This window comes from Lolium rigidum, chromosome 2 (assembly GCF_022539505.1).
Source record: "Lolium rigidum isolate FL_2022 chromosome 2, APGP_CSIRO_Lrig_0.1, whole genome shotgun sequence".
NCBI classification, from domain to species: domain Eukaryota; kingdom Viridiplantae; phylum Streptophyta; class Magnoliopsida; order Poales; family Poaceae; genus Lolium; species Lolium rigidum.
Window position 1 is genome coordinate 257,616,177 of NC_061509.1, and position 72,089 is coordinate 257,688,265.

Sequence of the window (72,089 nt, forward strand, 5' to 3'; positions counted from 1 at the left end):
TTTATCCTCCATAACAGGTGGTAACAAAAGACTACTATCATTATAATCATCATAAATGGGAGGCAAAGTATCATCAAAGTAAATTTTCTCCTCAATGCTTGGGGGATTAAAAATATCATGCTCATCAAAGGCAGCTTCCCCAAGCTTAGAATTTTCCATAGCATTAGCAACAATGGTGTTCAAAGCATTCATAGTAATAACATTCCCATTAGCATGCATATAAAGTTCCATGGGTTTCTTAATTCTTTCTTCAAACACATCATGTCCTAATTCAAGATAAAGTTCATAAAGATCTCTCATATTTTTGTTGTTTTCCATTATGCCTAACTAGTGTAAACAAGAAACCAAATGTCGCAATTGCAGAGTCTAAAGGAAATAGCTTCGAGTACTTACAACGGCGCCGGAAAATAGCTTAGTAGCCGAGATCCGGAGTGTGAGTACCTTTTACCTTTCCTCCCCGGCAACGGCGCTGTAAAAGTGCTTGATGTCTACGTTCCCCCTCCTTTCCCGTAGACAGTGTTGGGCCTCCAAGTGCGGAGGTTTGTAGAACAGCAGCAAGTTTTCCCTTAAGTGGATCACCCAAGGTTTATCGAACTCGGGGAGGAAGAGGTCAAAGATATCCCTCTCATGCAACCCCGCAACCACAAAGCAAGAAGTCTCTTGTGTCCCCAACACACCAAATAGGTGCACTAGTTCGGCGAAGAGATAGTGAAATACAGGTGGTATGAATATATATGAGCAGTAGCAACCGTGCCGAAAAATAGCTTGTCTGGCGTGTAGTTGATGGTGGTAGTATTGCAGCAGATAGTAACACGAAGAAAACAAGAAACAAGCAGTAGTAACTCAGCAGTATTTAGGAACAAGGCCTAGGGATTACACTTTCACTAGTGGACACTCTCAACATTGATCACATAACAGAATAGATAAATGCATACTCTACACTTTTGTTGGATGATGAACACATTGCGTAGGATTACACGAACCCTCAATGCCGGAGTTAACAAGCTCCACAATAATGCTCATGTTTAAGTAACCTTAAGTGTAAGATAGATCAAAACGACTAAACCAAGTACTAGCATAGCATGCACACTCGTCACCTTCATGCATATGTAGGAGGAATAGATCACATCAATATTATCATAGCAATAGTTAACTTCGCAATCTACAAGAGATCATGATCATAGCATAAACCAAGTACTAACACGGTGCACGCACTGTCACCTTTGCACACATGCAGGAGGAATAAAACTACTTTAATAACACATCACTAGAGTAGCACATAGATAAATTGTGATACAAACACATTGCAATCATAAAGAGATATAAATAAGCACTTCACTACGCTCTTCAACAGTGAATAAGTACTTCGTGAAATATAGCCTAAGAGACCCACACGGTGCACACACTGTCACCTTTACACACGTGGGACAAGGAGTCTCCGGAGATCACATAAGTAAAACCCACTTGACTAGCATAATGACATCTAGATTACAAGCATCATCATATGAATCTCAATCATGTAAGGCAGCTCATGAGATTATTGTATTGAACTACATAGGAGAGAGATGAACCACATAGCTACCGGTACAGCCCCGAGCCTCGATGGAGAACTACTCCCTCCTCATGGGAGCAACAGCGGTGATGAAGATGGCGGTGGAGATGGCAGCGGTGTCGATGGAGAAGCCTTCCGGGGCACTTCCCCGCTCCGGCAGGTGCCGGAACGCAGACTCCGTCCCCCGCATCTTGGCTTCGCGATGGCGGCGGCTCGGGAACTTTTCTCGTATCGTGGCTTCCTCCGTAAGGGTTTTCGATGCGGGGGCTTTATATAGGCGAAGAGGCGGCGCAGGAGGGTCAACGAGGCGACGACACCATAGGGTGGCGCGGGCCCAGCCTCGGCCGCGCCACCATGTCATCCGGGGCCCACAGGCCCCCTCCGGCGGCTCTCGGGTGTTCTGGATGCTTCCGGGCAAAATAGGAACCCGGGCGGTGATTTCGTCCAATTCCGAGAATATTTCGTTACTAGGATTTCCGAAACCAAAAACAGCAGTAAAACGAGAACCGGCACTTCGGCATCTTGTTAATAGGTTAGTTCCAGAAAATGCGTAAATACGACATATAATGTGCATAAAACATGTAGGTATCATCAATAAAGTAGCATGGAACATAAGAAATTATCGATACGTTGGAGACGTATCAAGGACCCCTAATCAATCTATTGTTTATTCAGTTGATCTATTCATATTGTCTTCCTTTTTTTGTTCTACCAGATTGTGCTTTTTCGTGTTCTTCCCTTTTCTTTTATTTTTGAACGAGGTCGCTGCATGTACTCTCCGCTCGTACATGGTCATTTTTGCTTTTCCTGTCATATTGCTTGTAAATGAATTACCATGCCGGGGATGTTCTTTAGTTTCTGAAATTTTAGTTTCTAGTTTGGTACTTTGAGTATGTCTCGGTTTAGTGAAACAACCTTTGTGTAATAAGTATAGGCAGTACATCAATGTGTGGTAGTGGTCATATGAGTCATTGCAATGAAGAGTATGGGGCAAGCCATTTTCGGGGAGAAACGATGAATATGCAAGTACATCATGAAAACTTGTTCCTTCATGTTACTCTATATACCATTTGTAGAAAAATACATAGGAAACTTATTTGTTTAGTGCGCATTTTCTGTAGTAAACAAGCACCCAAAATGGTCATACATATAATTTCCATTCAGTACATCATACATATAATGCAAATGCAGTCTATCATTTTTGGATCATACATATAGTTTCCACTTTCCATACAGTACATAATAGTTTCCTGAGTCTCCTGAGTGTTTGCTCTGCTACATGTGTGTTGGGATCAAATGATCTTGAGTCTCCTGAGTTACTTCTCCGCTACATGTGGTCATAGTTATTGTAGATGCTTCTCCGCTGTATGTGGTGGGGATCATTTGAACTTGAGCTTCTTTAGTGGCTTGAACTTGATCTCTTGTTTTCCTCCCCTTCTTTGCTGTTTTCTTGGCTGGAGAATTTGTCCCTGCAATCAAACATAAGGTTTAGTTTGGTAATTCTGTTTTTTCAGAGTTTGATCTGGTAGCACTATATTTTTTTACCCGCACTCGTAGCTTTCGATTTCCTGTTCCTTTTGGTTTTGGCAAATTGAAAACAAGATGCTTGTTTGTACAGCTTTTTCAAAGTGTGTTCACCACTGCCACAATGTGAGCATTTGTACAACTTGTTCTGCTTCATCTTCTCTTTTATTGTGAGCATCCTTGGGCGTCCTCTCGTGTGAGCATGGTCAGGGTCAAGTATATCTATTGTTGCACTTGAACCATCACACAGTGATGCATTGAACAAGTTTGAGACTGTTCTTGTTGATGTGGCATGATCTGTTTGATGTGTTTCTCCAGTGTCTTCAGATACTCTGTCCATTGCATCCATATGTTCTTCTATTCTTTTTGCTTCCTGTATCAGATATTGGCATTTTTCTCTGCTTTTAGATCCTTTTGATGCTGTCTGCGTCAGGATTCTTGTTAATAAGCTGTACCTTAGACAATTGTTGTCTATTTCTTCTGGCGCAGGAAGTCTGTAGTTAACTTTTTTGCTCTTCTTTCGCCATCTTTCAATGATGTATTTTTCTGGAATTTTTTCCACTTCAAGGTGCAGCATAACTTTCAGAATATGAGAGCATAAAATGCCGTCCTTCTCAAACTTGCAGCAGACGCATGAGTATTCCTCTTTCGGTAAGTTTACTAGCACTATGTAGTTTCTCTCGCTCGTACTCTTTTATTTCACAATTGCTTGCCTGGAACAAGACAAAAACTTTGTCTTTTTCCTGCTCTCGAACATGAAGTCTTGTAACATCCTTGAGTGTGTGTTGGAACTTTCGGAAAATCGCAAGGTTGTATAGGTCATGAGCTTGTCTTTCTATGTAGTACTTTGTCAAGAATCTAGTTGGTAGGACTTTCTTGTTTTGAACCTTGTTGTCCAACTCATCTTCATTTGCATGTATCGTGTCCATTATTCTCTGATACTCTCTTAGGAAGCTCGTCATGCTAAACTGTGCACCAACTCCTTTTTTGAACAAGGCATTCGTTGCTTCACTTCTAGCTGTTGTCTGGATAAATGGGAAAATTTTTGTTTTGAAGTATACTGGGACATACTTCTTCTCGTTGGTCCACATGTCATCAAATACTTTCACGCCTGCAACATTGTGCTTCTCAATCATTTGTGGCCATAATGTTTCAAATTCATGTTCTGTCAATGAGTTATCAATAATGTCTTGCATTTCCTCATACAAACCTTCATTCTCTGCAAATGTTGGTCCATTTTTGTCATCACAATTTTTCTTCACATGGAACAAACAATTTACGTGTGTTGCTTTTGGGAAAACAAGCTTAATCGCACCGCCCATGGACCCGCACCGATCGGTCATAACCGATTGAGGCTGTCTCGCCACCCATAGCTGTTAGAAACCGTCCGAACAACCATTCAAATGTATTTGCTTGTTCATTTATGATGAATGCACAAGCAAACAAATAAGTTTTTCCATGTGGTGATATGCCAACAAATGGAGCAAAGGGCAAGTTGTATTTGTTTGTCAAGAATGTAGTGTCAAAACATATGCAATCTCCATATAGATCATAGTACTGCCTCGCCCTTGCATCCGACCAGAAAATGTTTCTAACCTTATTCTCTCCATCTAGGTTGAGAGAGTAGTAAAAACCAGGTTCTTCAGCTTGTTTTTTGTTGAACCATGTCAGTACCTCCTGGAGATCATTGTGTTTTAGTTCCCTGGTCACACTTGATGCATAGTTACAGACTTTGCGCTTGTTGTATGGAAGCTGCTCCATTCCGCCTCTCATGTGTGCTAAGACTGAAACAATATTCCTTGTTGGAATGTTACATTGCTTCATATGTCTTATTATTGATTTCTCCTCTTTTGTCATGTAGACATGTGACCGGAAGAACCTACCACCTGGTTCAAGAGGATGATTGTGATCAAGCTTGAGGTTAGTTATTATCCAAACCCCCTTTTTCTCATTGATGACCATCTCCACCTTGCAATCAGTCCTTATAAACACCGTTGTTTGTCTCTGTGCCACCACCTGTTCATTTTCAGCATCTGTGTTATGTCCATGTTTACTGCACTTTACTGTGACCCTTGTTATCTCATTATTTCTCTTCTTGCTTGTTGTGCGATACACTGAGACCACAGCTATAGAAAATCCAGCAGCATAAGAATACATGTTCAAGAAATTGTGTGCCTCCTCCCTTGATTTGAATTCCATCCCCTTCACTGGCATTAGGTCTTCTATTATTGTTGAACAACCTTCTCTAGGAATCTCTCCTTGATCTGTTCCTTGCTCATCATTCTCTAGGAATCTCTCCACATCTTCCTCAGTGATGTTTTTGTTTTGTTCTTCTCCATTTTGACTTGATCTCTCTGAATCATGTATTTTTGCATCGTCACCTTCACCATTGGTAGCCTTCTTTCCTTCGAGATTGCATGAATTGTCAAAATCCTGTTGATTTGTCCCATCTTGTTCATTGACTTCATCGAAAACCTAGAAACGAAAGTATGTACACAATGTTTATTTTTTGTTGTACCTATTTTAAATGATACTATAGACTATTTTAAAGATATATTTGTACCTCATCGAGTTGCATGTCGTGAAAGAAGCTTGATTCCCATGGTTTGTCTTCAGTTTCGTCATGCTCATTGTTGTTTTGCATGCCTGGATTTGTTGCTCTCTCAGATGTTCCTTCATCATCAAAGAATGTGTGTCCCTGTAGTAACATATTTAGTTAAGCAAGCAATTTTTTTTGTCATTTTGGAACATGATTTATTTACATAATAATGTTTTTTTTTCCTTGTAGCACCTTTATATTTGTCGTTTTTGATGAGTAGTTCACTTCAATATCGCCATTTAATAAAGCCAAGTATGAGAATCCTTGCTGCAAGAATTTTGAAGATTTAGTTTTTATGCATACATAATTCTCATGAAAAAATATAAATGTTTTCTTTTTTTTGTTGATTGTTTGTACCTGTAATGACATTGATTCATCAAATTGATAATGAGCGTCTGTCATCCCGCTGGCAGCATTGATTATCTGCAGAAAATTATGTAGAATAGATTATCAGTAAAGCAGACAATAAATTATAGTAAAGAACACAATAGATTATCTTCAGTTAAAGTTTGTCAGTAAGTCAGTTTAGTTTCAGCCTTTACTTTATAATTTCTTCAGTTAGTCAGTAAGTCAGTTTAATTTCTCTGTTTAGGTTTTCTTCAGTATATCTGTTTAGCCCATTTGCATTTCTTCAGTTTTAGTTTGTCAGTTTGTCAGTTTATTTTCTCACTCCCTCAGTTTCTCTGTTCAGTTTTTCTTGTTATCTCAGTTTCTCAGTTTCTCAGTTTTGTCTTCATTATTGACATTTCTGTCTTCAGTTCTTCATTCTCTTAGTTTTAATCTCTCACTCTCTCAGTTATAATCTCTCAGTCTCTCAGTTTATAATTTCTTCAGTTTGTCATTAAGTCAGTTTATTTTCTCAGTTTTCAGATTCTGTTCGTTTGTGATTCTCTCTCTCAGTTATAATCTCTCAGTCTCTCAGTATTAGAATTTCTTCAGTTTAGTTTCAGCTTTTAGCTCAGTAACTTAGTGCTTCAGTTCATTTCTTAAGTTTCTAAGTATTTCCTCAGTTATTGCATTCCCATCATTGCCTCAGTCATTCAGTTTGCATTCCTGGGCTCCATATATTCCTTGCAGTCACTTGTCTCTCAGTCATTCAGTTTTTCATCTTTTTAGTCATTCATTTTTCGGGTATAGGAAGTGATAGTACTACTGCACAACTCGAGACGAGAGAGTTATAAAACCACAGGCATGTATGATCAGTAGATGATACAGTGACAAGATGTATGGATAGCTGCTAGATGTATGGTCCTCTGTAAACCGCTTGTGTCCAGTATTGTTTCTTAGATCCAAATAAATTTTAGTTGTGTAACCTCCAGTAGTGAATTAAACATTTTGTTTTTTCTTCAGCAGCAATACTATTGTTGCTTCTGTTCCAGTATTCGATGTGTGAGAGTTTTAAAAATAGGCTCTGTAAGTTTGAATCATATGTAGTTGTGCAATGTTATTTCAGAGTTTTGGGCTTGTAACCTGGTTTTGGTTTCAACCAGAGCAGCTGGAGTGTTGATTGTTAACGAATGACATATTTTTGTCCTACTTTCTCCAGAAAATTAAAATTCGAAAATAGAATAATTTCTTTGTTCTGTTTTAGGTGGAACAGAGAATCCATGTGGAGAGCCAAGGGTGTTAGAAATGCCTTGGATCAATTAAGAGGGTTGGATTTATTTCCTAGAAGCTTGGTGGTAGTAGAAACTAGGTGATATCTTTTTGGTTTGGAGTTGGTCACAAGTTTATTGTGTACTGGATTAGGATGTTGTGTGTAAGTAGATTAGGTGCTCCTAATACCGGTATGTTTGTCTACTAATTAGTCTTCATTATTCTGTTCCTACAGCCGCAGTCGTTCATCTCTGTCAGGGCACCACTCCAGCCGCTGCAATCCTCCTCAAGTTAGCTCTCTCTCTTCTCTTTCTATGTGGTGCGGCTCGGCGAGGTGCAGCTGTATGGTCTGTCTAATGGAATTGATCAGCATATGTTTGATGCCAATATATTCTTCTAAGTCTGTTTTAGTTATATTAATTGATTTATTGATTTCTCGTTTTTTGGCTCAATGTTCAGTTTTCCCAACAGCATGTCAGTTAGCGGCAAACTGAGTACATGACACTTGGTTGATGAGTTCTTCCATCATTATTATGTAAAGCTTTTATCCTTGTCTACACTAAGTTTGTCTAGTTCCTTGTGTTAGCATCTATTGTTCCTGACCTTTGTTGATTGAGTGCAGGTGAATCTGAAGTATGAAGGCGATCGCCCAGTGGATGGAAAAGGCGTTGGAAGGAAGGTGATCGACAAACTCCAGCAGACCTATGCGTCTGAGCTTGCACATAAAGACTTCGCCTATGATGGTGAAAAAAGTCTTTTCACCATTGGTTGGAAGTTAACAATGAGTTCGTTGTTGTTCTGGAAGACATTTCAAGTGGAAAGTAATCATCTCTCTCTCTGCTATTTCCATTTCTACTATGTCCTGATCCAGTATTTTATTCAGTCTTTACTACATCTTCTTGCTCATGTAACTTTCTTGCTTTTAGGACTGCTGCAAATGGAAGCCCAGGAAATGGGAGTCCTCCCGGAAGCGACACGAAACGAGTCAAGAGGCCATATCAAACTAAAACCTTTAAGGTTGAGCTGTCCTTTGCAGCTAAAATTACTATGAGCGCCATTGCAATGCCACTGAAAGGTCAGGAATCAGAGCACACCCAGGAAGCAATTCGGGCTATTGATATCATTTTGAGACAGCACTCTGCCAAGCAGTAAGTTTCTTCATATGTACTTTTGAAGGCCTATTTTTCCAATTTGCATGGCTGCTCCCTATCTAATTCATGGATAACTTGTGTTTGCAGGGGCTGCCTGCTAGTTCGCCAATCATTTTTTCACAACAATCCGTCAAACTTTGTTGACTTGGGTGGGGGTGTGCTGGGGTGTAGAGGATTTCACTTCAGCTTCCGAGCCACACAGAGTGGGCTCTCTCTGAATATTGGTATGCTTGTTAGCCCAGTTACTTTGTTATCACATCTGGAAGTAGGCGATTGTTGAGTATTTTACAAGTACTGTTTTTGCTTGTGCAGATGTTTCCACGAGATTGTGAAACCTGGCCGTGTTGTTGATTTCCTACTTGCCAACCAGAAGGTTGATCACCCGAACAAAATTGATTGGAGCAAGGTAAAAATGTTCTTCAACTTGCTCATGAAACATGTCGATCATGCTTTGTATTTATCTATATCTGTACCATGCTTGACTTTGTAGTACAAGCGTGCAATCAAGAATTTAAGGATAAAAACAAGCCCAGCAAACAACGAGTACAAGATTGTTGGCTTCAGTGACCGCAAGTGTCATGAACAGATGTGAGTGAGCATATGGGTATTTGTTTAAGTGATGCTTCTTTATTGATTGCATGGACTGGTTACATGGCATCTCCTGATGTAGATTATCTTTTTGAGCAATTAGATGTTCAGTGTTCTGTGCAGTATTCAAAACGACTTAGGAACAGTTCAAACATTTGTACATCTACTGCCCAAAACACTTAGGAACAATTCAGAACATGCTGCCCTATTTTTTGTTGACAATAATTTTCAAGAACATACCTCAGACTGAATAGGATCTTGATTTGGAAGTTGAGTTTCTTGCTGAAGTTCTTTTCCTTTCTTCTTCCCCAGTGATTGCTCCTCTTTTTCCTCCATCAGTTGCTAATCCTGCTTTTGGATCTAGATCCACGAAGGAGCATGGACTCCCTGGAAGGGGGGTTTGGTTGAAGTGGTTGGAGCACGTGAAGTCCTTTTCTTGCTGGAGAAGAAGATCGAAAAGGTGGGATTCACGTGCTGGGCTGGGAGTTGTTACTGTAGCAGCACCTGGCATCAACTTACATGTCTGGGCTTTTTTTTACTGTACACTCGTATGAGTCCTTTTCATTGCTTGGGCTTTCTCTCATTTTACTTGTTGGGCTTTTTGATTCTCACACAGAAAGTTCACTCATTGACAAACGAACGAAAATTACATCGTAATCAAGTCAGCCCAGAAACTAAAATGTGTCTGTTTAGTTGGACTGAAACAGACAGTTTTGCAAAAACTGATTCCTGCTACTACAGTCCAGCTGTTAGTCAATGATTGGTCCTGGAAAAGTGTCTGTTTACGAATTGAAAAACAGCTGCCTGTCGTATAGTCACTCCCAAAATCTTTCAAGTACTCATGAGATTTGTTTCAGATTCTCTTTCCTGCCAAGGTTAGGGATTTGTATAAATAGATAATAAATTAGACTAGTGTATTTAATATGAGCTGTCATATCATGCAGAACTTTAAATTATGTAGAGATATAATTTAAAATCTACATGATATGACGGGTCATAGGGTTTAGAGTTTAGGGTCTAGAGCGTAGCTGAGAGACTAGCCTATAAAAGTTACTGTCACAAGACACTAACCAGCTATATATGGTTCACTTCTCACGGCACCGCCCCTCATCATGCATGGCTGCTTCGCGTCGATCTTCTACATCCTTTTGCTCTGCCGTATCGATCCAAAGTAAGAAAAAAAAATGGTGAACGTTCCTTGATGCAACGGTGCGTGGATCACACGGCGCTTGCTATTTTCGACGTGCACACATGTCAAAATAATGTGCCTACAAGGCTACAAATAGCCACGCACCCAGTTTTAGACGTGAGATGGGATAAAGCACCGCTGCTGCGCTGCAGTCCTGAACCATGCATGCATAGTTACCAAGGCGTAATTCAGTTTGGCAGGATATCCCATCATATAACTAAAAGAAAAATAGAGACCTATCACGCTTACCTGCTCTTTCTACCAGCACATTGCTTACCCGTTGGTGGCGAGGTGGCGTGTATCAAAGCGGAAGCCTGGTACAAAACTACTGATCAACCATCCGCATCTCTAATTCTCTGTCCCTAATTCAATAATAAAGATGTTATAGATTTGTCCAATTAAAAATACCTATATACTAAATATGTCCAGTTATATTCAACATCAGACATATCATTAACATCTTTTTTAGGATGGAGGTAGTAGTTTTTTCAGAATAATCACCAAAGACTTGCGGCGTTTATAAAATTGAATAAGAGAATTCTTAGGTAAACTAGGGGAAAATGGGTAAAAAAACAAGAAAATTATACTCCCTCCGTCTAGGTTTAACATGCGCGCATGTAGTTTAATAAATTGCTTTGGTCATTATTTTGGTTAATAAAATATGAAATATATGTCACAAAATTATATCATCGGAAAGATTTTTTTTGCATACGAATCTAATGATATAAATTTTATAGAAATAAAATTTATATTTAGTTGATCAAATCAATGGTCAAAGTTTATCTTAAACTACATGCGTGGCTGTTAAACCGAGACGGGGGGGCGGGGGTAATGACAGAACGTTCAGAAACTGTAAGAGTGCCACAAAGAACGAAGTTGTCGGCGCCCCCACATATCGAGACCATAACCAATTGTCCGGATCATGGTGGCCATGCACACATCTTTCATGTGCACACGAACATGGGATCATCAACTTTTCATCTTCCTTTGCGAATTCTCACTAGAACACCCACTAACATGTGCATCTCAATCTCACTAGAACACCCACTAACATGTGCATCTCAACTCAACATCAACATCAACATGTGAGGTGATACCTTTGTTGTCTAACCAATCTTGTTCGAACATGATTGCGTTGATCCACAAGGTCAACATCTTGATAATCATGGTGGTGGAGGTGCCATTGCTTACGTGATGAAGGTCATCAACGAACGCCCAAGCATAGAACCATATGTAGAAATAACCTAAACCAACGTCGGAGGCGCAGTGTCGAGGTGGATCAGGAGGCAGGAGGTGGCGACCATTGGAGGCACCAGCCAACCAGGCGATCCCGATGGCATCAGACCATGCATGGAAGGCCGGCTAAGCCGACACAACCTAGCCTCACACTGGGATCTGGCAAAGATCCCACGACGTAGCTAGACCACGTGACCATGGAGTAGACGGACTGCACATGCATATTAGGGCCAAATACCGGACGGTAGTTTAGTCATCTATTATCGTCATCGGGTGGAGTCGTCGTTGGACAACACGCCGCAAAATATGGAGATCGCGGCCCGGGAGCAGTTGCCTGGGAGAGTACCCCCTTCGCCGGTACTACCTGGCCTAGGCCATGCAACGATTGGATGAAGCCGGGGAGGGGCCGATGGCGGGAAAGTTATGGTTTCCCGATTCACTTTCGTGAGAGACGCAGGGCTGGTCAAACTTTGAATAACTAGTATAGTTTTTCCTCTATTAACATGACACATTCAATTTTGCGTGAATTATTTTGATCATATGTTAGATCTACGGTACTCCTCCGTCTCGGTGTATTAGCCATGCGTGTATTACTAGGTTGTTAATTTGATAAACATAGCATAAATTATACTTCCTCCCATCTTTTTAATTGACTTGAATTTAGATAAATTTATATTAAATCGGAGTCAACTAAAAAGGATCAGAGGAAGTACAATACAAATTATACCCTTAAAAAATAACGTCTAAAGTAGCTTTATAGAGATGGGCTCACAATTCGAAACGAAGGTAGTACCCGCTCCGTCTAAAAATAGGTGTCTTAAATTTATTTAGATACAGATGTATCTCTAACTAAAATACATATAGGTACTACATTCGTATCTGGACAAAAGTGAGACGCCTATTTTTATAGAAGGAGGATATATCTTCTCTTTCTTAATAGATGGCCCCATTTTGCTGGTCTCACAGCGAGCCACGTCACCTCTTCAAAAAATTGCACTACGTCTCATTGTTTCGACGCGTACCCAACACTTTTTGCAATCGAGACCGACACGGCAGGACCGACGAGCCGAACCGAGCAGCTTCCTCGGCAGACCCACCGCACGACCGGAACCACGAGTCCTTCCTCGTGAGAACCACCTGCGTCCACTAGATGGGCCGACCGAAGGTAGCCCATCAACAGTTGGACCGATGGTGGCTTGCGAAAAAAATTAGCCTGCACGACGGTCTTCGTCTTCCTCGTGGTCGCGACAGGATCCCGGTCGCCCCATAGATCTCTCCCCCACCACGACTTCGCTCGGTTCGCCTTCCAACATCCCCACCGCTCGCAACGGGAACGGGCCGTGGTCGCCCCTGGATCCCGGCCGCCACATACATCTCTCCCCACCACGACTCCGCTCTGTTCGTCTTCGAGCAACGGCACAACGGCAATGGGTATGCTCTGCCAATCTCCGCCCTCCGCATTGAACACAATAAAGCCGGCCTTGAAGGCAGTAGAAACTGCTCGGATAATTTGTTCTGCTGCCGCCGCCTTAAAGGCACGCGATGGTGCTCTCATCTGCCGCATGGTTTTCTGACATTTATCGAGACTGTTCGATGTATCTCTACATTTATCGAGTAGAAACTGTTCGGTCCAACTGAGCCATCGCCGTCTCCATGTTAAAAACCACCCCCGTGCTGCCATTGACATTGACCGCACCCTCCTACTCCATCTATGGCACTGGTCTCCACCATGGTAGCTCACGTTTTTAGTCTCTCTTTCTTTTGTGAATTCCTCAACATGTGTTTCTTAATCTTCCAGGTTACGCTCTGGCCTGGCTCGAAAGCTGCTTGATGTTTTGCCACACACGATTTGATTGGATTCTATGTGCTGCTTTCTCAAGCCCCTCCGATTTGATTAGGCTTCGACTGGATTCTGCAGGTTAGATTCTACATCTATTAACGGGAGAGATCTTGATCGCTCCTTTGTGGTATGCCTTTCTGTTTATTTTTCGTCATCCTGCCAAACAATTATGTACAAGACCCTTGTGGCCCTTCGGGGATCAGGGTTACCATCATACAGTATAATCTACTCTGAAGTATTTGTTTTGTGGCCCAGATGTCAACAATATGGTCTCAGCTTTCAATTGTCAAAATAGTGAATGTTTTTAGGCCAAAGGAATAATCAGCTTTGTGGATATCATTGCGTGAAGTTTGGTAGGCAGAGAAATCTTTTTTTCTGTGCAGAATTGTTCCCTGTTATTTTCCAGCTAACAATTCAGAATTCAGGCAGTATCATGATAACTTACTTTCAGATTTTTTTTTTACATTTTCTCTTTGCAATCTATAATCCTAATTGTGCCTCTTAATATCTCAGGTTCTGCAAACTGGTTTATATACAATGTAATCTGACTGATTAATGCATGGTATACGTACTTCACACCAGAGACTTCAGCTGGTAATTTGATGATCAACTATCTTGCTATTTTACACAACCTGTTTTTCCATGTCTACTTATTGCCCGCAGGTGAATTTTGAAAACGTCATTTCTTATGGCAGGGAGTCTTTTTTTAGAGGAAATCCAATACCGATTTTTTTTTATTTCCTTATTTGAGGTATACTGCTGGGAAAATTAGATGTTGGATATATCAACACAGGTTACCATGTACGTACCACAGGTTATTGCTTTTCAGATATTGTAAACCTGACCCATGATGTTATCATAATCTTATATTACCTAACTGCATTTAAAATACATATGCAGTTCTATGTTTTCTGATTCTGAGTTCTAATATTGTTTTGTGTAGAACAAAGAAGATAGAAGTATCTTCCCTGGCAGATTTATTTGGCAAGATGCAACCTACATTTATAATCCCTTGCATCACACGTCCTTTGCAACTTTAAGAGGTAAATAGCTTAGCATTATATTGTTGATGATCCTGTTTGAACCCTATCAGGTGGCTGCTCATGTCTTTCTCTGAGTGTTTGATTCTTACTTTCAGCTGTGTTTTGCCTCTCATAATGTTTTTCATTCGGTACGTAATAATGTGGAGTACTTCCAGTACAGTACACATCCCAACAAAAAGAAATAATGTCTCTTTTTAGTATGTATTCATACGTGAGATGCAGAAGAAAAAGGAGTGCTAGCTAAATATAAATATGAGTGCTCCAATTTGTCTGTCGAACCCCAAAGGATGTGTAATTACAATTTACACTTGAACATAGTATATATTACAACATTTCCATGTGTGAACTCTTCAGATCTTTTGTTTGTGATTCGATTTCTTTTGCCTCAAGAGCACATGATTGATAAGCATTTTTCACTTAGGTTAGACACTATTTTGTTCACCAATTCAGCATGGTTAACTCAACAATTCAACATTTCAGTGCAAAGGAATTTAGTTGCCCTTTCTGAAGGTGGTCTAAACTAGCAGACTACCTTTTATGTATTACAATTTTCTTAATGCTCTTACAAGCCAGCTTCACTACCATCTATTTATATATTCATTTAACATTTCATATGTATATCAATACCGCTTCAGATAATTTCTGATCTAATCTTTGTTTCTTCCTTAAAGAAGATGTATGTTTTCGATTCAAGTTTTTCTATAAAATCTAGAAGATATAAGTTCCGCAGCAACGCGCGGGGTATCATCTAGTTATTAGAAGGCTATTGCTCCGGTGTCCCCCCCTTTTTAAACTTTGTTCTATTTAGACGGCTAGGATCTGCTGATACCCCTTCGTGGGTTGACTTAACATGTGTGTTTGGTTCATGGGCAAATATGTACGGAATGGGATGAGATAAAATATGTTTAATTAACGATTAATAGAAAAGAATAAATATGCCATTAACACACCGGTTAATATGTAATTAACGGGTCCTTATCCCTTTGTGGTGGAGGCCGGACCTAGCGGGCGGCCGCCTACCCGTGCCTAGCAAGGTCACTACCCGCACATATTTAGCGAAGCCATTTCTGTCGACTGGGTGTGGCGCAGACGTAGCAAGCTCGTTGATCGCCACGCCATGGAGGCCGCCGCCGCCGAGCTAGGGAGCCACGTTGAAAATCAAGCCCGCCGCTTACCGCGCCCTGGAGCCGCCGATATCGAGCTGGGGAGCCACGCGGAAAAGCAAACCCACTGCTCGCCGTGACATGGTGGCCGCCGCTGAGCTGGGGAGCCACACATACGACGGTGGCAAGTGTCGGAGTCGCGTCGACGACCATGGATTCGCAGGCGGCTAGTGAGATTAGTCATGAAATTCACGGATCATATGGTCCAACCTTTTTCAGAAATATTCAGCTTTTGGGATGAGATCATCCATATTTTCTGGTCACGAACCAAACGCACGTTTACCACCTGAACGTCGTTCGCCAAGGGGGGGACACCGGAGCACAGCCCTTATTAGAAACGTTTTGGAATATGAATTCAGCATTATAGTTTCTGTTTTGTAGCATATACTTTACGTTTCGTTGATCGAACGTACGAAGTCAAAATTGGATCTCACAATATATATAATTAAACTGGCCACGTGAATACGATGGGAAGAGATATGAGCCCATTCGCCGGTGGTCAAGTTTTTAATTTGCATTGGGGAAGAAAGAAATTGGCTCCCCCTCCGCGTTTAGAACTTTCAGATTGATACCACCCCTAGTTATCCTGAACTCGTGATATTGCGATGCTACAAACTGCCTGCTACTCGTAATCCAGTCGTCGCCTGGTCAGCAATTAGCAAATTACCAAGGTAACTTTGTTCTTATTGTATCCTTCTTGACCGGTCTCCAACGGGAGCAAGAGCCAAGAGCTGAACCTGCCACGCTTCAAATTGAAAACGAAAATTCTCCGGCCACGCGCGGACGAGAGCTACCCTGGCTAGTTCACTCTACTGTGTTTGTCCGGCGGTCTTGTCAAATTCAACGTACTGACAAAGGGAGAAGCTATGGTACACGCTGTGGTTCCCTCGATCTCTTCAGAGTTCAGCCTCCTCGCAAAACGCAGGAGACAGCTAGCGACCTAGCGTCGTTTTTTTCTTCTCTGTCGCGCTGCAAGTCAGATGACCAAATGTCCCGTCGATAGGCGCCAGCTAATCTTAGATATAGCTTCGCGGCACCACCCACCGTAGATCTAAAAGCCGAACCGGTTCACTGATTGAACCATGAAAAAACCGGAACAGGCGACCTTGCAAGTTTGTTAAGCGCAGAGGACCGTTTCTGCCATCGAACCGGAAACAAAATCACTCAAACCGGCCGGTTTTCAGAAAAACCAGCGAAGGGGCGGTTAGTGATGAACCAGCAGGATCACTGCCATTCCAAAAAAAACGTGCAGTGTTCTTGACTTCCAATGCTCAGTCTGCTTTGGGTGCTACAAATCCTAAAGTTTGATTATCGTTGAGTTATTTTGTATGAAGATTTTAATTAGTACGGTCCTTCTCCCATGTTTTTCCACATTATTTATCTACTATTAATTATAGGAGCAATATAAAGCAGCCAAATCCAAATTCGTAGCTATTACCTTGTCACAACATAATTATTGACTGCATCACAATGCACTTGCAAACGATGGTACTCTCTACATACCGATTTCTAAGGGTATTACGGTATTACACACTTTGAAAAAAAAACTGTAACTATAAATCTGGTATATTTTGTTGATAAAATTAATATTCAATTTTTTCTCGAAATTTTGTAATACCCTAATAGACCGGGTATGGAGGGCATAGCAAATTCAAACTTTTGGAAATTATGATGACAAAAATTAATAATATATTGAACGAAGAATAGTCAACGGCGAAAAAAAGTATCGGCCCTCGTTGTCGCTTCCAGCGGGCGACAAGAGGGCGACCGAATCCTACCTTCCCCGACCCTCTTCTCCGCCCTTCCCAGCCACCGCCGTCGGTGCAGGCCACAAGGCAAACCCCGTGCGGTGCAGGCTGCGGCGGAGCAGCCCTTACCCGTGGGTTTGGAGGGGCGTGGGGCTCCCTCGGCCGCCGGTGATGCGTACTGGTCTACGACGGTTTCGGCGGCGGCAAAGCTTCTCTGGCGGCGTAGCGCAGAGTGTCAGGCTGGCGATACTGGTTGGCGGCGGGCGAAGCAGTGGCGCACAGCGGTGCTCTCCCGGCCTAGATCCGGGCCCTTTGGGCCCCATCTGGGTCAAGGCGGGCCGCCTAGGCGTTGATGTGCTCCCTCCGACAGGTGGGGGAGGTGGCCGGAGCGGGGGCTGGCTCGTGTGGCAGCGCGTGTCCTGTAAACATCCCGGCGGGGGGGCTTAACGAGTATGGTTAGGTGGGCTTGTGCTTGGCCGGGCGAGGAGGGCCTGGTGTGCCCCCTACCGGCATGTCCGGACGGGTACCAACATTGGCAGTGGAGGCGTTTCCCTCCCGTGTGGCCTCTACCTCGACGATTCTCGATCTCGGGATACTCCCTGGTCCTGTTGGCCTCGGTCTGTTGGTCGCGGTAAGACAGCCTTGATGTTTCTAAGGCCGTGGGTGGGCGCACGTTGGTGGGTGGTGATTTTGGTGGAACACGATGGTGCGTCGGGGGCGGGGTGCTAGGGTCGGGAGAAATCTCTATAGGTCTGTCCGACACCAACGTGGTGATGCCCGCGAGCGCCACCCTTCCTTCCTGAAGGCCATTGGCTGAAGCCCTCCTCCCATGTCCCGGCACGTACCGGGGAGAAACCCTAGGACCAGGCAGGGCAGCAGTGTAGACGTCATCGCATTCCTTTTAAAATGTTGCTTGGCATGTGACCCATCAGAGTGCTAGCGATGGACCTAGCGCATGGACCTCTCACTCTGCTTGTTCCATCATTTTTTTCTGGAATTCTATAGCCAGGGTTCGATGGGTTTGGGGCTGCTCCAAAGTCGAAATGACCGAATGCCGAAAAGGGGAAAAGGACAGACGCCGAAAAGGGAATGGGAAGAAGCCACGCCAAAGGAAACTGCCCTCCAGTTGTCACGCTAGCGCTTCGCACGGAGAAAGAAGGGCCACCGAGGGAACTCGCCTTGTGATGTACCTTAATTTTTTCCGAAACAAATACGTCGAAGGACCTTGATCAGCAATCGTTCATGCGGGTGTGAGAAGAAGCAAGTGAATTCAAGGCCTTTGGAGGATTGGGGTGGCGAAAGATTTTCTATAGGGCGTACACATGACAGTAAGTACACCTGCCGGCTTGCTGTTTTGATTTCTCGCTGTTTCACTTTTGTATAGGAAACAAACTTAAAATTTTGCAATAAAAGATATGGGACCTAGTTGGCTAATATACTGTTGATCTCTCTCTCTCTCTCTCTCTCTTCATGCATGTACTCTTTTCTTTTCCTTTTTCAAGATTTCTTAGACGAGGAAGTGGGATCTTCTGCAGAAAGTATCGTTGCTCTGCAAGCGACCATTTTATGCCTCTCTTCTCCATGGTGTTTGCTCCTCCGATGTGGATCCATGGGGCACTAGTCCAGGTTGGAGCGTTGGCCATAACTTTATAATGAAGGAAAATAAGGTATATGGCCATCTCAACGAATCAAAAAGAAAGAAAATTAGGATCTCATGTCATTCTGCCCCGCCATTTAGGTTATTTGAAAGATTTTGCAATTTGAACTAAAAAAAGATCACGTTGCACCGTTGTAGTTAAATTCGTTTACATTCATTGCCGTTTATGAAGTGACCAAAGATTCTTGACATATTCTTGTGAGAATAGTAAGTCCTAATTAACCTTGGCAGTACATATATTAGCTTGTTCCTTCTAGAATAGCAGCCGACCAACTTCCATTTTTATTGATATAAATCCTTACATGTAGCTGACTCCATTTAGACATGCCACCATTTTTGTCATAACCCTGAAGTGTAGCTGACTCCGGTGTTACCCAACCACGAGTCTCCCAAAATAAAATTCCTTACAGTGAACCGTGTTGCATCTGCGGTGGATAGGGATGTGTGCACCCCACTCCACTTCACTCGTCCACTTGTCACTGCACCTGGGCCAGTATTATCGTACTCCCCGTAGTACAAGGTGCTCAATGCAAACTGGCCTGACCACTCTAGCCACCCAGCTGGTGTGATTGAACGGTCGAGATAGCTCTCCATCACGACCGTCCGCGAGTACTTCTTCCACGGACGGCCTAGATACACCTTCGTGTCGCCTATGTCAGATGTGCTTGTGATGCGACACTTGTGGATGGAAATTCCCGTGTTTTGGTTTGGGTCCGTCCGCCCCTGGGCCGTGATTGTGTCCTTCTGACCAGTGTTGGGCTTTCTAGGACGGATGTCGCAGTTCTGGATTACCACTGCGGAGTTGCCGAAGATGAAATCCACTGTGCCAGATATGCTATCCTCCGAGTAGAACTGCCGGTTGGAGTGCACGTACAACGTGTCCTGGTACGCCTCGATGTTACACTGGTAAACGACAGATAGGTCGCCGCCAACCCGCAGCGCCACGGCTTGGCCCTTGCTCGGGCCAGCATCGTTGATGATAGTCATGCCCTTGGCTATGAAGCCTGAACCCATGGCAGCTGTCACACAGTAACATTAACTTGTTAGCTAGTTTGTACTAGGAAAGGTGTGAGTACGCTCAAAGAAAAGAAGAATCAAAAGTGTGAGTGTACTACATGGAGCAGAACGAGAAACAAAAGCAAGTGAAACATCGCTATCGTTGCATTTGATGCTTCTCTAACGGTGCAACACTGTCGATGAGATGGAGGACACAAAGATAATTAAAAGTGTATGGATCCAACGACCAGATCGAACTATTGGCATGGACATATTTGGCTTGCTTGTGCCTTTATATTTGCAGGGTACAAGGTAGGTAATAAGCATCTGCTCCATTTTTGGGGCTGTACCTTTTGCAGGTTGATACCATGATGATAGGGTAAGGACCCTTTTTCAAGAATCTAGCTCGGACAAAGAAAAGTTCCAAACCAAATTGAAGAGGGGGAAAGATCGAGTAATATATCTCTTTTTTTGCCGTACTTCGTGTACTCTCTCTAGTTAAAACAAATGTGACTTTCATCAATAACGTGCACAATGCTTGGAGACATGTAAATAACCTCAAACTCAAGCACTCACTCCCCCTTGCATGTACAAATCTCTTTATATTACAAAAACAATGAAAGAGAGGATATATCAGTCACAATTTTAAAGGTTTAACTGAACTCCCACGCTTAAACAAAAAACATACCGAATACTCATGTGTTAAGAAGTTCCGGTCATATCATACAACCGACACTGAAAATACATGACTGGTCTCAGGTATTCTTGATCTCAAGTTTCAAAACATGTAAAATATCGTACTCCCTCGGATGCATATTAGTTGTCGTTGATTCACATTCTACGACAACTAATATGGATCGGATGAAGTATTTTTTTAAATTCAGTTTGTGCCCATTCATATTAACTATACTCAGTCTAGCGATAGCATCCCCAGAATTTTTTAGTAAATGGAAAATATATTGCGTGAACATCTTTTGTACAATGTGAACTATTTTTTTATTAGTTATAACTCATTTGCAATTTTAAAATCTTGGTTGCAACTTGACTTGAAACTGAAAATATATCAATTTTTTTAACAACTGTAAATGAAAAAATATTAATTGCAACTCGACTTGCAACTGAAAAAATCTCAGTTAAAACCCGTCTTGCAACTCAAAAGTTTGAGTTGCAACTCCGTTTACAACTTACAGGGTGCACAAATCATGGTGCAGATCTCCATAAGATAAGGTTAGGTTGACTGCAAAATAAAAATCATTGTGTTGATGTGCTGTGTTTTGAGTTGATATTTTGCAGTATCGCTAGTTCAAATACAATCTTTGTATTCGATTTCTTTGAGGACTTCAATATTTTATGACAACTTTTTGATATGCTGAATTGGTGTAGGCTTGTCGCGTATGCGATATGGATGGGCGTTAGTTTTGTACATACATGTAGTACCACGTATGCTAGCACGAACTACTACGTACCGACGGTGGCGGAGTCGTACGTGGTGTAGCCGTCGGCGACGCTCCTGTGGCCGACGATGACCGTCTTCCCCTTGCCGTCACCCATCAGCATGACGTCCCTCTGCTTGCTTGAGATACGCACGCTCTCCTCGTACCGACCCGCCTTCACGTAAATCACCTTCCTCCCTACTCTGACAGCCGCCTCGGAGGAGCCCACCGGCGGCAATGCCGCCGTCACCGCGGTGATCGCCTCGCCGATGCTCCCGTGCGTACCGCTGCCATCCAGCGCCACCACGGCGTCCGGCGTCAAACCACCAACGGTGGACTCCAGGAGCTTCCTGTCGTGGTCGGAGACCCATGACGGGAACCTCCGGTTCGGCGGCGACGATGATGGCGTGGACGCGGCGGACGGTGGTGCCGTAGGTGTCGTTCCGCTCCCGCCCTTGAACTTGGCGTGCAGAGCCAGCGCCGTGCCGATGTACTCCGCGAGCGCGCCGACCCGCCTGCGCACGCCCTCGCGCCCCGTTGTGGCTGGCACGGCGGCGAGGCTGTCGCCGCAGCTGCCCTGGTTCGTCAGCGCTGCGCTGAGCCATGTCGTCGCGTCGTGCGCGGACCCGGCGGCGAGCGCGTCGCCGAGCTGGACGTGGCTGATGTCCAGCAGCTCGGCGCAGTCCTCCATTGCCGAGGGCGGCAGTGCGCCACGCCGGCGCCCGGACGACGCCGACGAGAGGTTGCGCGCCAGAGCGCGCGCTGACGCGGCCCGGCCCATGGCGAACTGCACGGAGGCCGCGAACGGATCCTTGGCAGACCGCGACGCGGACGACGACATCGCCGTCCTGCACGCCCCCGGGTACGGCGTCGACGAGCAGAGAGCCGTGACGTTCAGGAGCGACGCCGGCGCCGCCGTTTCCTCTGCGGAGGTGGCAATCCCCGAGACAACGGTGGCACTGCCTTTGACAACCTTGGAGGTCGTGTCTTGTTGCTTTCCGGCGGCAACAGAAGCTGCTAGAATGGCCAGAGCTAGCACCGTGGCAATGGCTTCCTGCCACCGTCGCCAGCTTGTCCTGCCTTGTATTGCCATTGTCCCAGCAATTAAGCGTTGGGTCGATAGGTGCATGGGTACAGCGTTGCAACACACAAGCAGGGGTTTTTATAGTGAAACTTTGCGTGTTCAGTTAAGAGAGTCGAATTAATGCAAATTGAAAAGTTATACTTCTGGTAACAACTGATAATCCATCTCAGCTTTGCATGGTTGGATTGTGGGCAATACGAGCCAATCTCAACTTTGGTGAAGGAGGAAGCAAATGGAGATGAAAACGATGCTGTTCAGTCTCTGGGACAGGGCAAAATGTGCTCTGGGTAGCGATCTTGGCTAGCTCTAACCCGATGACTCGGTTGGATGATCTTGATGTGTGATAGCAGGCCTAATCTGGTGACTTGATTAACCTGCTGATTGACCGGTCACTGAATTAAGTGGCCTGATTAATCGTTCCAGCTCTAACAGAAACAAGCAACGCTGCAGACTGATGCTTTCAGCAAGGTAGTCTGTACAAGTGGGCAGAGGTTTATGGTGAGCATTTGAGTTACATATACTCCTACCCAATGCATCTAAATTTTTATCCGAGTCAAACTTTATAAATTTTGATCATGTATATTGATAAAATTATGAACACGTACAATGCCCAATTAATATTACTCCCTCGGTCTATAAAAGGATGTTGTAAGTTTGTCAAAATTTACATGTATTTAGACACTATTTATTGTATGGGTACATCCAAATTTAGACGAATCTAAGACAACCTTTTAACGATGGTTCCATTGTTTTCTATATCAATTTTCAAACTTTTCAGAACCTGATTTGCACGAAAAATTATGCGCATCATATTATAATAAGGAAGGGTAAGTACACAGTACAACGACATGTTACAAATCAGAACCTACCGTAGGAAAATAACCTACCGTGTGACCATAATGCTGCACCAGAGTCATAAAAACCAGCAAGCAGGTGGAGCGCGGCGAGGCTATATAACCAGACCTGGCTTCCTCTCTTCCAAGTTCCAACTTACTCTAGTACCTAGTAGTATCAGTATCTTCTTATGTGCTATAGAGTAAAGATGGGAATAGAGAAAGATGAAAGCACGTGGAATCGCATATCACCCCTTGGGTTGAGAGGCATCTGGAAAACCTTTGAAACAGCACGTACCAGATCCATATAGTGTGTTTTTTCTAAATCTCAGGCATGTTAAGTCTTGACCTGCAGAATTCGGCCGCATTGATTCTAGGCCAGATAGTGGAGATAAATAAGGTACTCCCAAATTAGAAGCAGCAAGATAAGCAGATTCCAACCATGGATTGAATTGAGAAACTGAAGGCTCTGACGTGATTCTAGCGAGTCACAAGAGTTCAGTTTTTTTTTTTTTTTTTTTTGCGAATGAACAAGAGTTCAGGTTTGATGGTGCTAAGCCACTGACCACAACGGCAAGAAACCGGGAGTACACCAAAAAAACGTATCGTAATTTTATAGAAGGCAGAGATTTGATGTGCAAATACGGACATGAATTTGGTGAACATGGGTGCCAGTGCCCCCTTCACTTTTAGTTTTCTGAAAATTTTAAAATCTCACACTTTTATGTTTTTTAAAATTATGGCGTTAAATATGTAGATAGATATGTTCATGAGAAGTGTATGCAAAAAAATCTCAGTGAAAAATACTTTAAATTTTGGGAAATACAAAAAAACAAATTTCTGACAAAAGGATACACTATTGTAATACGGAGTACTATTTTACTACCATTAAATGTCAGAAATTTGTCTTTTTATGCTGTTCAAAATACAAAGTATTTTTTAACAGGACCTTTTTTGCATACACCCCGCCCGTATATATCTATCTATATATTTAACGTCATAATTTTATGAGATATAGAAACGTGAGGTTTTAAAATTTTCAAAAATCTAAAAGTGAGGAGAGCACTGATGCCCATGTGTCGAAGACACTTTCCGTGCAAATACTATGTTCATGGGGTGGTTTTGGAGTGCTGATCTGCGTCCTTTTTATACTGTTACTAGGAAGTCAGGCGCTGCGGCACGCAGCACCCTTGGTACAACAGAGTGTAGCTAACAGTCAAAGCCAAAGTGTATAAAAATAGTTCTGCTACAGAACCTGGAATGTGAGCACTAAAGTTCAGTTATTTAGTTGACAACTAGCCATGTATACACCAGAAAGAAGATAATCATGTTCTTCAAAACATAGAAAAACAGTGCGTAAATCTTGGATCTCCTTGTATGTCAACAAAGGGAAAATATGAAATATCCCTGATAGCACTATAATCACCAACGCCCATGCGGAAAGACAGAAGTCAACTCAAACCAAGACTCAGTTTGACACCATGCTTTGACCCCACTCATTCACTCCTAACATTCAGCTACAACTGAATTTTCGACTAACACTATCACAATGTTAAATCACAACTAATGCAGCTGCAAAATTCCAAATAAGTATGCCACCTGCACTCCCGGACGGCCATGGAGCCCGCCCCTTTTTTGCAGTTGATAGAGCAAACTGATGTATTGTAATAGCTGAAATAGTTCAGTGTTATAAGGCTACTTTTCTAAGTTGCCGATACTCACATGCACATATAGTTGATACCAGGACCAAATGTGTAAGCATACCCTAAACCATGACCTGAATAGTAATAGCTGAACATCTTTACAGGTGATCAAGGACTTCTTGGTACACCATATACTGAAAGTGAGCCTTTCAAATGTCATGCCGATTTGTACCTGGACACTATATGATTTAGATAATTTGCTTGTACATGGAACATAGTGAATTGGGACCATTAAATAACCAAGGTGTTATCAAATTCTGAAGTGGGCAAAGGTTTATGGTGAGCATTTGAGTTACATATATAGTACCCACCAGTGATCTCACTTCGAAAAATAAATTAAAAATCATATTTCTAAGCTTCATAAAAATCTCAAAATAAATCACGATGTAGCCGGTATTGTATCCCACAATCGTGTAAATTTTCAACTGAAAATAATGTGTATTTTAGGCTGCACAAAAATAACAAATGCATAGATCTGAGTATAGTGATTCAAATCTACAAAAAGAAAACAGATTTTGTCATTTTTGTATAGGTCAAAAAACAAAACATTTGAAATTGAGATTTGTAGGTTAGTGGGGTACATCATTAGGTACTTTCAGAATTTTGTTACATAATTTTTTAAACATATAAATATAATTTTCGATTTTTTTTAATCTGGCAAGAGCACTGGTGCCCAGGATCCAATATGACTTTTCGCTACTACAACCACATGTTACAAAATCAGACCATATACGTTGTAACAATAAGTTGTACTCCCACCGTTCCTTTTAATTAACGCGGTATTTCGCCTTGCATGCGTACATGCTTGCTAGCTAGGAACCTAGGAGCGTCGATTAAATGGGATTGGAGGTAGTACGTAAAATAAAAGCAAAAAAGGAGATGGAACGTGGCGAGGCTATATAACCAGGCGTGGTTTCGGTTTCATCTCTTCTAACTCATCCAAGTACCAGCGTCTTGTTATGTGTTGTATATAGAGTAAGATGGAAATTGAGAGGTGAAAGCACAAGGAAGGAGCTGACATATCACCCCCTTGGATTGAGAGGACTCTGGAAAACTTTCGCAACAAGTAGTCTGATAGCTCTATGGTGTGTTTTTTCCAACACTCGGGCATGCTAAGTTTTGACCTGCAGTATTCGACAATGTTGACTCTAGGCCAGATAGTGTTGATAAATAAGGCATTCCTAAATTAGAAGCAGTAAGACATGCAGATTGTTCATCCATATGTCAGCTCTTGTTCAACGGCGTGAAGCTGTCCGGCTGTTGTATCTAATGGTCATTAGGCGACCACTCCGAGCTCTAGTGTCGGCCTTGCGATTGGTTCCATCTCTATTGCTCCCTTCGGGCCAGCATGCCAGTGAGGGTCTTCATCAACTCGGTTACGGCAGTCCACTCCCAGCCATCTTCAAGTGGTACCATCCCCGGTGACTGTATGACAATATGATTTGGGGAACCGGCACTACTCCAAAGGGAGAGGCCTATCTCATATATATATGGGTATACAAGATACAAATACAAGTGTCTATACCACATACGGTATGACATACATATACAGCTACTATATATGTCTAACACCCTCCCTCAATCTTAGCCACTTCGTAGAGAATTAAGAAGGGTAAGATTGTGCCTGCAAGCCTCAAACTGTGGTAGAGGTAATGGCTTCGTGAAGATGTCAGCAAGTTGATCCTTAGAGGAGATGAACTTGATTTGTAGTAGCCGTTTTGCAACACGTTCCCTCACAAAATGAAAGTCAACTTCAATGTGCTTTGTTCGGGCATGGAATACCGGATTCGCAGAAAGGTATGTGGCACCGATGTTATCACACCAAAGTATAGGAGGTCTAGGTTGGGGAATGCCCAACTCCTTAATCAGCGACTGTACCCAAATGAGCTCAGCAGTAGCATTACCAACAGCCTTGTATTCTGCGTCAGTACTACTGCGAGAAACTGTTGCCTGTTTACGAGCACTCCAGGCAATCAAGGTAGAGCCAAAGAATACTGCATATCCCCCCGTGGATCGCCTGTCATCAGGATTGCCTGCCCAGTCAGCATCAGAATAAGCCGAGAGCACAACAGAGGAGCTCGGCCGAATATGGAGACCGTGGGACACTGTAAGACGCACATAGCGCAAAATGCGCTTAACGGCAGACCAATGAGTGTCACGAGGCTCATGAAGATATTGGCAAACTCGATTGACAGCAAAGGAGATATCCGGGCGAGTAAGCGTCAGATACTGAAGACCACCAACAATGCTTCTGTATTTAGTGGCATCAGCAGAAGAAAGAAGCTCACCATCTACAGCAGTCAGCTTGTCAGTGGAAGACATTGGAGTCGCAACTGTCTTACACTTCAACATCCCAGCACGCTGCAAAAGATCCAAAGAATACTTCTTCTGTGTCAACACCAAACCACGGTCACGAGGAGTAACTTCCAAACCAAGGAAGAAATGAAGCGGACCAAGATCTTTGACAGCAAATTCAGCACCCAAGGATGTAATAAGAGCAGCTGCAGCCGAAGAAGATGAACTGACAAGAATAATGTCATCCACATAAACCAAGAAGTACATAGTAACCTCAGGCTTGTGCAGAAGAAACAAAGATGTGTCGGCTGTAGAAGGCACAAAACCATGAGCTCGAAGCGCAGTAGCAAGACGCGCATGCCAAGCACGAGGAGCCTGCTTCAGACCATAAAGAGCTTTGGTAAGCCGACAGAGATAATCTGGATGAGCTGAATCAACAAAGCCTGGGGGCTGACGCATATAAACCTCCTCCTCCAAGACGCCATGAAGGAATGCATTCTGCACATCTAACTGACGCATCGACCATCCTCGAGTGACTGCAACAGAGAGAAGTAACCTGATGGTGGTGGGCTTGATCACAGGACTGAAGGTATCTTCATAATCAAGACCATAGCGTTGCCGAAAACCGCGAGCAACAAGACGCGCTTTGTAGCGCTCAATAGATCCATCAGCATGTTTCTTCACTTTGAAAACCCATTTAGAATCAATGACATTTACCCGAGGCGGTGGAGGAACAAGAGTCCAAGTCTCATTACGAAGCAAAGCTTGATATTCCAGTTCCATAGCTGCTCTCCAATGAGGGACACCCATAGCAACTTGATAATTGCGAGGTTCAACAGACGGATCAGAAAGTGCAACAGCCGAACAAGCAGCATACCAAGCAACTGTACCATCCGTGCGGTGAAGGGGTCGAACAATGCCACTACGACTGCGTGTATGTGGTCGAAGAGCAACAGGAGCCGTCGCAGGAGGAGCAACCGGGGAGTCACACGGAGCAGACAAGGAGCTGTCCACTGCAGGTGGATCATCCACGGGCGAGGCAGGCGCAGTAGACGCCACGGGCGTGGCGAGCGGAGTGAGCACTGCGGCCAGGGACCCGTGCACGGGCGACGCACGTACAGGCGACGCACGTACAGGCGACGCACGCACAGGCGACGCGGGTGGTGCTGGCGACGCGGGTACAGGCGACGCGGGTGGGTCGGCAGACCGTGCATGGGCACAGATGTCAAGGCCATGCAGGGGCCGATCGACGAGTGGAGACGCCGCTGCATGGGCGTCAAGGTGGTGCTCGGGCTGTGGCGGAGATGTGACCGGCGAGGATGACGGCCGATCAGCTGAATCCGCAGCCGAGGAAGAGGAAGACTGCAATGGCGGTGCAGTGTCCTCGAGCAACTCCAACCGAGCACCACGACCAATCCCTGCACCATGGTTAGGCAACAACATAGGGGAGTATGCAACATCATCAAATTGGTCAGCAGGAACAGTAGTGGCATGAGGTGGAGATGAGTCTATGGTGGAGGATGATAGGTTGGCAAAGGGAAACAGGTTTTCATCAAACACGACATCCCTAGAGATATAGACACGATTTGTAGGAACATGAAGACATTTGTAGCCCTTATGAAGAGAGCTATACCCAAGAAAAACACACTTCTTAGAGCGAAATTCCAACTTGCGTTTATTGTAGGGGCGCAAGTGAGGCCAACAGGCACACCCAAACACCTTGAGAAAGGTATAGTCAGGAACTTCATGCAAAAGTAATTCAATGGGTGTTTTCATGTCAAGAACTCTAGTGGGAGTACGATTAATGAGAAAACAAGCTGTAGAGAAGGCATCACTCCAGAACCGAAAAGGAACAGATGCATGAGCTAGCAAAGTGAGGCCAGTTTCAACAATGTGACGATGCTTACGTTCAACAGCACCATTTTGCTGATGTGTGTGAGGACAGGCTAAACGGTGAGATATCCCAAGCTTTTGAAAGAAGGTGTTGAGATTGCGATACTCGCCACCCCAATCGGACTGCACATGAATAATTTTGTGCTTGAGAAGCCGTTCAACATGAGTTTGAAACTGAATGAAAACATTGAACACATCAGATTTGCGCTTAATAAGATATAACCAAGTAAAGCGACTGTAAGCATCGAGAAAACTGACATAATATTTATGACCACTGACAGAAGTATCAGCAGGACCCCACACATCTGAAAACACAATTTCTAGAGGATTCTTCACTTCTCGACTAGATGATGAAAAAGAAAGCTGATGACTCTTGCCCTGCTGGCATGCATCACACACTGCAGGATCTTTATTACTAGACAAACTAGGAAGCTCATGGCGATGGAGAATATGTCGAACAATAGGTGTAGCTGGATGACCAAAGCGAGCATGCCACTGTGACGCCGAGGTGCGAACTCCACTGAAGACCTGAGAGACACGTGGCGACTCCAATCGATAGAGGCCTTGACAGAGGCGCCCACTAAGAAGAATGTCCCTCGTGGCTCGATCCTTAACAAAAAGATCAAAAGGGTGAAATTCACAAAACACATTATTATCATAAGTGAGTTTCGGAACAGAAAGGAGACTACGTGTCACAGAAGGAACTCGAAGGACATTACGAAGATGGAGATTCCTATCGGCATGTCTAGTAAGAAGAGATGCTTGACCAATATGAGAGATGTGCATACCTGCCCCATTAGCGGTGTGAACCTTGTCGGAACCATGGTAGACATCACGGGTATTGAGCTTGCCCAATTCACTCGTTAAGTGATCCGTAGCACCGGTGTCCATGTACCAGTGGGGATCAACATAGGTCTGAGTGTGCCCCTGCTGACCCTGAGGAGCGGGACGATCAGCCATGGCGGCTTGACGAGCATTGTTGCGGGTGTCCTTGCCGTCATTGCCGATGCCGAGGAAGCTGCGCTGAAACCGGCGATGACACTTGGAGGCGAGGTGGCCGTCACGCCCACAGAGCTGGCACACGCGTGTGGGGCGGCCTCCGCCTGAGTGATCCGGTGCAGAAGGCGCAGGTGGCTTGGGGACATAGGGTTTCCCGGAGCCATTGGCCGGCGTGGGACGGAAACCGCCCTTGTTGGCGACGAGGGCCGAGGAGTCACCGTGACCCCGGCATCCTGGACGAGCCTCCACACGCTGCTCAGTATTGAGCAAGCGCTGGTACAGCTCATGAGCGGGCATAGGCGACGTAGCGGCGCGCTCATTGACCACCTCCACCAGGCCGTCATACTCCTCATCGAGGCCGTTGACGACGTAAGAGGTGAATTCGGAGTCACGAAGAGGCTGGCCGATGGAGGCCAGCGTGTCGGCGAGTTCCCGGACCTTGTTGTAGTAGTCCGTGACGCTGAGGTCCAGCTTCTCACACTCGCCAAGTTGACGACGAAGAGCATTGGCACGCGCCTGGGATTGAGCCGAGAAGGTACGCTCGAGGATGCTCCATGCCTCGTGCGAAGTCTTGGCGAAGACGACGAGACCAGCGACCCCCGGCGTGAGGGAGCCCTGGATCGAAGAAAGGTTGGCTTGATCTTGCCCCGTCCAGACGCGTTGAGCAGGGTTGATCACCGGTCCGTGCACGCCATCCACCAGCGCAGGAGGACACGGGAGAGTACCATCGACGTATCCCATCAGATAATGGCTCCGAAGGAGGGGGAGGACCTGCGCACGCCAAAAAATATAATTGTCTGGCGAGAGCTTAATAGTGATATGATTGCCAAAGTGGTATGGTGGCGGGATCAAGCCAGATGCATCCGTCGTGGGTGCAGGCGAGGGCGCCGCCAATGGCGTAGCCGTCACAGGGGCAACCACGGCAGGTGCCGAGCCCATGATCTGTGGCACCATCATGGCGGAGGACGAGGGAGACGGAAGCGTCTCGATCTGCAGCGCTGTCGTGGCTGCGGACGAACGATCCGTCGAGGAGGCCGACGGCGGGTAGGAGAACAGGGAGCCGACGCTCACAGTCCCGATCGGAGGGGCCGTCATGGCGGCGTGATCAAGGGGCCTGTTGAGGAGCGCAGCTAGGGAAGCCGGCAGAAGGCCGGCGGAGGCGAGGCCGGTCATCGAGGACGAGCTCGACATGGCGGCGGCGGAAGCGAAGGATCGTGCGGCGGCGCACCTGGTTAGGGTTTTAGGCACCGACTCACTCTGATACCATGTATGACAATATGATTTGGGGAACCGGCACTACTCCAAAGGGAGAGGCCTATCTCATATATATATGGGTATACAAGATACAAATACAAGTGTCTATACCACATACGGTATGACATACATATACAGCTACTATACATGTCTAACAGTGACAACACGGGTGGTCACGGTTTCAAGCTTGTCTTCGTCGCCAATTGAGAAGGACATGACGGTGTTTTCCTATATCTTTGTAGGGTTTTTTCTTAAACTTTGAGGACTGTTGTATTTTTCCTTCATTTGGAGGTCCACCTTGAAAATGTAGCCCCACCGATCTTCGGAGTCCTTCCCTGTTAAAAAATGGTACAATTCACCAATACTACTCACGGAAGCTATACACCCGAAATGATTACTTGAAGGTCTATGATTGCGGCTCTCAACATTGCATTAGACGCACGCGGGACCGCTCATTTCCCCCCTTCTCCCCTCTCCACTTGCTACAGGGTTTGAGAGTTGGCCGCTGGTGGCCGGGCCGCTCCAGGGCCTCCTCTGCCGGATTAGCCGGCCGGAGCTGGTCAGGGAAGGGTGCCGGAGTAGCTAGGTATAGGTGTAGCTTTAGATCTTGCTGTTTTCTGTGTTTTACCCCCGTGGAGACTGGCGTTATGCCCCAGGGGGCATGGCCATGGGGAAGCTCGAGCTGCTCCGGCTGGCTGGTCGTGCGGCGGCCGTCTGTGGAGCTCCGATGGGAGGAGCCGGATGCAGAGGGCGGCGGCGCTTCCTCACCTCCTTCAATAAAGCTCGTCCGTTTCTCTCTCGATCTGGATGGATCTGGCCTGGATCTTGCTTTTCTTCGCCACCATGGAGGTGGAGACGAAGACAAGATCCTTGTCGGGGCCGTTCTTGGCAGATCGACGGAGAAGCATCCTTCTTCGAGCGCATCACACGGCGTCCAAATTCGTCGCCGTGATCCCCGGCCAACATGGTGGCCCAATCTCAACCTCCAGATCGGAGGCCCTCAGATTCTCCGGCGGAGACGCCTCGAGCTCGCCTGCGGCTGGTGGCAGAGGCACAGGCCTTGATCGCGTTTTATGCTGTTTTCTTAGGGTGCTATGTGTAAAGTGTGAGGTCCTTACTTCAAATTCTAGGTTTTTTAGTGCAAGAGATGCTAGAGGACCTTACAGCAATTTGTACCTGCCACGTTTGGATCTATAAAATGCTCCTCTGGGTCGTTTGACCCCGCTTGTTGTGCAAAAAAAAAAAGTCTATGATTAATTAGAGCTAACTGAACTACAAAGTCCAAGTCTGAGAGGTGGGTCGACCCTGTTGATCAGGTCACCTTTTTGTTGTTGAGGGCAACCAGGTCACTTGATGACGTCCCATTGACCCGATTACGGTATGAGGCAGACCCAACTGCCCAAATGGTCATGCCTTTATTCGTCGGGCCAAGGACCAAATGAGTTGATTGCCAAAATCCCCATGTGGGTTCAGTTTGGGTATCCACAACCATTGCCAGATTCTCTCTAAAAAAAAAGAACCATTGCTAACTATAATACTGTAATAGAAGTTCTACAGCGCTTTGTCCCTGCTATCAACTACGAACTCCGGTGTCACTCAGTTCTGTCGTGTGCAGGAGAGTCGACTCTCATTACATCGAGATCATCTTCCTCATCTTCCTCGTCTTCTTTGCTCTTGTCAAGACCTTTCCTGCTCAACATGCTTTTCAGGCTCTGAGCGGTTTTCCCTGCATGTTTCACCAAATGCACTGCCTTGTTCCTCAGCTGCCTTTTGGTTGGGCTTTTGACCTCGCCTCTCTCGGGGCTGGAATGCTGGTCATCAGGCCTCTGCTCCGTCCTGTTGTTCCCCACACCTTCATCGACCACATATGTTACCGATACCCTGCTTTCTCCAAAAGGCTGTATGTTTGGGCGAGGCGTTTCGCATAGAGAAGTTTCATCGTCGCTCCCGTTCTTGGGGCTCTTGCGGCGCATAGCTCCAGCTAGTTTGACCAAACCCTTTTTTACCTTCCGAATGTGACGATGTGATTTACCACTGGCTGGTTCTTCAGTGCTGGAGTTGCTTGTCTGAGAGTCCGACATTGATGACCTAGGGCTATCACTGCAGGCATCATTTTCCCGTAGTATTTGGGAGTCCTGGCACCGCACTCGTCCTTTCCGAGGCTCCCAGGTAGCGGCCACGTCGCTGCCAGGCCGATGTACCCACACACCAGCCTTATCCAGTCCTTCGATATCCACTTGTTCGTATTCATCAGACATCTTCTGGTATTCCGCAGATGTTGCACTCTCAGTTTTGGTCCTGGAAGAAATGCTAGACCTCGGTGTGCTAGCTTTCCCCTCTTTTGGTGTTCCACACTGCTCATCTTCATCATTGGGTACCTGCAAGCATCAGCATAGGATACTAGCAGTGAGTTGACTCAAACTGAAACGACACACTTAGTATATTTCATGCATGATTCAGCGATAACCGAGAACTGTAATCCTCACCAGATTCCATGCACACCCAAATATTAGAGTAACTCCCAAATCCATATTCCTTACTAAGAAATGGCTAGCAACCAGAACAAGCAAACATCTCAAAACCTCAAATCTGTTCTCACCTTTTCATTTTCATCTTCAAGTACAGTTACAGCTATATGTATCCTCCCTGTCTTTATATGCTTTAGTGCAATCCATATATCGTGTCTTTGTCCCCCTCTCAATTTGTTGATACTAACTGAACAGTTACTACATGAGAAGTAACAAAGGAATCAGAATGATGAGTACATCCAGCATGCAATCAAGTGTTTGTAATCTTTCGTGAGTATGAGTTAGGTGATCCTACAGCATTATTTGAATGGATATAAGAGATACTATAGTATATGGAGAGTGAAAGACCAACCCAAGCGCGTCATCAAAGATATGGTCCTTGTCTCGAACTTGAAGAGAAAGAAGATTGAGCGATTCCCATGAAGTAATTGGTATTTTAAACTGCTCCTGCCATTTGGGGTTGAGAGTTTTCTTATGGATCTTTGTCTGGAAACGGTACGGACCAAGATGGCCTTTAACATATGGATCTGATAAACCTGCACATCGGTTCAATAAGAATTTCAACGAGTCCAATATATGAAGCATTTTCCTGAAAGAATGGTAAGCCAGTCATGGTGGTTGAAAACATACCATTTGGATCAGAAGGTTTCATATCAGCCCCTTCCAAGATCTCTACCTTGGCATGTGCAATGGGTGGCTTCTCATCAACAGTAAACCAGTTACCTGACACATAATAATCAACAATAGACGCAAATCAGAAGTTCATTATCTGTCATCCAGTCAAGACACGTAGAGGGGTGGCGGCTGCCACACGGTATATGTCCAGCAACACAGCTGCATGACAGCAAACCCAGGCGAAGGTGAAATTTCCATTTTTCTTCATGTAACAGCATAATGGACTTAATCTATCTCAATCTGCTTTCCCTGGTCAGATGAACTCTATTTCCCACCACCGCAGTGATATCAAGTGTTACCTACTACTCGATAAAATATACAAGACCTGGAAAGTGGTGTTGCAGAAATCAAGTTGACAACTGAAATAGCATAAATCTGTATGCAGGTGAATATCTTCAGTTGAAAATCAACTTCAGTTCACCACAAAGCAAGCCACTTAGACATGGCCCTACAATATCTAGGTTTCACATAACTCAGAATCAATAACAGAGTGGTACTGTTTAAACTGACTGAATTGGTGACAGAACTAACCAGAAAGTGAAAGAACAATACATTAGTCAGTTCAAGGACAACTTGAAGCACACCGATTAGATAACGTCATTTACCTGCAGATTCCGATTCCGAGGCAAACTTCTCCATATCAATAACTAGCATGTTAGGCTGGAAGAGAAATTATACAGATTATTGTTTATCATGTGTATAAAGATAGTACAAGAAAATACATACTAATGACCACACATCCCATGTTACTCTTTGTTGCTCAATTTTATTTTCCAAAAAATGCGCTAGTAGATGCAAAAAAAAAACTCTTCACAAACTACATGTTGGTTTGAAAATCCATGACTTCTAGAATCTAACCTCAACAAGGGTCTGTCCAAAGGCAACATCCAACATCCTGTCCTGAAAAGTTGGACACATCAAGGGAAATCAGTACCCTGAATGAAATGTGGTGACAAGTTAAGTACATAAATTTTAAAAAGCACATCAAATGGAAACTTACAAGCCATCCAGAAATTCCTGGCAGTTCAGTCACGTCAAGCCCATGACCAAATAAAGGTTTCACCGTCATCTGAAAGTATGGAGGCTCAACAAAGCATACTCTTACACGACCAATAAAAGGCCACTGTCGAAGGAACCTCACACCAACAAGGACCTACACGAGTTGAGACATGCTTGGTCAGCACAATGCAATGCAAAGTTCTGAACACCCTACTCTCATTGAAGCGAAGAAAACAAATACGAGAGTTCCTTACTATACGTCCTCCATCAACCTCCCATTTATTTCTTGCAACTAATTTTTTCTTCATGCATATTTTTATTTGTCAAAATATGTGATACCACCAGCCTTACCAGATGCTTAATCATGACAGTTTATTTGGTCTAACATTAGGAGTTCAGGGGGAAATTACAAGAACAGACTTCACCCTCCTAGAACTAAAGTAACGTGATATATCTCAGTATGCTTAGCTGCTTACTTTGCCTTCAACATGCATGCCAGTTATATGCATGTTTGCTGTAATACCAAACCCTAATCTCTTCCTTAGCTGCACAGCCATCCTTGCATCCATATCATCTGCGGCAAGGAAGTTCATTCCAATCTCCAGAACCTGGCACATCATATGTTAACCTTACAAATATATATGGTGAGTACAAGAGAAGATATGTTAACAGTATAAATGTAAGGTTTCCCATTAACACACCAGATGGTCATCATCAGTTGATTGGCTGACGACCCTAATATCTGTAAACATCGGCGGATTCCTACCCAAGTAAAGGTTCTGGATCTCTGCTTTCCTCTGCACATATAATAAGTATGTCAAGGACAACCAAGAATACTCGCAGCTTAGCCAGTAGCTTGCGCTACTCGGCAGCACAGAGAAAAAAAATACAGGGTGCCAGAATTCCAAGCTTACTGCGGTCCATGGTTTGAACTTGTTTATGAACCATGGGAATATGGGCAGAAGGAACTGTTGGGATGCAACCCTTTCCAGGCAAACTGGCCAGATCTTTTCAACCGCATAATTTAACCACCTGACTGTCTCTGCATCCGAGAGGAGCTGTTCCAAAAATAAAATGACTGGAATTAGTGAAAGGAGGCTCTGTCGTTTACATGACAGTCGGAAGATTAATAGAATAGTTACACCTAAGATGTGCATATATGAAGAATTTCACCACATGATCATACTACAACCTACCCTTCTTTGGTTGGCACTTTTCCTTTCTTCATATTGTAATCGCTTCCGCAGTCTCATTGTGTACCGTTCATTCACCTGATTTGGAACATATCAGAAGCCATAGATGCTATAAAGGAAATAGATGGAAGATCAACAAATGATAAGAAGGGTTATAGCGCCGCACTACATCAAGTTCATCCAAAATCCTTTATGTTGATAGCATCAGATGCTTACCATAGTATTCACTATGCCATTATTTTCTGATTTTTTAAGGGGTGTTTATCCTATTTCTCTGATTATGTACAGTTCCTCTTGGTGAAAGTAAAAAAACTAAAACTAAACGATTATGCTTACCACAGTTTCAGCATGCCATTATTTTTTGATTTTTAAAAGGTGATTATTCTATGCCTCTCGTTAAGGTTCCTCTTGGTGGAAGTAAAAGAAAACATAAAACGAAATGATTACAGAACTACCTACACAGGAAGTAACAGAATATATCATCATAATAGTCTGTTTTTCAATTTTGTAGGACAGCAACTCAAAAGGACAAGGTTTGGTTCAAGAGGGCTGCTCCGGTGCTTCCCCCTAGATAAAGTTGAAGGGTCATAATTGGTTTTTTTCCTATGTTGGGTCTGCCGAAACCCATATTCAGCCCATGTATACCCGTATGTATTGATACGGTATGTGTATGTCGCGTAAGAAAAAAAAGAGGCCACGTGAGCAAGATCTATAGGACCTTTCTATTTCGGCACACACACGTGATCGTAGATACATACAAAAACGAGGTACAACACAGCGCAGGCCATATGGGCCTATACAGGGTTGACGGAAGGTGAACCTACACTGAAATTACAATCGTGCCCTTATGAACAGGTATGGAAAGATCTCCACCGTTGTTGTGTTTGACGCACCCAAAAAAATTCCCAGGGAGGAGCACCGGAGCAGAAGTGGTGGTTCAATACCACACATTGCCACGTCCTTGCCTAAGTGTGGCCAGCCACATTTTTGTGGTTCCATCTCCCGAACAAGTTACAAAAAGTTGGCAAGAATACACGACTACGATGTGCAAAGAAAGTACGGAAAGATACAACTTGGGTGGAACCGAACTGTGTGGCCTAATAAAGTCAAACTTCCTTAACTTGGGTGTGCCATAGTACCGTAATGAACCAAATAACCCCTAAATTTCGGAAGGAACGCTCTACAAAACAGCCCTGGAGAATACCCCCTAAATTTCGAAGTAACACGCTACAAAACAGCCCTAGAGAATACCCCCTAAATTTTGGAAGTAACACGCTACAAAACAGCCCTGGAGAATACCCCCTAAATTTCGCAAGTAACGCGCTACAAAACAGCCCTGGAGAATCTGACCTATGGCATAAGGATTATTACACGGGGTCAGCAGGCTGTAATATGCATGTTCCTCAAAGGAATTTCTGGTCCATGTTAGTGGAAAGCATGGTTCAAGTTCACTATTCGAAACATACATGCATCCTGAGTAATACATACTTCTAAGAAATGTTCCAACACATCGAATTAAATACTATTAAAATGAGAACAGAGCAATAGGATACCTGTGCAACATTTACAGAATATGAACACATATGACGTCTACTTGTACTAACTAACCCAGCTGTTTACTGAATATGAAGCTTGGTGGGAATGGATAATTGATGCTATTCCGCCACCATGAAAATTCCATGAAACCTTTTACAGCGAAGTTAAGTAATTAATGCAGTCGATGCAACATACAAATTGCTAAGTTCACACAATTTAGCCATATTCTGACGAAAGATTAACTGGTAGCCACCTTAACTACTCCATAGTTATGCAACCGGCCAATAAGATATATGCATTACAAGCCAGTGCGGTAGTCAAGAATGGCCTCTGAACATTTAAATACAGGAGCCGTGTCTGTGTTGACCAACTAACTTCCCTGTGATCAGCTTGGCTGCTCATGGTTCTGTATTATCTTTTCATTTTTTGACGAAAATGTTGCTCAAATCGTAATAACTGGGCTTATATTATGCAGTATTTCAAAAAAAAAGAAGTATTTCAGTGCCAGGCTAACAAATACCACAGTTTTCTTCTTTCCCAGTTTTAGGAAAAAGAGGGGGTCAGACCTCTTTCTCCAATACTGCAAAAAAATTGTTTTTAAAACTACTACAATATCTGTTATGGCCAAACACCTCAAACTATTTTAAACTACAGTATTTATAGAAACCGAAGTATTGTGAGAAAACATTTAAAATACTGAGCTAACAAACACACAGCCTTAAAGTTGAGATATTAGATTATGACCAAAATACAAAATAGATTGCTACCTTGTTTGCATCATGGGGGCATCCACCAGTGGCAGAATTCAATTTTGGCCGAACTGTCAGTACCGCTATAGTTAGTCTTATGTGGCATGCTATTATATGTTTTTCGAGCGGCGTTCTTCTCCAATGCCAAAGAGGCAGTTGCTAATAATAAGCTTGAAAAGCAATCCGTGGGCAATAGAGTGTCCCTTGTGGTTGGACTACATTGTCAGGCAAGTCAAGAAAAAAAGCAATAGATATGTCCCTCACCGGTTCCACCATCTCCACTCTTCCTAGCTGACACAGCTAGAAGCTAACAAGTAAAAAATGAATCGAAGAGGAAGAGAACTTTCCCTTGGCTTGGAACCCTATTGGCCACACATATTCCCAATCCGTACAGGATTTTGCCTTCTCAAAGTAAGTAAACGGTTTGAGCATCATCATCAGTGAATTAACAGCAGAGAGAATAATAAGTAATAAGTTTATAACAATATAAGGTGTGCGGTTGGCTGCCGAGAATACAAACGACTCCCTGTACCTACCGCGGCCTCGCCTGCAGGAAATATTCCAACACCGGCCTAACTGGTGTTACTATCGCAATGACCCAGTGATGTGTTTTTTTTTCTGATGACTAGTAGTAGTAGTACTCTTTAAGGAAGCAAAAAATCAGGCTCCACAGAACAAATTGGCGTCCATGTCGTGATAGCAAATCGATGTCGAAACGCACTCGTGGGTCATATGTGAAGTTAGTACCATATAGCGACAGGGCAGGGCAGAGGACATGCCGCCAGTTCAGAGGCTCCGGAAGGATCAGAGCACGGAATTAATTCAACATTGGAATAGTAAGGGGGGGTAAATTGAACTAATTAAGCCCCTACTAGGAATCATTCATTGCGTGATCCATCCGGAACGAGTCAATGCAAGAGTGGGGAGGCAATCAGGAGAGCGAGGTGCGGTAGGTAGGTGGCAGAGCACTCACCGCGAATAGGTAAACGAGGGCGGCGAGGAAGATGGCCGGGTGCGCCCAGCCGGCGTACGCGGCGGCCCAGAGCGCGGCCAGCACCAGCGCGGCGTGGTGCACCACCGTGACCTCCGTTATATCCATCGCGCCCGGCGGGAGTCCGCAAGAACGACGGCGTGGGGGGACAGCAGCTGGTGGGGGCTGAGTCAAGAAAGGTGGGAGATTGCGCAGGCGCGTGCGGTGGCCGGGGGCTTTCTCGAGCGCGGAGGTGCGTGCGGGTGGTGGCTATCACCTGGGGCTGGGGTGCGGCGGGGCATGAACGTGGCGGGCGGTGGCGGCCAGGTGGGGCGACATGGCTCCGGCGCGTGGAGCAGCCTGGCGGGCGCGCGACCGCTCTACTCTCTCTGACCTGCTCTCGTTTTGCGCGATCTTGGATTGATTTTCTTTTTTCCGCCAGCGCCGGGTGGATATCTTCGTCTTCGTCAGCTAGAGTGACGTGCGGTTCCCTCCCCGGCTAAGCCTCCACTGGGTTCGAAATGGACTACTCCATTGTTGTTTCTGAGTCATCTGGTCTAAAATGGTGACGGCCCCCATTCAACGCGTGTAGCTTGGATAATGGCTGTCGACGTTGAAAGCGCGGTAGGTTTTGGTTGAACACCACCTCTACTCCGATGGCCTCCGGCTCCAAACTCCCGAGCTACCATTGACCCTGATTAAAAATGTGTCTATAAAAGGATGTCTCAACTTAGGACAAATTTGAATGTATCTAGATACTAAAATGTGTCTAGATACATTTAAATTTTGACAAAGTTGAGACATCTATTTATAGACGGAGGGAGTACTTAGCTACTCCAATCAATTTTGGATTTTCTCATCCATTAATTAGTACTAGCTTATAGTCATCACGAAAGGTATTAAAAATTAGTACTCAACCCAGAAGAAGGGATCCTTTTTGAATCCATGAGTAGCTTAATCACCTACAGTTATGTGGTGGGTTGCTCCATATTCATCATGGAGAACAGCAAAAAAAGATCCCTTTTGAGCTGATTTAGACAGTACTGCCCCTTTCATCTTTGAATGTGGCGCCCTCCTTCCTCCTTTGTTTCTATTATTATTATGTCTCCACATCGCGTCTTTTGCTATAAATCCAAAAGAGTATTCATAAAGGTAATTTAGATTTGGCATTTTTTTTTGAGAAACACATTACAAATGTAGACTCTCATATACACACGCATACACTCACCCTATGAACATGCACACGCACACCCTACCTCTATGAGCACCTCCGGAAGAATGAGCCAGCGGATCGGAACTTGAAATTGACGAAGTCACCATAGACGCCTTGTTGTCGACGGGAACGTCGCCTCCTACTGAATAAATATTCCGCCTTTATGAGACACACAGATGTCAAACCTAGGGTTTGAACTCTGGTGGGCTGGGGGTACAACCACCCTCCTAACTACCCAACCTGAGGTTGATTCTCCGGGTTGGCATGTTTCTAAGTAAAAAAAAAGAACATCATTGTTGGTGGGACCCATGCGCCAGGAGATAGTGCCCCAATCATCTAGCACAGAAGTGGCGCGTAGGCCAACCCGAGATCGCTTCGGGTGTGTTTTGGTACGGGTCTTTCATATCATGCAATCTTGAACGAAAGGTTTCTGAAATAAACAGATAAATTAATAGGTTTGCACACCTACATTAAAATAAGAATTTAGCACAATTATCCAATAAAAATTGCTATATCTCAATACAAACATTGGTACAAGTAAGTGGATGCAAATGTTTCGACTATTTTGGCTATCCATGTTTCTCTGAAAGCAGTGGCCAATCCCATGCCGACCTCGGGAGATCACACTAAGACCCCGGGATAGTATCCACGTCTCCTGAGACCTGATATCGGTACCATGCTCGTCAATTCACCAGGTCTGGCCCTGTCGTGGTATTGTCGACACGATAGCCATGGAGGGTGTCTCGCGGAGAGTAGAGAGAGGGGGTGTAAGGTGGGTGGATGTCCAAGACGGTGATGCACACGATCGAGTTACCCATGTTCAACATTGACGGCCAGCGGCGGAGCTAGAGTATCTGAAACCAGGTTGCACACAGGGTGCCTCAACAGATAAAAGATAATTCTAGGAGGTGCATATATGGTGAAAAAATGCAACTTTACAAAGAATTTCTTTTCTAACTGGGGTCATGTGAACCCCACTAGCTTAAGGTGGATCCGCCACTATCCATAGCGGTGACAGGTCTCTACTCCCGCTATAAATCACTATAAGGCAATAATGTGCATGGTTACAATGATGAGATTGGTTGTGCTCTAAGGCTGCACAGAGTTGTCTTATATACTACACCGATCCTAGGGTTTACATGGTATGTCATAGCCGACTAAGGTCCAGAGACATAAACTGAGACACAATCTGAGTCGATCTGGCCTAGCCGGTTGGGCATCCATCTCATTCATTGGTGGATGGACATTGGGGGGGGGGGGCTTCTCAGGCTCATCTCCTATGGGCCACCTTGGTCCATCATTATGTCCATGATGACCCACATGTATAGGGGGTGTATCATAGTACTATTGCCTGCCAAAATCCACCGGCGAGCAGTGGTTAAGCAACACGAAGAGCCGGGAGGCTTCCAAGACTGCTGGGGGCCCTGGTCCCTCGACGTCGTCCCGCAATGCTCCGGCACACGACCTGGCGGTTGCTAGGGCGTGCCACCCGACCTATACCTGGTCGGACGGTGTAGGATTGCTTCGATTAGTTTCTGCATGGTAGACACGTAAACATTAAATACGAGCCCGATCGGCTCTCAGGTTGCCCTGTGGATCGGCTCAAAGAGCCGATCGCCCCATGGTTCACGTCGGGTTAACGATGACATGGGGCTCCTGCTGGATCAATATAAAGTTAATCTAATCTACGACAGTTTAGGGTTTTCACCGCATGATCGGAACATCCTGCGCGTAGTTGAGCCTAATAGACACGAAAGATAATGGAAAACCGACCCTAAAAGAGGCCTAAAAACCAACATTAAGTTAATTCCCGGAACGTCCCTCTTAGGATCAACAAACCATATCTCACGCACTACCGGATCGTTCAACCCGTTTGCAAGGCCTAACCATACAGATATTAAACCAATCCTTGAAGAATCAAGGAGCAACTATAACGGATTGGATCTACTAAACAACGAACAAGCAAGGTGCTGCCCTTACACCTAGGTAGGTGTAAGGGCAGCTAGATATCGAGGGACGGCATAGCTAAGCAAATATGCATAAGGAAAGCATCCATGCAAGCCCCAAAACACCTAAGATAAATAGTGCTACTCGCCATCAACAATGCTTCAGCACGAGTAACTGCCTAGATCGCAAGGCAGCATGATGCTTACCCGGAAGAAACCCTCGAAAGAAGGGGTGGCGATGCGCCTGATTTGTGTTTGTTGTGAACGTGATTGTCCTCCTTTCTCGATAACCCTAGATACATATTTATAGTCCAAGGGACTTTCTAATTCGGGCGTGCACCTAACCGTGCACGGGCTAAACTCTATCTTTTAATTCTAAACTAAGATGCAAGCTACTATATTTACAGATACACGGGCAATCTAGCCCAAACTCTTCGTGCAAGGCCGCTTCAGAGATGCTCCACGCGTATATCCTTCAAGCCCATCTCAATTACGGCCCATCTCCTGATTTGGCCAAAATCTGGTGATAACACATGCCCCCTGGTTTTGGTAATGATAATTTCCAAACCACCTGTTTTTCGTTCGAAGTGTCATGTCGTGGCAGAGCAGAACCGTCGCAGTATTCTTCATCATGACTCGTCCCTGTTTTCTTCCGGTGGGCATGAGCACCTCCAACAGGATCATCAAACCTGGTTATGAGTCCTATCAGTCGGTCGTAGCAGCCCGACAGTTTGGTCTTGGGCAAGTGTCTCCCCACTTCTTTCTCCACTTCTTAACAGAAAGCAGGGCCGACTTGCCCGATGTCCTTACTAGTCAGAGGTGTTACTCCTTCTTTGATTCTCTAGTCATCCCAATTCCTCACAACCTCTGTTTCACTTCATCAACGGATGATTTCGAGGCCTGGTGGGCAATGTGGAAGACTCATGCCTTCCGAAGAGCTCTAGGACCTTTGTTGAAACAACTTGATGCTGAATATGATATCCCTGCAGAACAGGTACCACTGCTCATAATTTTGCCTTGAAGTAGCTTACTGCAGTATCCTCCTTTTTATAACCCTGCTCCGTTTTCTTGCAGCAACAAGATGGTCCAGAGCCTGTACATGATGACGGCTCTGATACGTCCATTTTGCATCACTATTTTATATCATAATTTGCTGTTATTCATTGATATATTTCATATTTAGAGATGATACTTATGTTATTTCATCTATTTTGCATGTTTCGTGATCATTGGAGAATTATTCACCTGGAGCCAGGATTTTGCCTGGAAAAAGCACCGTCGAGACGCCATATTTCGAAGATCAACAATTGACGGAAATTACACGAAAATTCCTATTTTTCCGTAAGATGAAGGGAGCCAAAAGGAGGAGCCGGGAGGAGCCACCATGGGCCCCCCATAGGCCGGCGCGGGCCTCGGCCCGGCCGCGCCGCCTTGTGGGGAGGGGGCCCACAGCCCCTCTCGGCCGCCTCTCCTTCGCGTACTTCTTCGTCCCGAAAACCTAAGCCCCGGGGAGTTACGGAGAATTGACGTAGCCGCCTCTGCGGGGCGGAGAAACACCAGAGAGAAAAGAGCTCTCCGGCGGGCAGGAATCCGCCGGGGAAATTCCCTCCCGGAGGGGGAAATCGACGCCATCGCCATCGTCATCGAGCTGGACATCATCTCCATCGCCATCACCATCATCTTCATCATCTACACCGCCATCTCCACCGCTGCATCTCGTCACCGCTGTAACGATTTGTGTTGGATCTTGATTGTTTGATAGGGGAAACTCTCCCGGTGTTGATTACTACTTGTTATTGATGCTATTGAGTGAAACCATTGAACCAAGGTTTATGTTCAGATTGTTATTCATCATCATATCACCTCTGATCATGTTCCATATGATGTCTCGTGAGTAGTTCGTTTAGTTCTTGAGGACATGGGTGAAGTCTAGATGTTAGTAGTGAATTATTGTTGAGTAGTATTCAATGTTATGATATTTAAGTTGTGGTGTTACTCTTCTAGTGGTGTCATGTGAACGTTGACTACATGATACTTCACCTTTATGGGCCTAGGGGAGTGCATCTTGTATTCGTTTGCTAATTGTGGGGTTGCCGGAGTGACAGAAACCTAAACCCCCGTTAGTATATCGGTGCAGGAGGGATAGCAGGATCTCAGAGTTTAAGGCTGTGGTTAGATTTATCTTAATTACTTTCTTGTATTTGCGGATGCTTGCAAGGGGTATAACCACAAGTATGTATTATTCCTAGGAAGGGCGGTGCATTAGCATAGGTTCACCCACACAACACTTATCAAAACAATGAAGATTAATCAGCCGTATGAAGCGAAAGCACTAGACTAAAATCCCCGTGTGTCCTCAAGAACGTTTGGTCATTATAAGTAAACAAACCGGCTTGTCCTTTGTGCTAAAAAGGATTGGTCCACTCGCTGCAATTATTTCTCTCGCATTTTATTTACTTGTACTTTATTTATCTGCAATATCAAAACCCCCTAATACTTGTCCGTGAGCATTTACAAGTGAATCCTTCATCGAAACCGCTTGGCAACACCTTCCGCTCCTCGTTGGGTTCGACACTCTTATTTATCGAAAGTACTACGATACACCCCCTATACTTGTGGGTCATCAAGACTATTTTCTCGGCGCCGTTGCCGGGAGTGAAGCGCTATTGGTAAGTGGAATTGGTAAGGAAACTTTTACTGTACGTGCTGATTTTGTTTCGGTTTGCTACTATAAGTCATTATGGAGAGATCCTCCCTTGAATTTCTATTTGGGAAATCTACTACTACTGCAACGGTAGTGGATGAGGCGCCAGGTGAGGAAGTAATACCCTTTAAAATACCTATGAAAATTATTGAACGTGTTGTGGATAACCGCTATGAAGGGGATGGAACTGTGCATCCTGGAGATCATTTACTGTTTTTACATGAATTATGCGGGTTATTCAAATGTGCAGGTATTTCAATGGATGAAGTTAGGAAGAAATTATTTGTTATGTCGCTATCTGGTAAAGCGGCGCATTGGTATGAATTGCTGAAGGACGGGCGTTCTCTTGATTGGAAGGATATTGTGCCTGTATTTTACTCTAAATTCTATCCTCCAAGTGAAATTCACAAAGACCGCAACCGTATATATAATTTTTGGCCTCATGATGGAGAGAGTATTGCCCAAGCGTGGGGGAGATTGAAGTCTTTAATGCTCAAATGCCCCATTCATGAGCTTCCTGGTAATATTATTATTGATAATTTCTATGCAAGAACTGTCTTTTCAAGATAAAACCTTGCTGGATACTTCTTGTTCTGGATCATTCACGCGCAATAAAGAAGAGTTTAAATGGGACCTTCTTGATCGAATCCAAGAAAATACCGAAGGATGGGAGAACGACAAAGGTAGAGTGTCAGGTATAAATTATAATTATGAATGCATTGAAACTTTTATGGATACCGATGAATATCGTAATATGAGTGCTACTTATGGTCTTGACTCTCAAGTTGTTGCAAATATTTATAAAGCCTTTGCCTCTCATTTTGAATTTCCTAGGAAGAATTTTGATAAGTATCATGAACCATATAAAGACAAAGTTGATTCACCTAAAGGTAAATGTATTGAAATTAAAACTGTTGATCATGTTCTTCCTGAAGCTTATATTGAAAAAACTCCTTTTCCTGCTAAAATGAAGGAGTATTCTGTTATAACTAGTGTAGTTAATAAAAGTGCAAAGAAACCTATAGAACCCGAAGAACAAATAAAAGTTGAACTCCGTCGTTGCAATAGTTAAAGATCTTGTTACTGAAAATGTGGAAGATGGTCATATTATTTTTTGTGAAGATGCTTCTAATATTGTTTCGCATCCTAATAAGTCTATGAAAGCCAGTGTTCCTGTGCTCTCTGTTCAAATTGGTGATCATTGCTATTATGGTTTATGCGACATTGGTGCAAGTATTAGTGCCATTCCTTATGAGCTCTACACGGAAATTATGCATGAAATTGGTTCTTGTGAACTCGAAGATATTGATGTGGTTATTCGGCTAGCTAATAGAGAAACTATCTCTCCCATTGGTATTGTTCGAGATGTTGAAGTTCTATGTGGTAAGATTAAATATCTCGCTGACTTTTTGGTACTTGGTTATGCTGCTAGTAAGTTTTGTCCTATTATTTTTGGTAGACCTTTTCTAAATACATGTGGAGTTATTATAGATTGCAAGAAAGAGAAAATTGTTACTAAATTTGCTGGTGAATCTTATGAGTTTAACTTCTCTAAATTTGTCAAAACTTCTTATAAAGCTGATTTGCCTAATGAAGATTTTAGAGTTGAACAGTGTGCATCTATTGCTCTTGCTCCTAGTAATCCTTTGCAGCAACATTTGGAGAATAGTGAGAGTGAAGTTTTTAGGGAAGAAAGGGATGAGCTTGATGAAATTTTCCTTCGTCAACCTATTCTTAAACATGACTTACCTGTTGAAGATTTAGGTGTAACACCACCACCAAAGGAAGATCCTGTATTTGATTTGAAACCATTACCTGATAATCTTAAGTATGCTTATATTGATGAGAAGAAAACATATCCTGTTATTATTAGTGCTAAGCTTTCAGATATCGAGGAAGAAAGGTTATTGGAAATATTGAAGAAGCACCGAGGAGCTATTGGCTATACTCTTGATGATTTGAAGGGGATTTCTCCCGCTATTTGCCAACATGCTATTAATATAGAAGATGGTGCAAAACCCGTTGTTGAACATCGCTGTCGTCTAATTCCCAAGATGAAGGATGTGGTAAGAAATGAGGTATTAAAACTTCTTGAAGCAGGTATTATATATCCTATTGCTGATAGTAGATGGGTTAGTCATGTGCATTGTGTTCCTAAGAAAGGAGGTATAACCGTTGTGCCTAATGATAATGATGAGCTTATTCCTCAAAGAGTAGTTGTAGGGTATAGAATGTGCATTGATTTTAGGAAAGTGAATAAAGTTACTAAGAAAGATCATTACCCTTTACCTTTTATTGATCAAATGTTAGAAAGGTTGTCTAAAAATACTCATTTCTGTTTTCTTGATGGATATTCTGGGTTTTCACAAATTGCTGTTAGAGCTAAAGATCAAGAGAAAACCACTTTCACTTGTCCCTATGGAACTTATGCTTATAGGCGTATGCCTTTTGGTTTGTGTAATGCTCCTGCTACTTTTCAAAGATGCATGTCTGCTATTTTTCATGGCTTTTGTGAGAATATTGTTGAAGTATTCATGGATGATTTTTCTGTCTATGGGAATTCTTTTGATAATTGCTTGCGAAACCTTGATAAAGTTTTGCAGAGATGTGAAGAAACTAACCTTGTTCTTAATTGGGAGAAATGCCACTTTATGGTTAATGAAGGAATTGTATTGGGACATAAAATTTCTGAGAGAGGTATCGAAGTTGATAGAGCTAAAGTTGAAGCAATTAAGAAGATGCCCTATCCTAGGGATGTTAAAGGTATTCGTAGTATTCTTGGTCATGCTGGTTTTTATAGGAGGTTTATTAAAGATTTCTCTAAAATTTCAAAGCCTCTTACTAATCTTCTTCAAAAATATGTACCTTTCGTTTTTGATGATGATTGTAAGGAAGCTTTTGAAACTCTAAAGAAAGCCTTAACAACTGCTCCTATAGTCGAACCGCCTGATTCAAATTTACCTTTTGAAATTATGTGTGATGCTAGTAATTTTGATGTACGTGCTGTTCTTGGACAGCGAGTAGATAAAAAATTAAATGTTATTCATTATGCTAGCAAAACCCTAGATGCTGCTCAAAGAAATTATGCTACAACTGAAAAAGAGTTATTAGCCGTAGTCTTTGCATGCGACAAGTTTAGACCATATATTGTTGATTCGAAAGTCATAATTCATACCGATCATGCTGCAATTAGGTACCTAATGGAAAAGAAAGATGCTAAGCCGAGGCTTATTAGATGGGTTCTTCTTTTGCAAGAATTTGATTTACATATTGTAGATAGGAAAGGTGCTGATAATCATGTTGCTGATAATTTGTCTAGATTGGAAAATATTACTTATGATCCTGTTCCTGTTAATGATAGTTTTCCAAATGAACAATTGGCTGTAATAAAGGTGAGCTCGCGAGAGAGCCCTTGGTATGCCGATTATGCTAACTTTATTGTTTCGAAGTATTTGCCTCCAACCTTTTCAGCTCAGCAAAGGAGGAAATTCTTTTATGATTTGAGGCATTATTTTTGGGATGACCCACACTTATATAAAGAAGGAGTGGATGGTATTATGCCAAGATGTGTCCCAGAATATGAACAACAAGAGATATTGAGTAAATGTCATGGGAGTGTTTACGGAGGACATCACGCCGGAGATAGAACCGCACAAAAGGTTCTACAATCAGGTTTTTATTGGCCAACACTTTTCAAGGATGCAAGGAAGTTTATCTTATCTTGTGATGAATGTCAAAGAGTTGGTAATATCTCTAGACGCAATGAAATGCCTATGAATTATACTCTTGTTATTGAACCATTTGATTGTTGGGGATTTGACTTCATGGGTCCTTTCCCTTCTTCGAAGGTAATACTCATATACTTGTCGCTGTTGATTATGTTACTAAATGGGTAGAAGCTATACCTACAAAAAGTGCCGATGGTGAGACCTCTATAAAAATGCTTGTAGATGTTATATTTCCTAGATTTGGAGTACCTAGATATATTATGACTGATGGAGGTTCTCAGTTTATTCATGGTGGTTTTAGAAAAACTCTTGCTAAATATGGTATTAATCATAGAATTGCTTGAGCTTATCATCCTCAAACTAGTGGGCAAGTAGAATTATCAAATAGAGAAATTAAAGCTATTTTGGGAAAGACTGTTAATAAATCTAGAAAGAATTGGGCTAGTAAGTTAAAGGAAGCATTGTGGGCTTATAGAACTGCTTATAAAAATCCTATGGGCATGTCTCCTTATAAAATGGTTTATGGAAAAGCTTGTCATTTACCTTTAGAATTAGAGCACAAAGCTTATTGGGCTGTAAGAGAACTTAATAAAGATTTTAAACTTGCCGGTAAGAAGAGGTTGCTGCAATTGAGTTCTTTAGATGAATGGAGAAGTGAAGCTTATGAAAACGCTGAACTTTTTAAGGAGAAAGTTAAGAAGTGGCATGATAGAAGAATTATTAAAAGAGAATTTAATGTTGGAGATAAAGTTCTATTGTATCGGTCTCGTCTCAGATTTTTTGCAGGAAAATTACTCTCAAAATGGGAAGGACCATATGTTATTGAGGAGGTATATCGTTCAGGAGCAATAAAAATTAGCTCTTTGGAAGGTAACGCCACACAAGTAGTGAATGGACAAAGACTCAAGCATTATATTTCTGGAGATTCTTATAATGAAGATATTGATATTATTCAAGTGATAACTCCGGAAGCTTTCATCAAAAATCAAATTGACAGTTCTGCAGAGTCCAACTTTGAATAGGTAACAGTTTTAGTAATGAAAAGTCCGCGTTTAGCTTTCCGAACAATATTTCTGCTGTTTTTGGAAAATATGAAAAATTACGGGATCGAAACGGAGTGGAGGAGACGCGCGAGGGCCCGTCACCATAGGCCGGCGCGGGCCCCACCCTGGCCGCGCCGCCCTATGGGGACAGCCCCTCGGCGTCCCGTTTCCACTCGTTTTCGGCCTGGAACCTTCCTTTTGTTGTAAAAATATTTGCTATATAATCCCCCGGTTCTCCAGAGGTCCGTATATCATTTTCTCGTCGTGTTTTGTTTCGAGCTGTTTTCTGCCAGGATCTGTTTTGATCTAGAAGCACCATGGTCTCCAACAACAAAGACAAGGAGCCTTGGAAGGAAGAGATGGATGAAAGGATCAATAAGGAGAATAAGAAGATAGCATCAGCAAAAAGGAGAGTGGGAAACTATGGAGAGTAAGCCAATTTTGGTGGGATCGGTTAACGCCGGGCGTTCTTTTTCTCATAACTTGCAGTAGGACTTCTTCCGCCCGCTTCCGAGCCTCGACTCTTTCCCTTGTGTGGAGGAAGCAATACGGGTTGCCGATGAGTTTTGTGATCAATATCATGCTCTAAGAAGGGAAGTGGAGATACTTCAGGAGGAGAACCAGCGACTTCGCTGAACGCTGGGAATATTACTCAATTCTCAGAGACGAGGCCGCCACCGCCACATTCGATAACAATGGATCTCTTCAAGTTTTGGTGCGTAATTGCAAACCGATGAGGTTGAAGATCTAAAGGAGACTCCTTAAGAAGCGCGAGAAGAATCCACTACCATCACCGCCGAAGGAGTAACTCATCATCGGTATTGGCATCCCCTTGGTTTGTTCCAAGCTTGGGGGAGTGCCGCGGTATCACATCATCTTTATCTTTATCTTTTACTATCAAGTAGAGTCATATCATGAGTAGGGAAGTTATCATATGGAATAGTTTGCAATGTGGAAGTATCTCTCTTAGTTGGTTATCTATGTATCCGTTGGTGTGAGTTATCGTTATGGAATATTAATGAGAAGTCCTATCATTTACTTTTTGCACACCTTATTTTAGTTTGCAATCTCCATTATATGATTACTCTTGACATTTGTTGGGGGGATGACCCCCGGTATGCCAAAGATATGTCATACCGGATGGTCTCACCCTTCGAGATACCGGTTTAATAATCAAGCCGGGATAAGATAATAGAGTTTAGCTAAGTGAAGCTAGGCCGGTATCCCCAAGAGGGGTATACCGGAACCAGGAAGGAAAGACACCGGCGCACCGGAAGGAGGAACATGCCGGCTGACTGGTCAAAGATTCCGTCAGGAGCTAAAGGACAAGGATGAGCTAAGCAAAGTAGCTTTAAACGAAGACTAGAAGACAAGGAGGAGGATGACGGTCAAAGAAGCCGGAGGACGTCATCCTTCATGTTTAAAGAAGACCCCGGCGTCATCCGTGATTAAAGTAGCTTTATAAAGTATCTTTGTAAAGTAGTTTGTCTAGTCAAAGATCCCATTAGGGTTTCTTGTTCTCGTAAGCCACCCTCTCCCCTATATAAGGAGAGGGGGCAGCCTCTTTCATACGCGCGATCCACATGAGGGAGAACAACCTGTAACCTGTCTTGAGATCAATGAACATGGTGATCTAGAGCGAGTTCGTCCTTGTGTCTTTCTTCTCCTACCTCTGGCCTTGGCCAAGTTCTTGAGGAAAGCATCCGGAAGTTCGTCCATCTAGTCACAAACCCTCCCCCGGATCCTCTAGCGTCCATTCGGCCCCAAGATAAGCCATCCCATGGCATCTGCTCGTTCACCACGACGACAGTTGGCGCCCACCGTGGGGCTTAAAGTGGCGCTTGCTGGAGTTCATATTCGGGCGGGCATCCTCGACGTCAACGGCGAGCGCACGGTGTCCGCGCTCGTGGAACGCATCTACAACATGGACTTCATCAACGATAACGCGGGCTGCTTCGCCAACGGCGGCAAGTTCCCGCAGAACGGCTGCACGATCGAGTTCGGCAGCATCCGCGTCTACCTCGGCACCGTCCCTGTGCGCCAGCGCCTCTCGCCGGTGCTGGTGGCGCCGGATCCGCCAAGATGGCTGTGCGCTGGCCGCGCCACCGGCAGCGTGGAGGTCATGATGGCTGGTGCGGTCAACACCGGCAAGGGAGCTGTGGAGGAAGGAACTGAACGTGCGGCATCGACTCGCCCGGCAAAACCACCGCTGGAGCGTGGCGCGGACGTCGCGGGAGCATCGTCAGCACCACCGGCTACACCTCTTCAAGCGGCGATGAACACGCTGGCCACGCCCATCGCGCAGAACATCGACCCGGCAAAGGCTCAGGAGGAGCTGGAGGCCACGCGCAAGGCCCTGCTTACCGGCGGCGCCGACATCATCCGGGCGCAGCGCGAGCTGAACCTAACCCTACGTGAGTACAATGCTGCCCATGGCTTTGCTTCAGTTAGTGCTCATGCTGCTAGGATACCGGAAAACCGGCTTAAAGCTCGCAATCTAGATCAGGATTTGCGCAAAGAAGTTCTTGCCGGCAAAAGTGCATCTGTATCTGTGAGCATTGTAGAAAAGCCTAAGTACGATAGTCCGGATAAAACTATAAAAGCCGCTAAAGCTGCAGTAGAGCTATGTGAATCTCTTTCCGGTGATGAGTTGGCAAAGCAGCAAGAGCGTGTAAAAGAGCTGTTGAAAACCATTGAGCAGCAAAATGCTGAGCAACTGGCTAAGCTGAACGAGGCAGTGGCCTCAAAGTCCGCGCGTTCAACAAAGAATGCCGGAAGCAAGTCTCAGGGGCAGGCATCATCCCCTCACCCGGACAAAAGAAAAGAAAAGAACGCACGGCAGATGACTGTGTATGACCCAGTTCTTGCCGGAAAACAAAAAGTCGGGCAACATGATGCCGGTAGAAAAAGCCAAGGGGCAGATCGAGGCTACGCCAAGGGAGGCTATGCCGGAAACAATCATGCCGGTAGATATGAAACCGGGCAAAATTATCAAGCCGCAAGAGTGGCGTGCGTGGATGAAGAGATGCCACCACCAGGGTACCGGCAGGCAAGGGCCGCGGAACTGGAAGAATATGATGAATCAGATTCCGAGGCGGAACGAACAAGAGTCCACCGGAACCCCTTGGGAGAACGCCTAGGGGAAAGATGTTTGCCAGACCGGGATGCGAGGCACAGGCTGGACAGAGTACGTCTATCTGCGATAGTTGAATGTGAAGGACCTCCTGGTCCAAGGTGCTTTGGCCCTCGGATCATGAGAGAAGAACCACCGGTGCGCAATTTCCAGCTTGCCCCGAGACACAAGAACATACGATGGTACGACCAAGCCGGAAGACTCGGCTGGCAGATTATGTCACAGCCTGTTTATGTGGCTGGTGGTGGAGTAAACCGGCGCTGGGCGGTAAGAATCATACCGTCCTACCTCGTGGGTCCCGCGAGGATCCGGCTAAACAACTTGCCTGGCAGGAAGTATTAACGGATGGTTGGACTTCGAGGAAGCGTTTGTGAACAACTTCAGCAAGTACTTACAAGAGGCCAAACCGGCCCCAGCAGCTTGCCCTGTGCCAACAGCGTGCAGGAGAACCAGACCGGGATTATCTCACCCGGTGGAACTCAATGAGAAACACATGTGAAGGAGTGATTGAGGCGCAAGCTATAGCTTGGTTCAGTCAAGGATGCCGGAGAGGATCGCCTTTGTGGCAAAGACTGCAGAGAAGCATGCCCACAACTCTAGCAGAGATGATACGTGTGGCAGATAGCTATGCATTGGGAGACCCAATGCAGCCGGCAGTGCAAGCTGAGCCGGAGCAGTCGAATCCGCATCAGCAGCAATACCGGGATAACCGGAACAACAAAAGGAGGGAAGATTTCCCGGATCGAAGATATGCATCACAGCAAGTCGCTGCCGTGCAAGAAAATTCTGACGCCAGCGGCGGTCAGAGACAAAAAACCGGATCGCAGCCGTGGGCGGGTCCTAAGAAGCAGTGGGTAGAAAAGAAACCCTGGGGCCAGAAAAAGAACTGGCAGGAACCCGTGAAATACACCATGGAAGCCGCCATGGACCAACCTTGCCGGTGGCACACGCCGAATCCGGATCACCCGTCGAACCACTTGACGAAGGATTGTTCTTGGACCAAGTTCTTGATGCAAAGGGGAGCGGTAAAAGATGCGCAGGCGCCAGGGGGCCCCATGCAGCAACAACAACAATTACCACCTCCACCACCGCTCACTGGAGCAAACGCCTTACCGGTGCAGCCAAACAGGCAGCAGTATCAGCAGGTCAACCGGGTGGAGCAAAACAATGACCAGCCACCTCCACCGGCACCTTTAGGCCGGAATGTTTATGAAGACCCACACTTGTGCATGGTTGTTTTTGTCACTGAGCCAATGGATAGGCAAAGCGTGCATCGCCGTTCCATGGAAGTGAACGCCGTGATGCCGGCAGTCCCAAAATACATGCCGTGGTCTCGATCAGGAAATCACCCGGTCGTTCAAGGATCACCCCAAGGTCATGACGAACTGGTGGATACGCTCTCGTTGTGGACCCAATCATGAAGGGCCCGGAAACTCGAGTGAAATTCAGCAAGGTGCTGATAGACAATGGTAGCAAGATAAACATCATGTACAAGCACACCATGCGTACGCCGGGCATAACGTAGAATATGTTGCAGCCGACTCACACAACTTTCCATGGGATTGTTCCCGGTTTGTCTTGCGCCCCGATAGGAAAAGTTCGGGTGGACGTGTCGTTTGGAGGACGTGACAATTGTCGTGTTGAAAACCTTGAGTTTGAGGTGGTGGACTTAGATAGTCCCTACCATGCCTTATTGGGGAGACCGGCTTTGGCAGCCGTTCATGGCATCAACCCATACGGCCTATCTCAAGATGAAGATGCCGGCACCTCGTGGACCACTGACTGTGGTGGGAAACTACAAAGTCTCAATGGAGACAGCATCTGCCGGATCGAACCTAGCGGAATCGCTGGTGATCGTGGAGGAGAAAAAGAGAATGTAAACTGCTGTTGCGCTGGCTCAGTCTTCAAAGTTGAGTCTAGCGGCAATGAGTGGAAGCTTGGACTCACCGGCATTCAAGCCGACAAATGAGACAAAGAACATTGTGCTGGATCCGGCTTACCCGCGAGCGCACCGTCCGTATCGGTGCCGGCCTCGGCCAAGCATAGGAAAGCGCGCTCGTCAGCCTTCCTCCGTGAGAATCGGAATATCTTCGCCCGGTCTATCGATGACTTGGTAGGTGTTCCGAGGGAGCTGGCTGAGCACTCTCTAAATGTCCGGAAGGATGCTAAGCCGGTACGGCAACCTTTGCGCCGGTTCGCTGAAGATAGGAGAAAGATCATTGGAGAAGAAGTAACAAAACTGCTGGTTGCCGGTTTCATTGTGGAGGTCACGCACACAGAGTGGCTGGCCAATCCGGTGCTGGTCGAAAAGAAAAAAGATGAGAACTTGGAGGCAAAACTTGCAAAAATATGGCGCATGTGCATCGACTACACCAACCTCAACAAAGCTTGCCCAAGAGACCCTTTCCCTTTGCCCCGAATCGATCAAGTGATTGATTCTACTGCTGGGTGTGAGCTGTTGTCTTTCCCGGATGCTTATTCCGGCTTCCACCAAATCCCTCTCGAAAAAAGAAGATCAAATAAAACTGCGTTCATTACCCCGCACGGGGCTTATTGCTATGTCACTATGCCTTTTGGTTTGCGCAACGCTGGTGCAACGTACCAGCGCTGTATGCAAAAATGCTTGTTTGATCAAATTGGAAAGAATGTGCAAGTTTATGTGGATGACATCGTGATAAAAACTAAAGTAAAAGATACCTTAATTGATGATATCCGGCAAACGTTTGATAACCTAAGGCGGTTCCGGATGAAACTCAATCCGGCAAAGTGCACCTTTGGTGTCCCTGCCGGCAAGCTGCTTGGTTTCCTTGTGTCAAGCCGGGGCATTGAGGTTAATCCGGTAAAAATCCGGGCGATAGAAAGAATGACTATCCCACGAGAGCTGAAAGATGTGCAAAAGTTCACCGGAAGCTTGGCATCGCTAAGCCGGTTCATAAGCAGGCTAGGAGAAAAGGCCTTGCCGCTTTATGCTTTGATGAGAAAATCGGATACTTTCGTCTGGACCACGCAGTGCGTACGCAGCGTTTAAAGAATTGAAAAACATGCTCGTAACGGCCCCTGTTTTGGCCTCACCCTTGGAAAGAGAACCTATGTTGCTTTATATAGCGGCAACGAACCGGGTGGTTAGTGTTGTGGTTGTGGTGGAAAGAGAAGAGGAAGGTAAAACCGTCCAGAGGCCGGTATACTACCTGAGCGAGGTGCTCTCCTCATCAAAGCAAAACTACCCACACTTCCAAAAAATGACCTATGGCGTGTTTATGGCCGCCACGAAGCTCAAGCATTACTTCGAGGAACACCCCATGAAGGTGGTGAGCGAAGCACCCATCTCCGATATCATGGGTAACAAGGATGCCAGCGGCCGGATTGCAAAATGGGCAATTCAGCTGTCACCGTATGTGCCGGTATATGAAAGAAGAGATGCCATTAAATCGCAAGCTTTAGCTGATTTCTTGGTCGATTGGGCGGAAATACAATACAAGCCGCCAGAACACAAAATAGAGTACTGGAAGATGCATTTTGACGGATCCAAGCTCAAGGAGGGCCTAGGTGCCGGTGTGGTACTCACCTCACCAAAGGGAGATCACCTCCGGTATGTTTTACAAGTGCACTTCAGGGCATCAAACAATGTCGCTGAATATGAGGCTCTGATACATGGGCTCAAGGTTGCAAAAGAAATCGGGGCACTCAGAATCATTTGCTATGGTGACTCAGATCTTGTAGTGCAACAGTGTTCCGGAGATTGGGACGCAAAAGATGCCAACATGGCCTCATACCGTTTCCATGTGCAAAAGATTGCCGGCTTCTTCGAGGGGTGTGAATTTCACCATGTGCCGCGTGCAGAAAACAAGGCCGCAGATACTTTGTCCAAGCTAGGTTCGTCCAGGCAAGAAATTCCTCCCGGAATAGCTCTGGCGCACTTGAGGGTTCCATCAATCAAACCAAGTCCGGAGTCGGAATCAATTTTTGTACCGGAATCACATGTGGTGCCAATGGAGATTGACGAAGGAAACCCGGGACTGTTCCGGCAAACTCGGGACCGTACCGGTAAACTCGGGGACTCGCGACGCCCATGCCGAAGAGGCAATGCTTGTGGACAGCATGGACATAGACATGCCGGTGTTTGTGGTCAGAGAGACACCATCTTGGGTTAAACCTATTAAGGAATTCCTGATCAACGGCACCTTGCCGGTTGACGAAAATGAATCAAGAAGGATACAGAGAAGGTCCAAAGCTTATACCATCATTAATGGCGAGATGTACAAGAGAAGTGTTACCGGTGTCCTCCAAAGGTGTGTGGAGCCGGAAGAAGGAAGAGAAATGCTCGAGGAAATTCATCGAGGAGAGTGCGGGCACCACGCTTCTTCAAGGGCGTTGGTAGCAAAGGTGTTCCGGCATGGGTTCTACTGGCCCACAGCCTTGGACAATGCTGAGGATTTGGTAAGGAAATGCAATGGCTGCCGTAGGTATGCTAAGCAAAACCATACCCCAAAGATCCGGCTTAAAAACCATACCGCTAACTTGGCCTTTCGCTGTTTGGTGCCTGGACATGGTTGGACCATTCAAAACCGCAAGGGGAAACATGACCCACATCTTGGTAATGGTGGATAAGTTCACCAAGTGGCTGGAGGTGAAGCCTATCGCAAAGTGTGATGGCCACACAGCAGTAAAATTCCTAAAAGATGTAATCCTACGATATGGATACCCACATAGCATCATAACTGACAATGGCACGAACTTTGCCCAAGGAGAGTTCAAGCGGTTTTGTGAAAGCAAAAACATCCGGCTGGATTTGTGCTCAGTGGCGCACCCGCAAGGCAACGGTCAAGTTGAGAGAACGAATGCTTTGGTACTTTCCGGTATCAAACCAAGACTCATTGATGCAATGGAAAAATCGCCGGGATGTTGGATCGATGAGCTACCGTCAGTGCTGTGGAGTCTAAGGACAACTCCGAACCGGTCTACCGGATATACGCCATTCTTCATGGTTTATGGAGCAGAAGCGGTCATACCAACCGACATTCTCCACGACTCACCAAGGGTGCAGCTCTATACCGAAGAAGAGGTAAAAGAAGCCAGAGAAAATGATGTAGACTTGCTAGAAGAAGCAAGAGAGCTAGCTTTGGCAAGAACAACCATTTACCAGCAGAACCTCCGACGCTATCATAGCCGGAAGGTAAACCCGAGGGTATTCCGAGAAGGAGACCCGGTTTTACGCCCGGTGCAGCCGCACCGAAGGCGCAGCACAAGCTGTCCCCTCCATGGGAAGGACCTTTCATTGTGAGCAAGGCTCTCCACAATGATGCATATTACCTAATCGATGCGCAGGAATGGAAGAAGGGAAAGGCGGACAAGTCCGGAGACGAGACCAAACGCCCATGGAACGTAGCCTTGTTGCGTCCTTTCTACTCTTGAAGTTGTACCGTAAGAAGTTCCTTTTTTGTACCTTATGTGCTATGAATAAAAAGATGTCGGAACCTCGAATGAATCTCGGGGACTTGCTTTATTAAAATTGCATGAAACCTGTCTATTTTTTCTGTTGCCGGTTGCTTATTGAACGTTTTTTCTTTCCGGTTTAGTAATGTGCTAAACCCTACCGGAGTCTTCGACTCTGCTGTCGTCCATAACTTGGCTTCATGGCAAGCAAGATAAACCGGCAGGGGATAAGCACATGAACTGTGGAGAGGGAAACCGGAAAATACCAATCCGGAAAAATTTAACTAACCCCGGCTATACCGGTTTTTTGCAAAAATTTCGAGTATTTCTAAGTTCAAGAAAATGCTTATTTGGTGAAAGAACCTTGTGCTCATACGCCAAAAAACGCCCAGAGAAGGCAGGCAGAGTCAAGGCAAAAGAACCAAGTGTGCATCGAATTGGATGCAGAAACAATTCGGAAATCTTTGCGAGTGCAAGATAAAAGCAGAACCAAACGTAAAATGCTGAGGAAGCTTAAAATAATTAGCTACCGGTATAACTTACCGGCACAAAATATTGTACGTCAACCATGAGCAGATCTTAAGTTTTACATCATAAGCCCCGGCATACCGGGGCAGAATTTAATCAGAGCATTGTTTTAAGCCACACAGGGCCATGGAGCATAACAGATAAATTTTAGAGAAGAGGATCAGGCAGCAGGAGCTTCCGGAGGAGCGTCGCCAGCACCGGCATCTTTGAGAGGCTCCTCATCGGCTTCATCTTCCTCTTCATCAAGATAATCTTGAACGCCGTGAGGGGGAGGAATGAAGGTGCGCATTTCGGCGTACTCCGCGATGCGGTACGCGCGATCCTGCCGCTTGGCGGTGAGGATCGGGTCCAGATCGGTTTCCGCGCCTTCGCGCACTCCGGTAAGGGCATCCAGATCGAGCTCCGGATACCAGGAACAGGCGACGCGGAGGACAGAGTCCGCTCCAGCGCGTGCAGCGGAGCATTGCCACTCCCGGAACCTTCTGCAAGCACCCTTTAACCGGTCGCTGATCAGGGAGAAGGTATCCGGCACCACTTCACCAGGCCAAAGAGTCTTGAAAAGTTGGGAGGCTACTTCGTGGATGTCGGAAAGATTCCGATCCACTGAGCGCATGTGGGAGATCCGCGCGCTTAGGGCAACCAAGTGATCGTAGGGATCCCAAGGTGCACCCAAGTTGGCGCCGGCCTGCTTTGCCCGGTGCTCCGCAACCTTCTTCAACGCATGGGCCTGAGAGTCCGGAAAGAGCCCTGCGAGACACAAAACAGCTAAGTATATGATACCGGAACAGGCAAGCTTTTAGCATAAACCGGAAAAGAAAGAAAAAGAAACTTACGGAGGGCAAGCGCGCGTCGATCCGCGCGACCGAAGGTCGTACTCCTTCTGTTCCGCTCAGCCGCGCAACCTCGCTCTCGGCTGCTTTCTGGGCCTTCTTGGCCTCCTCCGCGGCAGCTTTATGCGCTTTGGCGGCTTTGCCCTCGGCTGCTTTTATCGCCTTGGCGCCCTCCTCCAGCTCTGCCTGCAACACCGCATTGGTATTGCCGGCATCCTCCAGCACCTCATTTAGCCTGGCCTCCGCGGCAGCTTCGGCAGCCTTCAGCTCCTCCGCGTGCCGGACTGCGGCCTGCATAGCCTGGTCCTTAAGCTTTCTGGAGATATCCTGTTGGGCGCTCAAGGCCTCCTGGTGATCCCGGATGAGCTGCTCCTTTTCGGCTAGGAACCGGAACAGCAGATATTAGCAAAACACAAGGCAAGGGAGAAGCGAGTCAACCGGATAGAAGTTGTACCTTGGAGCTTGGCAACCTGCTCCTTGAGGGCCTCAATGGAGGCTTCCGGGATAGCTGTTGTGCCAAAAAACTTGTCAGTCATAAAGAAAAGAAAAACCTTCCGATGAAAAGATGTCAGAGGTGCGAGAACTTACCTAGGCACTTGTCGTGTGCCTCGAGCAAGGCTCCGATGCTCCCATAGAAGCTCCTCAAAGAGGGCTTTCCGGGCGTCGGCCGTGCTCGTTTAAGGAAGTGAAGTTAGTGAAGCACAAAGGTTTTTAACCCGAAACTCGGGACCGGTAATGCCGGTTTCATGCATTGCTAAAAGTTTTGCGCTAAGAGCGGGCTCTCAACCCAAAACTCGGGGATCGGGAGTTTGCGGCATCTTTAAAGAAAGAGTTTTGCGCTAAGAGATAGATGCCGGTTTCGAAGTTCTTTAAAAGAAAGTTTTGCCCTCGCAGTTGCACTCTAAGCCCAAAACTCGGGACTGGGAGGATAGACAAGATCCGGAAAGAGGAAAACCGGCATCAAGAAAATTTACAAGAAAAGTTGATAAAACTTACCACCACGTTGGCGGTGGCGTCGTACCACGCGCTATCGAACTCCTTCACGGCACGCTTGAGGCGCGCGAAGTGTTCTTCGGCTGAGCGAGGCCCGGCAGATCCGGCGCCGGGAGGCGGTCCTTCCCTATGCCGCGGGTAGCCGCGGAGATGTCCGCAGCGTTCCGGCCGCCGGGCGTAAGGAAGGAGAGGCCCCAAGTCCTGGCCTCCGCGTTTGAGCTCAACGATCCGGCCCAAGAGGCCGGTCGGTTTGTCTTGAACCACCATGGCGGCAGGCCCGGTGTGCAGTACTAAGGGCTGCGAGCCGCTTGAGGCGCTGCCGTCCGTAGCCTTTCCGCGCGACGCCCCCGGCTTCAGATAGTCGGTGATCTTGAGGGACGCTGGCGGCGGCTTGGGCGCGGTCGCGGAAGCTCCTTGGGTCGATGGAGGCGTTGGCGTAGGCCCGGTTGCCTCAGGAGCAGAGGTTTCCGGTGGCGGCGGCGGTGCTGAAGTCTCGGCGCGGAAGCTTCCGGCCCGGTCCCGGAAGAGGTCTTCTTCTTTTTCTTCTTTTCGTGGACGGGAGGAACAGAAGGTTCCGCCCGCCCGGTAGGGTTCTTTTCCGGCGCCCATGTTGCCGGCGCCGGTGTCTTGGGTCTCCGGAGGGGAGGCAAAGTCCTCCTCCGCGCGGGGATCCGGCGGTGTAGGGGCCGCGCGCCCCGAACTTGTTGTGCCCCCGCAGGGGAGGCAGGAGGTTAGCCGGCACCGCGATGGTGCCGGACTAGAGTGAGGAGGAGTCGAAGTCCTGGCCGAGCCGGCAGGGCCCTCGTGCCCGGCGCCAAGCTTAAGCGCGGGGCTGAAAGAGAAAAAAGAAGGAAAGATTGAGAAAAAGCAACTGAAAAAGAACTTGGTGGAAATAGAACAAGCACGAGAAGAAGCTTTACCCGGTGGCCGTCGGCATCTGCTTGTGGCGCTTCATGGCAACGACCTTGCCCGCAACGGGCTCGGTCCTGAAGCGTTTGGCGGAGGGAGCTTGGCTTGAGCCGGCATCGGAGGCCGGGGTCTCGTTCTTCTTGCCCTGGGCCTTGAGTTCCTGGGCCATGAGTTTGTCCACAAACTCTTTGCCGGCCTCGGCCTGCAGCGGCGTCACGCGCTCATGGACCTGTGGGTCGAGGTTGGCTGAGGGCGCATCTACAGAAGAACAATAGCAAAAGAATATGAGAGGAATGAAAGAAAAGCTACCTCAAGGATGGTCAGTTCATCGGACGAACCGGAAGGTTCCGGCGGAGTCTTGCCGAGACGCGCGGCTGGAGTCCGGCCCATCTTCAAGTCCTTCCAAAAGATGACGGGGTCGGGGTCGAACTTGTCGAGACCGCGCTTCCGGCAACGGCCGCGCCTGTCGGATTCGATGCCGGGGAAACGATCCTTGGCCTGAAAGAACAAAAGAGAGAGAAGGAGGTTAATCGCGATAAAAGATACCGATAAACCGACCCGAGTCGCGTAATTTCTTACTTCTTGGGTCGGAGGGTTAGTAGAGCTAAGAGGCCGGAGGCCCCATTCCCACTCTTCCGGCATGGAGGTCTGGCAGATCTGCCTGGCCTTAAGGACAACGTCCTTCTTGTCGAGAGGAAGCCCGGTGATCTTGGTAGGATCACCTGTGGCCATACATCTCGCATATCTTGTGGGAGCGGCGCCGGAGAGGAAGCACCGGCGCGAAATGAAGGTGCGGACGATGTCGTCGGAGCAGAGGCCGGTGTCCTTCATCCGTCTGTTTCATGAAGCGTATGATCCGGTTTGTCTCGTTGTGAGACTCCTTCGGATTATAGCTCCAAGCTAGTTTTGGTGGGCGGCGCCGGATCAAAAGGAGGCAGATCTATGAGATCCGCGGCGCCGGTGTTCTTAACATAGAAGAAGGTCCCTTGCCATGACCGGCATGACTCGAGACCGGAAAACTTGAAAAGGGGCTCCCTTGACGGGAGCCGATGATGCAAGACCCGCATTGTACGGGAGGTTTAGGAGGAGGAATATCTACGCCCCGAACGGAATTAATCCGAAGGGCAAAGAATCGAGCAAACGTCTCGCGAGTGGGACGAATGCCGATGTAAGCCTCCATGAAGGTGGCATAGCAAGAAAGATAGAAGATGGCATTGCCAGGAAGATGGTGAGGTTGGAGTTTGTAGAAGTCGAGGAAACTCCAGAAAAAAGAAGAGACGGGAAGGCCGAAGCCGCGCTCAAAGTGAGCGAGAAAGACAACACGTTCGCCGGCTTTGGGCACCGGCTCAGTCTCGTCGCCGGGAATCCGGCAGGAAACTCCTTCCGGAATCCTCCGGGACCGGTATAACCAGTCGATTTCGTACTCACTCACGCTAGAGCCCATCCAGGCTCCGCGGGTGACCTCGGATAGATCGGTACCGGAAGCTAGGCTAGAGCTTCCGGCATCTTGCTCTTGGGAGCTCACGGTTTCCGTCCGCGCAAGTTCTGCGCTGACCCCGTCAGATGCGGGATCTTCCGGGTTACCGGAGGAAGAGGAGGAAGCGTATAGTTCGGAAGACATCCGGATTCAAGAGGTTTTTGGTATCTACTCGGAAGAAACAGATTCCCTAAAAACTACCCACGCGAGAAGATCTACGAAGAACAGAAAAAGCAAAGAAAAAGAAAGAGTAAATAGGCTTTCAACTCAAGATCTGAACTGCGAGTAAAAGAGCAGAAGATGGGAAAAAGGACTAACCTGGGGCGGCAGAGTCGCTCGGGGAAGTAACCGCCGGCGTCGGAGCGGGCTCGCTGCAGACGGAGAGGTCCGGCGACGGCGAGGTGAGGAGGAGCTCGAGGAAGCTCCAATGCCGCGGCGGAAAAGGAAGCGCCGCGGAAGTTTTTCCCGCGGAGAAGTCCGGCGGCGTCCGGCGGCGCGTTCGAAAGAGTTTGCTGGGCGGCGGAACTCGAGCGAAGGAGCGGCGGAGGCGTGCGAGCGAAGAACGGCAGTGCGCGAGGAAGTGGAGAATGCGAAGAAGAAGAAGGAGAAGGGGCGGTTTTGCCCTTATAAAGAAAAAGAAGTGGGCCAAAAACCGCCGAACCGTAGCGGTTCGGCCGTGGGCCGGGACGGTTCGCCTCGCGTGTGGCCACGTGGCGCAAAGATACACGCGCGGAAGAAAAGGAGCCACACGGAGGCACACAGGATCCGGAATAGTGATTGGGATCCGGTGCGGCCCAATTAATGCGCGCGCGGAAGCCGAACGGAAGTGACTACTGACACTGGCACGACAGTCACAGTGCGCATGTCTCTGTCAGGCGCGGGGCCCGATATATTCTCGACTTCGCCGAGGAAGTATTTAATGACCAAGATGCCGGACAATAAGCTGCCGGAGAATGCCTTGCGAAGAAAGAAGGCATGAGTCCGGGCTAAGATGCCGGAGCCAAGTTGAACGCCGGATAAATTAAACCGGTATAAAAGAATGCGGGAACCTGGCATGGTCTGTTGGATAGAATCCGTCAGACTATACCAGCTTCGGGGACTAATGTTGGGGGGATGACCCCCGGTATGCCAAAGATATGTCATACCGGATGGTCTCACCCTTCGAGATACCGGTTTAATAATCAAGCCGGGATAAGATAATAGAGTTTAGCTAAGTGAAGCTAGGCCGGTATCCCCAAGAGGGGTATACCGGAACCAGGAAGGAAAGACACCGGCGCACCGGAAGGAGGAACATGCCGGCCGACCGGTCAAAGATTCCGTCAGAGCTAAAGGACAAGGATGAGCTAAGCAAAGTAGCTTTAAACGAAGACTAGAAGACAAGGAGGAGGATGACGGTCAAAGAAGCCGGAGGACGTCATCCTTCATGTTTAAAGAAGACCCCGGCGTCATCTGTGATTAAAGTAGCTTTATAAAGTATCTTTGTAAAGTAGTTTGTCTAGTCAAAGATCCCATTAGGGTTTCTTGTTCTGTAAGCCACCCTCTCCCCTATATAAGGAGAGGGGGCAGCCTCTTTCATACGCGCGATCCACAGGAGGGAGAACAACCTGTAACCTGTCTTGAGATCAATGAACATGGTGATCTAGAGCGAGTTCGTCCTTGTGTCTTTCTTCTCCTACCTCTGGCCTTGGCCAAGTTCTTGAGGAAAGCATCCGGAAGTTCGTCCATCTAGTCACAAACCCTCCCCCGGATCCTCTAGCGTCCATTCGGCCCCAAGATAAGCCATCCCATGGCATCTGCTCGTTCACCACGACGACAACATTAGTATTGAAATCACTTTGGGAGCATCAAGTAAATCTATTTGGTTTTGGCAAACTTAGCATTGGTCAATAGCAACAACACCATGATGTTTAAATAAAAAAGGGAAATACATTTAGATATATTACTCTATGTTAATGAGTTTAGTATTCTCGAAGTTAAAATTGCTTGTGCTTATGAGAAAGATGCATGATTGTCTCTATCACATGTATATTTGTTTGTTTCCTTCAACCTTTATGCTTGCTATCAAACCTTGCTAGCCAAAGACCTCGTATTGAGAGGGAATGCTTCTCATACATCCAAAACCTTAGACCAAACCCATGCCATTTGTGTCCACCATAACTACCTACTATGTGGTATTTTGCGCCACTCCAAGTAAATACTTCATGTGCTACCTTTAAATAATTCAAACTATATTACTCTTTATTTGTGTCAATGTTTTATAGCTCATGAGGAAGTATGTGGTGTTTTATCTTTCAATCTTGTTGGGCGGACTTTCACCTATGGACTAGTGGCACATCCGCTTATCCAATAACTTTGCAATAAGAGCTGGCAACGGGGTTCCCAGCCCCAATTAATAACTTTCACTAATAATTCTCTTCACATGTTTTGCCCTGATTTATCGGTAAGCAACTTAATTTTGCAATAGACACTCCTCCATGGTATGTGAATGTTGGAAGGCACCCGAGGATTCGGTTAGCCATGGCTTGTGAAAGCAAAGGTTGGGGGGAGTGTCATCCATAATAAAACTAAAATACATGTGTAAACAAAAGAGAAGGGGGATGATCTACCTTGCTGGTAGAGATGCCGTCCTCCATGGGAGCCGCTCTTGGAAGGTCTGTTTGGCAAGGGGGTTAGAGTGCCCGCTACCATTCGTTGACAACAACAAACACCACCCAAAATCTTACTTTTATGCTCTTTACATGATTTTAAAACTTGAAAAGCTCTAGCACATGATTTAATCCCTGCTTCCCTCTTCCATCTTTTACTTTTATGTTGAGTCAGTAAACCTATTTCCCTCTGTCTTAAGCAAGCAATTGAGTTGTTGTGAACCAACCATTTATGCTATGATTTAGTTAATCATGTCTTTTATGCTTTCTTGTTTAGTACAAATTTTATCTGAATGAATATTACTTTGAAAGTTATCAATGATTATGAGGAGATTGTTATGATTGAGAATGAAAGCCCTGCTATATAAATTCTAATATGAAAGCTTTGCTTAGGAAATAAGAGCGATCCGTTAGTAGTTCTCTGACCAAGAACGAAGTTTGCCATAACCATTTGTGATTTCCTATGCACCTTTACTTGTGATTTCTCTTTACTTATTTCAAGTTGAGTTATATGAAGAGAATGTTTACTAGAATGTCTTGTGTGAATCAATATGATGCTTCTTGTCCGTATTTTATTTATCGACTCCTCACTCCATAAACATGTGGTCTTGTTTATTGAGCTCAGTTTCGCTTGGGGACAAGCGAGGTCTAAGCTTGGGGGAGTTGATACGTCCATTTTGCATCACTATTTTATATCATAATTTGCTGTTATTCATTGATATATTTCATATTTAGAGATGATACTTATGTTATTTCATCTATTTTGCATGTTTCGTGATCATTGGAGAATTATTCACCGGAGCCAGGATTCTGCTGGAAAAAGCACCGTCAGGACGCCATATTTCTGAAGATCAACAATTGACGGAAATTACACGAAAATTCCTATTTTTCCAGAAGATGAAGGGAGCCAAAAGGAGGAGCCGGGAGGAGCCACCATGGGCCCCCCATAGGTCGGCGCGGGCCCTGGCCTGGCCGCGCCGCCTTGTGGGGAGGGGGCCCACAGCCCCCTCTGGCCGCCTCTCCTTCGCGTACTTCTTCGTCCCGAAAACCTAAGCCCCAGGGAGTTACGGAGAATTGACGTAGCCACCTCTGCGGGGCGGAGAAACACCAGAGAGAAAAGAGCTCTCCGGCGGGCAGGAATCCGCCGGGGAAATTCCCTCCCAGAGGGGGAAATCGACGCCATCGCCATTGTCATCGAGCTGGACATCATCTCCATCTCCATCACCATCATCTTCATCATCTACACCGCCATCTCCACCGCTGCATCTCGTCACCGCTGTAACGATTTGGGTTGGATCTTGATTGTTTGATAGGGGAAACTCTCCCGGTGTTGATTACTACTTGTTATTGATGCTATTGAGTGAAACCATTGAACCAAGGTTTATGTTCAGATTGTTATTCATCATCATATCACCTCTGATCATGTTCCATATGATGTCTCGTGAGTAGTTCGTTTAGTTCTTGAGGACATGGGTGAAGTCTAGATGTTAGTAGTGAATTATTGTTGAGTAGTATTCAATGTTATGATATTTAAGTTGTGGTGTTACTCTTCTAGTGGTGTCATGTGAACGTCGACTACATGATACTTCACCTTTATGGGCCTAGGGGAGTGCATCTTGTATTCGTTTGCTAATTGTGGGGTTGCCGGAGTGACAGAAACCTAAACCCCCGTTAGTATATCGGTGCAGGAGGGATAGCAGGGATCTCAGAGTTTAAGGCCGTGGTTAGATTTATCTTAATTACTTTCTTGTATTTGCGGATGCTTGCAAGGGGTATAATCACAAGTATGTATTAGTCCTAGGAAGGGCGGTGCATTAGCATAGGTTCACCCACACAACACTTATCAAAACAATGAAGATTAATCAGCCGTATGAAGCGAAAGCACTAGACTAAAATCCCCATGTGTCCTCAAGAACGTTTGGTCATTATAAGTAAACAAACCGGCTTGTCCTTTGTGCTAAAAAGGATTGGGCCACTCGCTGCAATTATTTCTCTCGCATTTTATTTACTTGTACTTTATTTATCTGCAATATCAAAACCCCCGAATACTTGTCCGTGAGCATTTACAGTGAATCCTTCATCGAAACTCGCTTGGCAACACCTTCTCGCTCCTCGTTGGGTTCGACACTCTTATTTATCGAAAGTACTACGATACACCCCCTATACTTGTGGGTCATCATGGGCTCCTCTTTTCACACTCCACCCACCGAGCTCCGCTAGTGTGGTCCTCTTACTCGCAAAAACTCACCATCCTTGAAGAAGGTCGTGATGCAGAACCAGCCGATTTTACCAAAATCGGCTCCCAAGAGCGGAGCATCTTCTAGGCCAGCTACCCCCCGAGCCCCAGCGAGAACAGCGGTGAGGAAAGTAGCTGCCAGGAAGACCTTGAGGCGCCAAACCTCCTCTCCAGCCCAAGAAATCCTGCATGTAAACTAATCCACGCCTTGGTTGGTTTCATTCATTCTCCTAGGCTTTCGTAATATGTTCGTATTTCTTTCACAGACCTCTACTGAAGAAATCTCCAGCGAGGGTACACAGTCCAGCCAAGAGGACTCAAGTTCAGGCACCTCCGGGGAGAACACCATGCCGAAGCAGCCAGACTTGCCACCGTCGGCTTCCAAGAAAAGGTCAGCTCCCGAACCTGCTTCTTTCCAGGCTTCTCCAAAAGCAGGACAGGGTGGTCTACGTACAAAGAGCCGATGCATCAAGAGGGCTCGCAAGACGCCACAAACCTCTTCATCAGACCAGGAGCTTTCGAACGTAATTGCTCTCCACACTCTTTTTGACTCATATTTGGTGCTGACCTATTGTTGTTCCCATCGGCTAATCGTCCCCTTTTCAGACCGATGACACCTCTAGTGGGGAAGTCAAGGAGGTGGTGATGCCATCCACCGCCCTAGACCTAGCAACCTCCACAAGCGGAGTCGACAAAGCTGCCACCTTGGCCACGCCCTCAGCGGGAACACGAGAGCCGATCGCCTCTTCATCAGCCGCCCCTATGGTCTTAGGAGAGGTATACTTCCTTTCCTTAGCTCTTCCTTGCTTTTTCGCTGCCTACTGACGTTGTTCTTGTTGTTTGTCAGGGTTATGATCTCTCCACCCTGTTAACGTTTGACCCAGAATTCATCGAACCGTCTGCTAAAGCAAGCGAAGAGTCAGGGCCCAACGCTACCCATGGTCAACTCCAACAGCTCAAGGCCTTGCTCTCCTCCTCAATCGAGACATTGGTTGAAGATACCGAGGGAATAAAGAGCATTCTCGAAGACCTCCAGCCTCATCTCCCGGTGACATTGCAGGTGAAGCTCTGGCCCGTGGTGACTTTGTCTGCTTACAGGTCAAGGGTGACCTTGGCTCGTCAGAGGATCGGCTTGCGCCACGCCCAGCGTCCATTGAAAGCCGATATTGCAGACAAGTGTCAGCGGCTTAATGAGAAAAATGCAGCCTTGGACGCAAAAACTGACACATCTACCAGTACCGCTGAACTGGAGATCTTGCGAAAGGAGTTGGAGGACCTCGAAGAGAGGGTGCGGGTAACCAAGCAGCTCATCCAAAATAAGGAAGCTCTCATTGCCCGCTCCCACGAAGAAGCAGAAGGTATCAAAGATGAACTGAAGACTGATCTGGCCAAAATCCGCGCCTTGAACAAGCAGCTGGTGACGGGCCAGGATGAAGATGACGAGGCTGAGATCGCCGAGGTAGATCGTGTTCGTGCTTCTGCACTTTGTGCCCTTGAGGCATTTCTTCAGTAAAGCTCCTCCATGTAATGAGAACTGCTCCACTGAGCATGAACTTCTGTTCCGTGTACCTCTTGAGTCGATGGCTATGCATTGGCTTTTTATTCTTAAGTCGATGTCCGAGCATCGGCTGTACTTAATTTTTTTTCTATTTTCGATTTTTTTTATATTATTATTAGCCGATCGATTTCATGAATCGGCTCCTCTTGGGTACATACTTCGTGGCCTCGTACCTTCTCTGTATGTATGCCCCCCGAGCCGAATCTTTCAAGTAATTGAAGATATCGGCTTTCCAGTCATCTATAGGCCCGTCACAAAACACACCATGCTAACTAGCACAGAGGCTAACACATGTGGTAAGGATAATTTTAGCCGATTGCTAGAATCGGCCTCCTTTTTCATTGCAACGTTCAATGAGGGTCTACAACTTTTGGTTCTTTACTATGGCTACGTGACGATCTTGAAGTAAGACCTTTGCTTTTTTATTTTTTATTTTTTTTGGGCCGATCGCTGGGATCGGCCTTGTCACGCACGTCCATAGACTTGGATCTTGCTACTCTGTCAGGCCAGTGGATAAGACCAGCCTCACCCCGTTTTTTGAAGCTTCGATGCGCTCACAGCCATCCAGATTAATTCCAGAGAGCGGCTCTTGGTCGTTTGCCTCCCAGATGTTCATGGCAGCTAGCGAGATCTCGATCGAATCATCTGCATGAACAACTTCCACTTCATCTCCATCCCATTGTATGATGCACTGATGCATTGTGGATGGAATGCAACAGTTAGCATGGATCCAATCTCTCCCTAGGAGGACAGCATAAGTGCTTTTGCTGTCAACAATGAAGAACGATGTAGGGATGGTTTTTCGGCCTACAGTCAGGTCTACGTTCAGAACACCCTTGGCTTCTGACGCTTGGCCGTTGAAATCGCTTAATGTGACGTTGGTCTTGATCAGATCGTCATTGGATCGTCCCAAACGTCGTAACATGGAGTACGACATTATATTGACTGCCGCTCCCGTGTCAACCAGCATCTTGCTGATGGGCTGCCCATTGATATAACCTTTCAAGTATAGGGCTTTCAGATGCCTGTAGCTCCTCTCTCGTGGCTTCTCAAAGATGACTGGCCGCGGGCCGCAATCAAACTGTGCCACTGACACTTCCTCGTCTCTTGGAGCACAAAACTCTGACGGAAGGATGAACACCATGTTTGTATCAGCCGATGCCTCTGCATCGGCTTTTGTCTGCTTGCGCCGCCACACTTTCTTCTGTGGCCGTGCCTCTGTCTCCAATGTTTGCTGAACTTTCACGGCCAGATCGGGCCGTGCTTTCCTCAACGTGTACAGTGCATCGCGCCTCGGCTTCCTCCAAGTTCCGTAGCCGTTGCACTCTGCGCTTTTGGGAGTGGCTGAGTCCATCAGGACACCACCGTGGCCGGTGATACCTATCTTCTTCATCTGACTCCTCGAAGTCTTCATCTTGAGACGACTCAGCTCGTCTGTTCTGAGGTGGGAGAGGCCCTAGACGCTTGAACACTGAAGCTTCATTAGTTCCCTTCCTCTTCCGTCTACATTCTGGGCAGTTCTCGATTGTTGGCAATCGGCTCATTCCTGAGTCCCAGCAGTGTCTGAAGAAAGGACAGTCCCAATGCCTATCCATGTCCTCTTGCTCCCTTGACCTCCCTCTAGCGTGACGCTCATACCCTTCTTGGTCTCTATCATATAGACGATACTTCTTGTTATCTGCATCAG

At 45.8% G+C, this 72,089-nt stretch overlaps 2 protein-coding genes across 2 annotated transcripts; both read right to left on the minus strand.

Annotated features, from left to right (window-relative positions):
- Positions 1-19,225: 19,225 nt before the first annotated feature.
- Positions 19,226-22,408, minus strand: LOC124688623 (pectinesterase-like). Its single transcript, XM_047222277.1, has 2 exons — positions 21,349-22,408; positions 19,226-19,905 (listed from the first exon to the last, which is right to left on the minus strand). Exons 1-2 carry the CDS (start codon positions 22,406-22,408, stop codon positions 19,226-19,228), a joined length of 1,740 nt encoding a protein of 579 aa, XP_047078233.1.
- A 10,221-nt stretch (positions 22,409-32,629) lies between these two features.
- Positions 32,630-40,170, minus strand: LOC124693310 (C2 domain-containing protein At1g53590-like). The gene is made up of 12 exons (XM_047226781.1): positions 40,030-40,170; positions 36,775-36,849; positions 36,493-36,636; positions 36,280-36,375; positions 36,055-36,186; positions 35,580-35,732; positions 35,438-35,479; positions 35,185-35,239; positions 34,535-34,627; positions 34,257-34,440; positions 33,976-34,102; positions 32,630-33,754 (listed from the first exon to the last, which is right to left on the minus strand). The coding sequence occupies exons 1-12, from the start codon at positions 40,153-40,155 to the stop codon at positions 32,969-32,971; spliced, it is 2,013 nt and encodes a 670-aa protein (XP_047082737.1). The 5' UTR covers positions 40,156-40,170; the 3' UTR covers positions 32,630-32,968.
- Positions 40,171-72,089: the final 31,919 nt, after the last annotated feature.

Bases quoted from the DNA above. Each gene is read 5' to 3' on its own strand.
- LOC124688623 (XM_047222277.1), bottom strand. From the start codon at position 22,408: ATGGCAATACAAGGCAGGACAAGCTGGCGACGGTGGCAGGAAGCCATT. The intron at 19,906-21,348 runs GTACGTAGTAGT...ACTGTGTGACAG, and splicing joins GTACGACTCCGCCACCGTCG to CTGCCATGGGTTCAGGCTTC.
- LOC124693310 (XM_047226781.1), bottom strand. From the start codon at position 40,155: ATGGATATAACGGAGGTCACGGTGGTGCACCACGCCGCGCTGGTGCTG. The intron at 36,376-36,492 runs GTAAGCTTGGAA...TTATATGTGCAG, and splicing joins AGTTCAAACCATGGACCGCA to AGGAAAGCAGAGATCCAGAA. The intron at 34,628-35,184 runs GTAAATGACGTT...ATTATGTGTCAG, and splicing joins CTCGGAATCGGAATCTGCAG to GTAACTGGTTTACTGTTGAT.